At 47.1% G+C, this 60,948-nt stretch overlaps 3 long non-coding RNA genes across 3 annotated transcripts; all 3 read right to left on the reverse strand.

Moving 5' to 3' along the window:
- Positions 1-22,285: 22,285 nt before the first annotated feature.
- LOC122218321 lies at positions 22,286-24,676 on the reverse strand. The gene is made up of 3 exons (XR_006201985.1): positions 24,006-24,676; positions 22,546-22,633; positions 22,286-22,455 (listed from the first exon to the last, which is right to left on the reverse strand). It is a non-coding gene; the product is annotated as an uncharacterized LOC122218321 (long non-coding RNA).
- A 313-nt stretch (positions 24,677-24,989) lies between these two features.
- On the reverse strand, positions 24,990-30,986 carry LOC122218323. The gene is made up of 3 exons (XR_006201987.1): positions 30,921-30,986; positions 26,309-26,380; positions 24,990-25,138 (listed from the first exon to the last, which is right to left on the reverse strand). It is a non-coding gene; the product is annotated as an uncharacterized LOC122218323 (long non-coding RNA).
- An 89-nt stretch (positions 30,987-31,075) lies between these two features.
- Positions 31,076-47,280, reverse strand: LOC122218322. The gene is made up of 4 exons (XR_006201986.1): positions 47,217-47,280; positions 44,286-44,743; positions 35,921-36,031; positions 31,076-31,685 (listed from the first exon to the last, which is right to left on the reverse strand). It is a non-coding gene; the product is annotated as an uncharacterized LOC122218322 (long non-coding RNA).
- Positions 47,281-60,948: the final 13,668 nt, after the last annotated feature.

The raw sequence follows: 60,948 nt of genomic DNA on the forward strand, positions 1-60,948 counted from the left end.
ATGCTGAGTGGCCTTCCCATGGCAGTTGGTACACCAGATCTCTCTCCCAACCTGTGCTTGTATTTTTTTTTAAATGTTGCTATTAATTTTCTCTTGTTTGTTTTGGTCCATTTTAAAGAGTATAGAATTTGAAATCAGAAAAACCAGGATATAAACCTGGGTGCTCTGCAGTATTGTGTTGAATGATCTTGGGGAATTTATGTAAGCCCTGAGCCTCATCTAAAATGAGAATAATTGTAGCCAAATTATGGAAAAAGCCTAAATGTCCATCAACTGACGAATGGATAAAGAAGATGTGGTTGATATATACAACGGAATACTACTTGGCAATGAGAAAGAATGAAACCTGGCCATTCGTAGCAACGTGGATGGAACTGGAGAGTATATATGCTAAGTGAAATAAGTCAGTCAGAGAAAGACAGATACCATATGTTTTCACTCATATGTGGATCCTGAGAAACTTAACAGAAGACCATGGGGAGAGGAAGGGGGGAAAAAAAGTTACAGAAAGGGAGGGAGGGAGGCAAAGCATAAGAGACTCTTAAATACAGAGAACAAACTGAGGGTTGATGGGGGGTGGGAAGGAGGGGAGAGTGGGTGATAGGCATTGAGGAGGGCACCTGTTGGGATGAGCACCGGGTGTTGTATGGAAACCAATCTGACAATATATTTAATACAAAAAATTACTTCAAATTTAAAAATAAATAAGTAAATTAATTAAAAAATGAGAATAATTGGTCATACCTACCACTGAAAGTTGTTTAGAGACTTAAATAAGATCATTCTTTAGAGAAGGGCTTTGTAAGGTGCTGTATATGTACATTATTATTTTTGAAACTTTGACCCTCGCTTTTTTGGGTGTTAGCTACTCCCCCTTTGTTTTTGCCACCCACTAATGTTATAAACCAGCCTCCTGTATCTTCATCTAAGTTGTTCAAAAAGACAGAAAGGAGGGTGGGGAGGGGTGAGGGGAGCGAGGTGGGGGAGGACCCGGACAGGACTGACTGAGGACAGAGTTCTATTGTTCAATGCCAGCAGCCTCCCTCAAGCTGTCACTAATCAGCACATCTGATTAATGACAGCAAAATTTTTTAACCAGCCAAGAACTAAACTATTTGTCCTAAATCAGCCTGTGTTTCCCAATCTTCTCAAAGAGATCATGAAAGGATTTGTCAAACCCCTTAAAATCCAGGACGCTACCCTCATGACCCTCCCTTGATCTGCCTGTCCAGCTTTTTCACAAAGGAAATCAGATTTGCTACACCAGGTTCATCCTTCCTGAGCTCGTGCTACCCCCACGCATCCTGTAGAAATCCCCACAGGCCACTTGTTCTAAATTTGTTCTAGAATGTTCCAGGGAGGTATCTCTCCTTGGGGTGATAGGCCTTGGGAGAATCCTGATGGCATGCCAGGTTAGTAAGGAGAGAAGGGCGTCAGGTGCCAATCTTTGTCTGGGAGCCACACGCAAGGCAGTGCGGGTGAGCAGCAGGAATGTACGTGGGCATTCACACAAGGAGTCTGCAAAGCCACACCTGAAGTGACCGCAATCAAAGGTCTGGGGAATAGGTAAATTGAGAATTAAGGTGGTCAGGCATGACAGAGCGGCACCTGATCGCAAGAGTAGAAAACCAAGACTGGAAGCAGAAGGGATTGACTGAACGTTACCCACCCAAGCTGAGGCATGAGGATGCTCAGATGAATTCACCGAACTCCTACCAGTGCCCGGCCTGAATTATTAGCCCAACCACAGGCTTTCTCCCTAGAGTATTTTATAGGACATCCATCCAGGACACAAACAGAAACTCAAGCTTATATACAGTTTCTCCCACCTCCTGAAAATTCATCCATTGGGGTGTGTCTGTCTTCCGGCCCTTTCTCCATCAGCCGCGGCTTTTGCAACATTCCTAGCAGCTCCTCCTCCGTCACAGCGGCTGGTTGTTTCAACAGAGTTGAGTCAGGGCTAAGAATATGGGCTTCGGTGCCTGATAGACCTGGACGTATGTCCCCACGAGGCCGTTTACTTCATTGAGAACTAACCAACTTGAGCCTAAATTTTCTTGTTGAAAAAATAAGGATAACAGTAATCCCACCAAATGGGGTCTTTGTGAGGCTTCCACAAAATCCCGTATTTAAAGCGCACGGCACGGCCCCCGTATACCATGTAGGCTCCACGCGCGTTCCTATGGCCAACCACACCTTTACTCCCCTTGGTTCACTCCTCTCAGGATCAATACCCTTTGCCATGTGACTCGCAGTTCTCCCCACCAGAGATGGTGTGTATCTTCCGTCTCATTGGCGTTGACCTTGGCTGCCTGTGACTCGCTTTAGCCACTGGAATGTGGGCAGAAGGAACGATATGCCTCTTCTGAGTCCAAGCCTTACACATCGTATCATATAGTTCTCATCCTGTCGTGCTCTGCCATGACCGAGGGAAGGATATGCCCCAGAAGGCCTACTGGTACCTGGGTAATGCAAAACACACAGAGCAAAGTTGAACCCAATGCATAGCTTGAAGCCACGTCTAGCAGAGCTCAGCCTAGATCAGCCAAACCCCAGCCAGCCCACAAGCACACGAACAAGAAATAAGTGCTCATTTTTGTCCACCACAGGGTTTTGAAATGGTTTTTAAAGCAGCATTATTGTGGCAATAATTTATACTTACCTTGTCCAAGGCTTGGCGATTTAAGCGTATTTAAAGCAGTTAAAGGGTTCATCTCTCTTTTACTCCATTTCCTGCCAAGCCTCAATATAATAGAGAATGGGTTCTGGGCCCAGAGAGACTTAATTCCTATCTAGCTTCCTGAGTAACCTAGGACAGGTCATTTAACCTCCCTGGACTTGATTCTTCATCTGTTAAAGGGGAATGAGAATACCAGCCCCTGTTAGTGTGAGGGCTAAATGGCATAATTTATATCACACATGTGGACACGGCAAGGGTTCTCAAGAAAGGTGAGTAACTCTCTTCTTTTCTTTATAAGTTTATTGTGCTTTGGAGAGCCTCATGTCCAGACCTGGACAGAGCAGAAAGAAGTGAATAGAGTTTGGATGCCTCTCCCAGAACACAAGGGTTGAGGCATTTGGCTTTGTCTCAGACTTGGGTTTGTTCATTCACATTTTTGTGGCTCTGTCGTGTGCCAGGCACTGGGAATCTGGTGGCCAATAAGACCAATGAAGGCACTACTCTCATGGAGCTTACATCTTAGAAGAGATCGAAATAGATAACAAGTAAGAAAGCAATAAATAAACTACACAATTCCAAGCAGGAAAAAGTGCCATGAACTAAATACAAAAGAACGATGTGATAGACAGTGACAGAGTCGGGACCAGTGGTCAGGCCGACCTCACTGAGCCAGTGACAGTCTCTGCTTTCCAAATAGCAGAAATAGTCCTTTCTAGCCCTTCTCGCTCCACACTTACTCAGAGAAGCTCTTGTCGTCAACACTTTAACAAGTTACATTTTTTCTTTCCTTAACCACCTGCCACCCTTGGTATAGATCCAAGTTAAGTCTTTCTAAATTCATGCTTGATCGTGTGCTCTTCCTTCCTCCTTCTGTGCATGTCTGGATTCTGTAAGTTACCTTAGGCAGCCACACCCACCTTTTTAGACACCCTCCTTTTCTTCCTCACTGGCACCATTTTTGGTTTCTTACATAGCAGAGGCTCTGTTTGGAAAGGCTCTCACCTTGTCATGCCATCTGCCCTTAAAAAACCTTGCCTGGAGCTTATCTTTGAAAATCTTCTCCTCTGTCGCCAACAATATCTGACCGTCGCCCCAAGTCCCCATCTTGGCTCTCAAGAACTCCAAGTTAAGTGAGAAGATCACCTAAATCATCCCAGCTCACGTCCGCTTCAGCCTTGTTTGCGGCCAGAGGAAGGGCTCACGCAGGCAGTATCCCTCACGCCTGGTGGATGAACTTGTCAGCAACATGTGCCAATAATTTAGTAGATGCTTCTTCTGCCTTTAGCAAACTGAATTTCCAGCTGTTATCTTGAGTAGACTGGTGATTCGGAATCTGTATTGGTCATACGAATGACCCAAGTAGCTTGTCAAAAATACTGATTCTGATCCACTAGGTCCAATGCCAGGCCCAAAACTTCTGCATTTCGAACACACTCCAGGTGCTGCTTGTGCTGCTGATTAGCAGAGCACATTTTGAATATGTAGTTTCAACCCTAAATTATCTCTGCCTCGAGGTACCTCTACCTGGAAAATAGTCTGGGGCACATGCCCAGGGCAGTATTTCTTCTCTTTGATATTCTGCCTTAATTCCAGGGCCTCACTCCCCAATTTCCTCCCTTCTACATAGTGTTCTCTACAATCACGTTGATTTTCCCAGTTTGCTGTCCAGACAAGGGGTACATCTTATTAGGGCGGGGAACAACAGGATAGAAGATCTGTCATCATTGTTCAAAGAACATAAAATGACCCCCTGAAAATTAAAGGAGAAAAATTTACAGATAAAACCCTAAAACCACATTCAAGGGGAAAAGTCATCCATTTATATAACCAGAAGAACAACAGTGAGAAAGTACTCAGTAATTTTTAAGAAAAATTAAAAAAAAAAAATTTTTTTTAATTAAAAAAAAAAGTTTTTTAATTTTAAATTAAAAAAAAAGGAGAAAAAAAGATCATGAAAAATACTCATTCAATTGTTCATTCATTCATTCATTCATCCATTCAATTCACCTAATACTTGAGCAACTATTCTGTGCCAGGCTTTTCCACGTGCTGGGGTATGGCTGTTGAAAATGACAGAATCCTTGGGGCACCTGAGTGGCTCAGTCGGTTAAGCGGCTGACTTCTGCTCAGGGCATGATTTCGCAGTCCGTGAGTTCGAGCCCCGCGTGGGGCTCTGTTCTGACAGCTCAGAGCCTGGAGCCTGTTTCAAATTCTGTGTCTCCCTCTCTCTGACCTTCCCCCGTTCATGCTCTGTCTCTCTCTGTCTCAAAAATAAATAAACGTTAAAAAAAATTAAAAAGAAAAAAAGAAAATGACAGAATCCATCCCTTTCCTGGTGGAGCTGACATCCTGCGAAAAAAGATAGCAAGGCAGCAGACAAATAGACACATAATTACAAATAATGCTTGACTACAAAGGAAATAAGGTGTTAACCCCCTCCCCCCGCACTACTGTGCAGAAAGTGGTGAGGGGCCTCCCTCAGGAAACCATGTTCAAGCTGAGAGTCCAAAGATGAGAAGCAGTGGGACCTGTGAAGAGTCAGATTGGAGGCGGAGGGAAGAAAGATCACTTCAAGGAGAAGGAACAGTATCTGCGACGGCCCTGAGGCGGGAAAGAATCTAGTGGGTCTGAGGAACTGAAATGAGTCTGTCTGGCTGGAGCCTAGCACGGTGGGTGGGGAGAGCGGCAGCAGAGGAAGTTGAAAGGGTGCTTTATAGTCTCGGACATTTACACCCATGGACTAACTGTGGCTGTTAAGCAAAATGAACTTGAAAGCTTAGTACAAGAGAGTAAATCTTTGGTGGGATGGGACTTGTTTACACAAATATTCCCAGAGTGTCTACTTGTTCCAGGATTGGTATATGGAAATAGATGTAGATTAAACAGAAGAAAAGGATCTGATCGAAAGGAATGGGCAAGACCATCGATCACTGTTGAGAAAGCTGTTGATTTACTTGGGTAGATATGAACCCAAGAAGGGAATTTGGTAGAAGAGTGTTGGGTGGGGGGTGGCAGACATCACTGTAACCTTGGATTGGACTGGCCTTGGATCATGGAAGCAAGAAGAGGCTAACCATACTGCACATGCTTGTGTGTATGTGTGTGTGAATGTGTGTGTGTGTGTGTGAGAGAGAGAGAGAGAGAGAGAGAGAGTTTAAAAATATATATCAATGATATTAAAGAAAACCCTCCATAATCTCACCAAGCTCACCTAACCTCTTCCACTTTTGCCACATCTTTCTAGCACTTGTTGGCACACATAAGTGGCCCACTTACTACATCCATCACACGGGTACCATGTTGTCATCCCTAATTGTCACTACAACACATGCTGATATGCAAATGCAGCCCCTCCAATGCTCCGTGTTTCTGTGGTCTCCACAATTATATTTGAAAGGGTACTCCAGATTTTTTTTTAAAGAAAAAACAATTCTCTTCTCCTGTGGTGGTTGTGAGGCCAAGTTTTGGAGTCCGACAGGCCTGGAGTCAAACCCTCGCTTTGACAATTTACTATCTGGGCAACTTTCGTGAAACTGGCCTCTTGAAACAGCAGTCTTGTCACCCATAAAAAGGAACGGTGACCCTTAGCTCCCAGAATTGCTATAAGAATCGCAATATTGGATAGAAATTGAACATGGAGATGGGTCCATGGTGGTAAATGGAAGCTGTTTTATTAATAGCAACATTTTTATTATTCTCTTTGAGAAATTTCAAACAGGATATAGCACAGCACAGAGGAACTCTCAAGAGAGTAAATTTCATCTAAGTTTCACAGCAACAGACAAGACCAGTTGTCCCCTTCGGGGTTTAGGGGAAGGTCTTTTCTCCAGATTAGGTCAGGCATTCACGCCACTCATTTCTGCTGCCCGCCCCATCTCTCTGCACCTGGTTTCCCTCCCAAACAGGGATTTACCTGACCTAATCCCATGGCTTTTCCTCAGGGTCCACATGTCACCATCCTTTGTAAAAACCACATTAATACTTTAGGGACACCAAAGCATTCATCAGTCCCCCGAAGCAAAAACATTTACCAAAGCTTGCCTGGCCAGGCTAAAAGAATTGGTGCAGCTTAGAAAAGCAGATCCTTTATAGACAGAAAGCACTGCCCCACCTGCCTCTGTCCCCCCCCCCCCCCGCCGCCCACCCTGTGCGTGTTCCCTGCTTATTATATTTTCTTCCTAAAGGCCACTGTCCCAGATCAACCCTTAAGCCGAATTTAAGTGTGAGTGCTCTTCACAAAGCACCCAAAGGTATTTGCTACCCCACATAAAGACATCAAGTTCTGTGTGTGTGTGTAAAATAGTCAATATGCCACTTATTACTTCTGTAGGAAGGAAAAAAATGAGTCAGTATAATTCTTTTCAGCAAATCAATTATTAAGCACGCATTCATCTGACCACTTTTTATGGAGCACTTTTATGTGTTAGATGCTGAAAAGGACATAAATACTAATCAGGCATAAAAGCCACTTCTGGACGCTGACAGCTTAGTAAGAGAGCCAACATACGTGTCCAACATGTATGTACAGATGTGTATGTATGTGTAAGTGCATGTATTAATGTGTGTGTATAAATACACATGTACAAAGAATATGCAAAATGCCAGAGGATAGGTTCAGATAAAGTTCTGTGACTGTTCAGGTGGGGACCCATTCATCCCAGCGAGGCCTGCCCTCACCACCCTATTTAATACCACAGTCTGCCCCACCTCACACGCTTCCCGCCTCCCTTCTCCTGCTCTTCCTGCTTTCCCAGGGAACTTATTGCCACATTACTTATGTATTGTTTATTTGTCATCCCCACTAGAATGTAAGGTCTCTCCTTAAGGGGCAGAGATTTTTGCGTTTTGATGTATCCCAAGTGCCTAGAATAGAGCCTGGCACATGATAAGCACTCGATAAATTTCCCTACCTGCAGGGCACGCAGGACAGGTGAGATGAGAAACAACCATCCATCCATCCACCCATTTAATAGGCATCTATCGAGTTTCTTCGCTATGCCAAGCATCATCTTAAGGCGCTGGAGATGTAAAGAAAAAGAACTTTCTGTCCCCTCCAGGGGCTGGCAATCTGGACAGAGGGCAAGGGCTTCCTGCTTAGATAAACAGTGTGAGCAAAGACTCCAGAGGCACAACGGTGGGGGCCGTGTTCAAGAGAAGGTGCAAAATGGGTGTGATGGGGACATCCTAGGAATAAAGCTGAAGAGGGACTGTGGGCACCAAGCCCAGACTGCATAGAACCCCTGGCTGAGCAGTCCATGCTGACAGCTGGACCCTCACAAGGCTCAGAGATTACGCCTCATTGTTAAACAACCCCCTTCGTTACAGACATAAGACTCCATCACAGCCAAATAAATCAGACTTAATCCGAGAGGTGGAAAGTCAAACGGCAGTAATGCGCAGAGCCCTCTTCCTTGCAGCCCATATATTTTCATGCTTCACGCTTTGCCTGTTTCCAAGTCACAGAGGAATGGGGTCACGTAGGCAGGCCCGTGCAGAGCACCCCCAGGCTGTTTCCAACGTTGCACAGAGTATTCCAGCCAGGACAGGGGAAGGCCAGGTGGGGTGAACACACCTGCTTCGCCCTCTGGTTGCCAGGCTACCTTGGAGGAAGAAGGATTCCTTCTTCTAGCAGCATGGCTGACACTCCAAGACACCCGGATGGCTCCCCTAGCTCATGCCTCAGGATCACCAGCAGTCAGGATCAGTCGCGGGACCTTGCTGAGTGCTGAGCTCAGAGCCAGGCACTAGGAAAGGTCATGTACGTGGTAGAAGAGTCGGGAAGAGCTCATGTGTGACCCCAAGGAGGGAGAGAGGAGATACTATAAAAATAAATGCTTAGAGGCATCATTAGATTGGATGGCTGTTCTGAGCTCTGGAAAAAAAGAGCATATAAAAATAATTCTGTTATAAACTGACTCTTTCCTATATATAGCAAATACAAATAATCATCCATTTCCCCAGTTCATCTGTTTTGTGAGTTCCTGTTTTTAAATGGTGGTTAAAAACTCAGCCACAAGCAGAAGTTCTAGTGACAGCCACAGAGGAATGTCCAGCCATCAAGGTGACCCGGAGGTCCCTGCAGGGGAGGTCGGCTGTGGGGGGGGGGGGGGGGGTTTGTTGCAGGAACCGGATGATTCATCCCCAGGGAAAATCAGGCCACTTGGGCAAAACCGAAAGCATGCATTCCAGGTCACTGCTGCTGGGTTTTCGGTCCTGTTCCCCGGCAGACTGGAGGATGCTGCAGGGAGTGGATCCCAAGTTACTCTGCAGACGTTCCTACCCCTTACCCTTTGCCCCTGCCCTGGCATCTCTTAACAGCCTCACCAAAAATGCCCGCCATCAACAGTACGGAGAAACCACCTACGTTATGTGAATATAAAAGCATATGAAGAATACAGATCTCCAGGTGATTACATGGTCCCGGGTCGGACGTGTTGCTGCCCAGGGTGCCTTTGCCCACGAGTACAAGTGTGAGTGAGAAAAGCCAGTTTCTCTCCCCGTAAGCAGCTCAGCCAAGGAAGGGAGCCTCTATCAGACATCAACACTGATAAAGTTCTGGCTGCTAGGAATGCATGGAGGGAGGGGTCAGGCAGATGTGAGGACTCACTCTTCCAAGTTGCTAAGAGATTCCAAGCTGAGTCTTGTCAGGAAATGCTACCTGGTGTTAAGCCTTGTAACTCTACCCGAGGAGCCTCTTTTCCCATTTCTTTTTGTTTCCTGCCTCCGTCCAGGGGAGCGATTTAAGTCACTCTGATTCCCCACTAACAGCCTACTGGATGACAACAGACCAGAAAAGAGAAGACATTCCAGAAATAGAAAACCACTGTGAAAAATAACTGCCCAGAGCTTCATTAAGCCTTAAGAAATAGGACCACTCCCCGGTAATCTCATTGTTCAGAACATAAGGGAATCCACGGTAGCAGTGGAATATATTTTCGGTGGTGTTCCGGCTGTCATTCTTCCAGCAGGCATGCACCGAATGGCACTGACAATAGCTAATAGGTGATACTTAATACCTGCTTACAGACCAGGTACTGAGTACTGACTTAGTACTGACTTAGGATGTATTGTCTAATTTAATCCTCCCATTCATCTATGAGTGTCTTGCTGTTATGACTCCCAATTTATGACCAAGAATAATGAAGGTGCTGAGAGGCTAAGTAATTTCCCCAAGATCGCAGAGCTAAATCACAGAAAGCCAGGACTGGACCTAGTTTAGGTCCCAGCTTTAGGTACTATATTTCTCGGCCCCTATGAGAGATGTCCAAAAAAGATTGTGCAACCTGCCCAGAAAATCCGTTCCAGGCTTGCCCTCAGAAAGTCCCTTCCAGGGAATTTGAATTTCTCTTCTTCTGTTACAGTCCATTTCCTCTTGCTCAGCTCCAAGGGGAGCTGCAGAATTAGGCATGGCAGCTTCTGAGAAGTGGAAGGGGAAGGGGCAGTTCTGGTCCTAGAGCAGGCACTGAAGGGAGAGATGTGTTCCTCATGCCCAGGACTGGAACTCCTGCGGTGGGGGCCCCTGCAGTGGGGGCCCCCGCCTGCGATGGGGAGGGGGGTCGCCTGTGGTGGGGGGTCGCCTGCGGGGGGGGGGGGGGGGGAGGGTCACCTGCGGTGGGGGGTCGCCTGCGTCTGGGGCCCCTGTGGTGGGGGGGGGTCGCCTGCGGTGGGAGCCCCTGCAGTGGGGGCCGCCTGCGGTGGGGGGTCGCCTGCGTCCGGGGCCCCTGTGGTGGGGGGGGGGGGGGTTGCCTGCGGTGCGAGCCCCTGCAGTGGGGGCCCGCCTGCGGTGGGGGGGATCGCCTGCGGTGGGGGGTCGCCTGCGGCGGGGGGGAGGGGGGGAGGGTCACCTGCGGTGGGGGGTCGCCTGCGTCCGGGGCCCCTGTGGTGGGGGGGGTCGCCTGCGGTGGGGGCCCCTGCAGTGGGGGCCGCCTGCGGTGGGGGGTAGCCTGCGTAGGGGGCCCCTGTGGTGGGGGGGGATGGTGGGGGGGGAGGTCGCCTGCGGTGCGGGCCCCTGCGTTGGGGGTCGCCTGCAGCCCTCGGGAGCCCTGGTTACATCCTGGTGGAAGCCTGCGCTCCTCCCACTGTTGAAGAGCAAAGGTTCATTTGCCTGCCGAGAAGTCAGAATTTGGCCTCTGATGCAACATGTCTGGCATTTTGTCAAGCGCTCAGTGCTCATGGAGAAGGGCAGAGAGTGCTTTTGTATGCATTCTTAGAAGAGGCCCTTAGGAAAACTGCGTTTTCTGGGGCCTCAGAAGCCCTACAAACCTGGGGACTCAGAAGCCCTACAAACCTGGGGACTCAGTCCTAGTCATCGCCAGTTAACACCAGGACACTAAACAACCCTCGAGCAAAAACCCTCCCCCGCAAAACTAGAGCAGGCCCACAGGGCTTGTTCAAACACCCCCGCTTGTGTTCTCCAGCACCATCCCGCTGGTGCCGTAGGTCTGGGAGGGAGCCCCAGCGGCTTCACTTCTAGCAAGTTCCCAGGTGACGCTCTTGGTCTGGGGGCCCTACTTTGTGTCTCCAGAGATTACGCTGTAGAGTTCTGGGTGCCAGGTTAGTACCAGCAAACGCATTCCTATGACTCACAGCTGAAAACACAATTCCAGCACGACGTGGTCTTTCAAATCCCAGAAGCACAAACGTGCGAGAAGTGAGAGGTAGAGGGGGTGAACAGGTTCCCCGAGCTGAATGACACTTCAGAATACACGTCTCAGGGACAGGGGACTGAGGGAAGCTGAAAGGACTTGCAGAGAAAGGCTTGTTGGTAGTCTTTCCACTTCATTCCTAACTGTCCCAAAGTTGGTCTGGGCAAAGTCGGCCCTGCCCTGTGCAGCCCAGACCTGCCCGAGGTGTTCTCTTCTGCCTCAGGAGAGTAAATTTACCTCCCAACCACAAATGGCTGCATTTGCGTTCTCTTGCCTTGGGAAAGACAGGGACATGTGCCCGCCTTGCCCTACCAGTTCATTAACATACCCTTCATCAGGTCCCTGTTGGGGATCTGAGATTTCAGTATAAATACCCAAAAGGAAGGGACCCTGCCCATCATTACACTTCTAGAAAGCCTGAGGTCAAGACCTAGAAAATAGAGTGGGGGCCTAACACAGTCTACTGAGGGAGTCAACCTTCTGGTTTTGGGGTTTGTTTTTTTTTTAGTGTTTATTTATTTTTCGGAGAGAGAGAGAGAGACCCAGCATGAGTAGGGGAGGGGCATAGAAGAGGGAGACCCAGAATGTGAAGCAGGCTCCAGGCTCTGAGCTGTCAGCCCAGAGTCCCACACGGGGCTCAAACCTACGAACTCAAGATCATGACCTGAGCCGAAGTGTGAGGCTTAACGGACTGAGCCACACAGGCTCCCCCAACCTTCTCTTGATGTATCCAAAGTGGCTTCATCCCTATTATTCCTCTGAATGGGAATCCCTTCCTCCTTGACCTCATGGTGAGCTCCTGGTCTGCCTTCAACACTCATCTCAGGGCTGCTTTGGGAGGCGATCCCTCAGCACCCCGGGGAGAGCTGTCATTACTTTCTCTATGCTCGCCACACTGCATGCACACTTCCATATTGTTTATGCACCTGAGTGGCAGCAGAGAGATGATCAACCTCTAGATATTCCCAGCCTGTGCTCTCCTTCCTTAGTGGCTAAAAAGACCCTTCCCGCTTGGTTGCTACTGTTCTGTCACTCTCCAGGGATAGAGGTCTCCCTTGCCAGAATCTTTCTTTTCCGTGGTACAGACCCAAAGGCTCAGACAGAAAAATGAAGAGACAGAAGGAAAGAAGAAGGTTTCGAAGAGATGAGAGGCATGTGGACTAGGGACAGAAAGATGTTTTCTCAAAGGTAGGAAAGGAAACTGGCATGGATCAGGGCACTTTTCTGGTGGGGTGGGGGTGGGGTTGAAGAAAGAGTGCCCCGGGGAGGCTCAGGCTGCGAGCAGGTGGACAGAGAAGGGAAGAGGTTGTATCAGGGTAGCTCGGGAATCCATATGGATTCCATTTACAGAACTTGAAAATACAAGTAAAGGACTTACGTTATTCTGAAATACCTCTTGGTCACTGGGACCCTCTTTCTCTGACACGGGGGCCGGACCGCATGGATTACGCTTTTATCCGGTTCCACCCTCGTGCTTCTCGGGTCTTCCTCTTTACTGTTCCCAGCATGTGGCCCAGAGCCCGGTGCACTCGAGATGCTCAGAAAAAGTTAGGTTTTTTCCTCCTTTCTTCCCTTCTGTCAACCTTGAGCAGCCCATCAGGCTGAAATGATGGCAGAATGGAGGATGGGCTGACCGGACGAGTCGGGGGAGAGAGGCAAATCAAACATGGCGCTAAGTCTGCCTGGACTGAGTACCAGCAGCACAATGCTGATCTTGGCTGGGGGCCCACCACTTACCAGCCCCCTCCTGGCCTCTGGGGTATGGCTAATTAAAGACATGATTACTCATTTCATTCCCAAGTCGCTATTTAAGGAAGTAGAATCATGCCATTCCTATAAGGCCTCTGACCCTAACTAGAGGCAAAGAGTGCCAGGGCTTGTGCAAGTGGCTGGAAGTACAGAGCTGTTCAAAGAGCCTGGGAGGAGGGAGGAGGGAGCAGGCCCTACAGCTGGGCCAGCTGCTGGATTGCCCCCCCCCCCCATGTCCTCCTCTCTCCCTCCCGCCAAGGGGTCAGGATCTAGTGACAATCCCTCCCCGAGCCCCCTGCCAGGGCAACTCCTATGTTTTCTGAACACAGTCAGAGTCACACAGCTGACTCAGAAAAAAAAAAAAAAAAAAAAAACCCAAAACACTAACAATCTCCTTTTGTATTTTAAGTAGCAGCAACTTGGAGCATTTGAGATTCTTCAGTTGTTTTTTAAGAAATCAAAAAAAAAAAAAAAAAAACAAAAACATTGCTTTTAATCAACAAACTCTTTAATCAACAAACTCTCACTGCTCTCTGTCAGGCCCAGTGCAAAGCACTGGGAAAAGAAGTGAATCAAAATCATTCCTGCCCTCAAAGGGTATCCAGTCTTAAAGATGAAATACATACATGAACAAGGAGGTTACACTAACATGGAATAAGTACAAAGGTAGAGATATAGACTGCACGATACAGAGAAAGTGGTGCTGACGGGCAGGGAAAAAAGGTGTGCCAGAGGATGGGAGACCTGATGGGGTTTTGAGGCAAAAATAGGAGTTCATCTTACCAACTTACCAGCCTAGTAAGGGAAGAGCAACCCCGGCAGGGGAAAGCATATTAAAAGTGATTGAAATCATAGAAAAACAGGTTGAACTCCCTTGTTTCAATGGGTTTCAAACTTGTCTAACAAATAATTAATTCATAACTGCAGACTGACATAACTGCGGGGTATTCCGAAGCATCTAGTACAAACATAAAATCTCTTTTTTTATGATTTTTTAAAATTTTACTTATTTTTGAGAGACAGAGACAGACCAAGAATCCCAAGCAGGCTTCGCACTGTCAGCACAGAGCCCGACTCGGGGCTTGAACTCACGAACCGTGAAATCATGACCTGAGCCAAAATCAAGAGTTGGACGCTTAACTGACTAAGCCACCTAGGCATCCCTGAATTTTTTTTTTTATCAAAATATAATTGACTTATAACATTAGATTAGTTTCAGGTAGCATGAAATTTCTTAGATATTTATTTTCATTTTTGAAAACTGTATACTTTGTGTAGTATGGTTTGTAACAGTCTCACATGTTTTGATATTAAAATAATGTTTTCAACTTTCAGTCAGTAAGATTGACTTTCCAAACATACACTGTCAAATAAAATTTATCCTCCATGGAAAAAGAAGCTTCCTGTTGACCTTTTGGGTTGAGAGAAAGGCAGTCTTTATCCAGCCTAACAACTACAAAGACTAAAAGATGATCAGAGGGGCGCCTGGGTGGCTCAGTTGGTTAAGTGTCCCACTTCGGCTCAGGTCATGATCTCATGGTCCATGAGTTCAAGCCCCACGTGAGGCTCTGTGCTGACAGCTTAGAGCCTGGAGCCTGCTTCAGATTCTGTGTCTCCCTCTCCCTCTCGCTCTCTCTGCCCCTCCCCCACGCACACTCTGTCTCTCTCTTCCTCAAAAAAATAAGTAAGCATTAAAAAAATATTTTTTAAAGATGGTTGGAGACTAGAGCTTTGAATACACACGTGATTTTTCATACTCATATTTACGCCTGTTGACTGAGTTTGACCAGTTACAGTGTCTTCCAAAAATTCTTCTTCAAGTAAGTTTGTCCTACTTCCCCTTCTGTCTGCCATGGTTGTCTGCCATGTTGATTGACTTGAGGAAAATACCAGAGGAGGAAAAGCCACTGGGAACCAGTCAGCAATGACAGAGCAGACAAAGTGGATTCTCTCCAAAAAAAATCAGGATTTAGAGCAATCCCAGGCTGAATTTGCATTGATCGCCAATTAGATGCAGGCCACCATTTGAGGTTTAAAATTTTTTTTAAATGTTGTTTATTTATTTTTGAAACAGAGGCAGAGTGCGAGCAGGGGAGGGGCAGAGAGACAGGGAGACACAGAATCCGAAGCAGGCTCCAGGCTCTGAGCTGTCAGCACAGAGCCCAACTTGGGGCTTAAACCCAAGATGAGATCATGACCTGAGCCGAAGTCCACGCTTAACCGACCTAGCCACCCAGGCGCCCCTGCCATTGGAGGTTTTAAAATGCCACCTCAGGTGAAAGGTAATGATTCCCTAATCCCCATGCCAGGTTAACACTCCAGACCAATTAAGCCAGAGTGGCATCCAGGCGTTAGAATTTATTAAACCTCTAGGGTGATTCCAATGTGCCACCAGTTTGCGAATCAGTGGGCCGGATCCTGATGGTTCTCAACCTTGGCCACACATTACAATCACCTGAGGGGGTTTTTATACATATGGTGGAGGAGCCCCGTCTCCAGCCCAGTAGATCAGAATCTCTGCAGCTTGGGTGTGGGTATCCACGTGGCCCTTCAACCTGGGGAGGAAGTCAGCACCCCCTAGCTCTGCATTCTGGGGCAACTTCCTTGCAATCTCCTAAGTCCTATGTGGATGCCTGGACCCACAGGGGCTGTCAGGGCTGTCCCCTGGGTGCCCCGAGCAGGGACCAGGAGACAGATGCTCTCAGAGCTCAATGTCTCATGATTTTGTCATTGTCAGGACGCCTGTGGCCTGAGTGGTTCCAGGAGGGAAGCCTGGGTCACTCCTGCCTGATGCACTGGCTGCCAGTGGTGCTAACACCTGATGGGGGGGGACAACTCCCATCAAACATGCAGCATGGTTGGGGCTCTGGTTTACCCGCCATCCACCCTTATCGAGTTGCACGTGTGGGCCCCACATGCGTGGTTCTTGCCCCTCCCCGTTCAGACCGTTGGGTCCACAGCACAGAGAGGTATGGGGAGCAAGCCTGGCCCTGTGAGCCCCACCCCCCCCCCCCGCCGCCCCCCGGCTGACACATAGGACGAACAACCACCCCAGGGCAGGGTCCGCAGGTGGCTTTCCAGGCTGTTCCTCCTAGATACCAAAGGAGGGTGCTGGTCAGATTCCTCTCTTTGTCTCCTGCTGGTAGTGACCTCGTGCTGTCCCTGTCTTCAGCCACGCCTGATGACGGTGGATGTTTTTTTGCGGGAATGGGACAGTTCTGCTCACTCTTGCCGTAGGCCATTACCTTCTGGGCTGGTGGCCCTGTGCAGCCAGGCTGTGGTCCCCACTGAAAGAGATCACATTCTAGGAAGGTGATGATTACCACCCAAAGGGTTCAGAACACCGTGGAAGATAATTTAACATTTGTGCTGGAAAATCGCAAATGACAAACTTAACGTCACCAAAGAGAAATGTTAGCCTTCACACTTTCTTGCGTATGGGGGAACACCTGTGTTTCGTGCTTATCATCAAGAGGGAAGCAAGGTTCCAGCCTTCGAGAGGGTCAAGGGGGGGGCGGAATCTTCACCCGGAATGCTATGACGCGACAGCTTGCCAGTAAGAAAGGCGCAACCTTAAATGGTGTTAAGGATCTATTCCATTTCAATACAGATTGGCTTCGAGGAGCCCCAGCATTGGGATGACAGTGCTGTTCTCTTCCAATGCTGGGAGGCGTGCAGTTACCCAGGAATGCGGTGTTAGACAACGTAAAGAACGAGAAAAAAAGTGTGTCTGGACCCTACAAAGAATCTTCGAGTGCAATGACTGGACACTGATAATTAATACCTAAAGTAGTTCTTCAACCCATAATTCTCATTTTTCTTCAGTAAATCACTATACCTCACGTGGGCCTACGAATTTTATAATACATTTGTAATCGACTTGTTTTATACCCGACAATAAACATATAAACAGCTTTTCTGTACCTATTATTCTAATATTTTTTAATAAATCACTCACGTGGGCCCATGAGTTTTGCAATATTTTTTAAAGTTTATTTATTTTGAGAGAGAGACAGTGCGAGTCAGGGAGGGGCAGAGAGAGAGAGGGAGAGAGAGAAAATCCCAAGCAGGCTCCGTGCTGCCAGCACAGAGCCCAACGCGGAGCTTGAACTCACAAAACCATGAGACCGTGACTTGAGCCCAAACCAAGAATCGGGCGCTTAACCGACTGAGCCATCCAAGCGCTCCTGCAATATGTTTTATAATCAACTTGTTTCATAGACAGGAGCCCCACCAAACAGTATTTTCCCAGGCTTTTCATGTGTTATGGGAGATCCTGTTGGGTATCTGGTTTTGCTGGTTTTTTTTTTTAATTTTTTTTAACGTTTATTTATTATTGAGAAACAGAGAGACACAGAGTGTGAGCAGGGGAGGGGTAGAGAGAGGGGGAGACACAGAATCCGAAGCAGGCTCCAGGCTCTGAGCTGTGAGCACAGAGCCTGACGCGGGGCTCAAACTCACAAAATGCGGGATCGTGACCTGAGCCGAAGTCAGTTGCCTCACCAACTGAGCCACCCAGGCACCCCTCATTTTGCTGGTTTTTTTTTTTCAAAAGCTTCCCGGGTGATTCCAAGTTTGCACCCAGGGCTGAGAGTTCCTGCACTGGAAGCAAGTGGGTGTATGCATGCCCACACCTCTGATTCCAGCCAGCAGTGGGGAGGTGCCTCAGGTGGATTAGAGGTTGAACTATGCCCCCCACCTCCCTCCCCGACCAGAATTCATTTGCTGAAGTCCTAACCCCTTGCACTTCAAAATGTGGCCTCAATTGGAAATACGGTCACTGCAGATATAATTAGTTAAGATGAGGTCATACCAGAGTAGGGTTGGCCCCTAAAGCGGTATGACTGGTGCCCTTATAAAAAGGGGAAAATTGGACACAGTCCCACACACAGGGAGAGCATCATGTGAACATGGAGGCAGAGATCGGGGTGATGCATCTATAATGCAGGGAACACCAAGGATTCCCAACACACCGCCAGAAGTCAGGAGAGAGGCCAGGATGAGATCCTTCCCTCAGCACCCACAGCAGGACCCAAGTCCGCTGACGCCTTGATCTCGGACCTCCAGCCCGCAGTTTGTGGGACTTTGTTCCAGTAGCCCTAGCAAGCCCACACGGGGAGTTTCCTCCAAAACAGCAAACAGAAGTTCCATACACAAATGTTCCAAGTGGACTTTAAAACAAACAAAAAACCGGAATCTCTCTAGGTAGCGAAATTGCTGGAAAGCTTTGGAAACTATTTGGAAACTCAAAGAAATCATTTTGTTTTGTTTAACGCGGTTCACACTGCCGCAGGAAGCATCGTAAATCTCAGTGACCATCCTGACCAGCTGATAGCTACTGAGAAAGTAACTGGTTTGTGTCCATTCCTGCACTCCATTCTCTCCCTTGCTCATTTCAGCCTGTCAGCAGCAGGACAGGTAATTGAATTAAATCACCTAGCAACTGCGATGCTCTCCTTTTTCGTATCAAAGGAGCCTTTCTCTTTAATCGATTAAAAATCTGAGGTCTCCCTGGCAAGGAAAAAATTCTTAGAATTAGAAGTTGGCCAGGAGCTGGATTTGTAGGGACAGTTTCCAGATACAAAAGGAAGCTTCAGGGGGGCCTTAATCAGCCCCCCCCCAGAGGAACCCACGGGGTGGCCCAGGGGTTCCTGGACAACAGTGGCTTGCACACCTCCCACCAGCTGCTGAGTCCCTCAAGGGAGAGGACTCTGTCCCTCACATCTCATCCCAAACCCAATCTTCGTGGCTGTTCTACTGAATTCTCCTGCCTAGCCCTTTCCTGGGCACAGAGACTGATCTTCTTTGCCCAATTCCTATGCAGGGACCAGGATAAACAGAGCTCACAGATTGCAGGGATGCAGTGAGAGGGCAGGAAATGAGCATCTCAGCTCGGCCACTCACAGTAGTTTTCAGGGTCACGCATGCCAGACAAAAAGACAAATGGAAATTTAATTAGGGTCAGTGAAAGGAGAATGGGTATTGAACTTAGCCATGAATTTTTCTTTTCGAAGATGTAAATAGAACCTCAGAGTGGAGTCCTTTGGCTCTTTTGAGTTATGGAGATGGTTCTCTAATTGAAGAGTTGGGACACACTCATCTTCCTATGTAAGACATAAGCAGATGTAAGGAGCTTTAGATAAGGTTCTTTCAAAAAAAATAAATAAATGCAAAAGAGAGACATCACTAGCTTTCATCTTGACCTTTTCTTAGGTCCCCTCCTGCCCTAGGATTTTTCAGTGGGTAGATGCAGAGGAAAAAAAAAAATTCAAACATGAAATTGCTCAGTTTCAAGTCGGCTCATTTCCTGGCTCTCTGGTGAGTTGCCTGCCAAGTCAACTACTTGTCCTCTAGTGCCTTAGAAATGCCCTCGTTCAAATTTGTTCAAAGAGTTCGAACACCTAGTACGATCCAGGTGGAGCCCTTGTTCCCGCATGGACCCCGACTGCAGAGAGGAAGCTCGGCCTCCTAGAAAGAGCTTCCATTCCAAAGTCCCAGATGTGAACCCCAGGTCCTTCCCTTGCGCAGGTGATGAAGGATGGGAGTGTCTTCACAACCTCCCTGTGGGCATTCAGCGGAAGAAGAATAAATAAAGCACCGAACAGAGCTCTGATGCGCTCTCATGGGTGCTCAATAGAAGGGCCTCCACTCCACTCTGCCCTGCAGCTCAGCGGATTCTTACCCTCCTCTCCCGTCCACATGGATACGGAGGGGGGGATGGGGCCAGTGTTCTCTACTCCCCCTACCCGGAAGCCAGGCTCCTGTGCCGTACCTTCTAAAGAGGGAGCCAGGGCTGATACAAGACTGGCCCTCTCCATCTCAGGGAGTCCGCGTGCTGGACCTCATTTCCACTCAGTAAACAAGTGCTGAGCACAGACCGCCTGTTGACCCAATGCTAGGGTCTGAGGATGAAGCAGTGAAAAATAGTGGGCCCTTTCCTCCAGCCTCGACACGTCAAAACGTCTCTCAACACATCTACTTCCCTAAGAGATTGTGGTCATTTCATATTTTATTATACTACTTTAGCTTATTTTTATTTTAATAAAAAAAGATTTATGTGCAAAAGAAAAACATTATTGGGGCGCCTGGGTGGCTTAGTCAGTTAAGTGTCCAACGTCAGCTCAGGTCATGATCTCACCGTTCATGAGTTCGAGCCCCACATCAAGCTCTGTACTGACAGAGCAGAGCCTGCTTGGATCCTCTCTCTCCCTCTCTGTCTGCCCCTCCCCCACTCTCTCTCTCTTTCTCAAAAATAAATAAACATTAAAGAATGTTTTAAGTAATAAATAATGTATACCTGTTTTAAAAAATGGAAAACATTATTTTTTCCTCTCTTTTAATCCATAAACCTCAATGACATTTAAGACTGAATTAATTTCTTTTTTTTTTTTTGGAATATTTTTTAAGTTTTTATGCATTTATTTTGAGAGAGACGGGGGGGGGGGGGGTGGGGGGGTGGGGGGGAGGGGGCGGGGAGGGGCAGAGAAAGAGGGAGAGAGACAATCCCAAGCAGGCTCCCAGCTGCCAGCACAGAGTCCGATGCGGCGCTTGAACTCATGAATGGGGAGATCACAACCTGAGCCGAAACCAAGAGTTGGACACTCAACCAACTGAGCCACCCAGGTACCCCAAGACTGAATTAATTTCTGATACTATAAACAGGAAGTGACTGTCTTTTCAAAGTTACTAAATAAATAAAGCCAACCATATTTCCACTGGAATATTTGACAACACATTTTTTTAAGTCTGAGAGAGGAACTCATTCTCTGACTAATTAAAACCCATTTAATGTAATAAAGTAGACTCTCTGAGGACCTCCTTTAATAGAGAAAACTTTATTAATCTGAGATGAGCTACAATATGAATTTAGAGGAAATAAAGTACATTTCTGGAGAGAAAACCAAACATGGCTAAGTGGGAACATAGCCACACTGGCTCCCCAGTCGACTCCACGCCATTTGACAGGTAGCTGTCTTCTCCAGTTAGGAACCAAAAGCCGAATTCCCTCCACTGATGGCTGGTGATGTTTTTCCTTCGGGAAGGCAGATTTGCTCCTCGGCCGTCTCTCGCAACCAAGTCAGGCTGATCTTGATGTTCTGACACTTCCTCTCTCACCCAACAGTTTCCCATTGAAAAGTGAGACCGCGCTGGTCAACTAGGTTTGTTGGTGGCTGCAGAGGGAGCTCGACGCAGAACGGAGAGTGGCATTGTCTGTCCTCCCAAGGGAGAGGACACAGCACACCATTCTCTCTCCTAGAACCCCCGGAAGTGTGGCCAACACAAGAGTGGCTCCTAACCTAGGTTACGGGGCCTCTGAGTAACAACATGCTTCTCAGAAGATCACGTGTATGTGTTATGGATGATGTAGCTGCACAACTCCAGCCGTGAATACATCTCTATATTTTCAAAAGAGAAGCTTGAACTGAGGTCAAAAAAGACTTCCCTAGAGTCTAGAGGTTTCGAAGGAACTTGTCTTAATTAGTAGATCAAAGTGGTTTGTATTTAACACATCAAATAGACAGATGAGAGGCCATTAGACAGATGGTAGATAGGTAGCCAGACAGAGGATAGATTGATTGATTTAGAAGCCAGATAGACCTAAGTTTAAACCGATTACTGTCAGAAGGAGCCTTGATAAGGTACTAAGTCTCGCTAAACCTACATTTCCTTGTCTGTAAAATGGACTCAGTTACTTCTCCAGGTGGTATTAAGGAATAAATGAAACAGTGGGTGCAACGTGCTTAGTGAAGTGACTGACACAAAGTAAGCCTCGATAAACAGGAACCATTCTGCAACAATGCACAGCTTAAGCGGGGCCAGTCACCCGGTGGTCAGACGTTTCCCCGGTCGCCAAGGGTGAGACAGTTTTGCCAGGGAACCCAGCTTGATTTCCTGGTTCAAAAATCACACCTGTGAAACTCAATCCAGGTGGGAAATTCTTCTGGTTGACTCTGCTAAAGCCATGGTTCATTATCAAGTTATTTCTCCGGGTCACTCTGAGGTCATCTCTTAATCAATAACAGCCAGCAGGAGGGGGGGCCGGGGCAGGGAGGGGGGCACAAAATCTAGCCGTTCAGGCTTTGCCTAAAAGTCCATCATAGCACCTCTCTTTTGTTGAACATTTTCTGGGTACCAGGCACCATGTCCAAGGCCTCCTGCACATCAGTTTATTTGATCTTCTAATGATCCCCCGGGGGGGGGGGGGGCAGCTACAGTGATCCCCATTTAAAGATGAAGAATTTCAGGCTTGCAAAGTCCAGTTATCTGTCCAAGATCACAGCTAGCCGGTGGTGGAGCCAGCATCAGAGCTCTTCCCACCAGGCTTTGCTTCACAGAAAACCATTAATCCCCCTTTTCTCTCCCATGTCACGTGTGTTTATACTGCACAGGAGAACAAAAGATGGTTTAAAATTCTCGTTTTTCTCACCTGCTGAAAAGCAGTCCGGCCTATTGTTACTAATCAGGCTGTACCTGGCTCCTGGCTCTCCAGGCGATCCCTCCAATCCTCTTCATATGGCCTCTGCGCTTACCCTCATTCCTGCTCCGGATTCTTTCTGGCCTTTCAGAAAACAACTGGCAACAGTTTAGCAACTAGTTTAAATCTCTTTAGCTTGGCTAAGAATCCCCATTGCAGGGGCACCTGGATGGAGCAAAGCAAGAGTGCCACCTGGTGGCATATTTGGGTCACTGCCAACAATATTCCTTGGGCAAAGGTGGGCTCCCTGTCGGGCTGCAGGTACAAGGGGAAGGACCAGCGTTCATGCTGTCTGGGAACCACTCCTAGACAACTACAAGAAACAACTCACCACTGTCTAGGCACTAACTTCATGAAACTCAAAGTCTTACTCAAATGCAAGTTTGGGACTTTAAAGGCATGCATTTCTTGGTTCCAGAGCCTAGGGCTGGGATTAAGGTGAGGTAGGAGGCATCCCATCCATGCAAGGGTTGCATCTCATCTGCATTTAAAATTTTGAAATCCTTGGGACGCCTGGGTGGCTCAGTTGGTTGTGTCTGACTTCAGCTCAGGTCATGATCTCACAGTCTGTGAGTTCAAGCTCCAAGTCTGGCTCTGTGCTGACAGCTCAGAGCCTGGAGCCTGCTTCGGATTCTGTGTATGTCTCTCTCTCTCTCTCTCTCTGCCCCACCTGCACTCATGCTCTGTCTCTCTCTCTCTCTCTCTCAAAACTAAATAAGCATTAAAAAATTTAAAAAAAAATTTTTTTGAAATTCTTTTCATCGTGGATGTTTGCGTTAATTTTGACCTTTTAAAAGTGCATTAAAATATCAGTTATCTTAATTACTGAGTTTTGGGCACTCCCCCCTGACATCGTGCACCCATGGAAAACTCCTCTTGCTTCACCCGAGTATGGGGCTGCTGAGGTCCTCTGACAAAGGATTCTGTTTCCTTTCAAAGCTCTGTGGGTACCTGAGCTACAACAGCTCCTGTGGTCTCCTTGCTCATCTGCCTTTGCTCTATCCCGTCTGAGAATGGCCTTGGCATCACCACCATCCCTCCTACCCAATTCGCCAACTCAAGTCAAAAGAAAGTACCCAGACGGGGACACACTTCAGTGTAATTGCTGGGGAGCCTGACAAAACACATTTGCTGTTCACTGACCTCCGCCCATCACCGACCTCTGCCTGTCACCGACCTCAGTCCATCTCTGACCTCTGCAGATCACTGCTCGTGAGTGGGCAGCTAACTTGCCTCCCTGCTTTTGCCAGGTCCCAGACCACTGGGCTGCAAGTCTGAGCAAAGTGCACTTGTCTACACTGCATGCCAGCCCAGGGTCTGCCTTGGGGTGTTGCTTTCTCAAGAATGTCCAAGCTGGATGCCCACATCAGGTCAGATAGCCACAAAACTCAGCGTCTGCACTGGGTCACGCCAGTCCCCTGATCCATGGCTCAAGGCTAGGAGGGAAGTTCTTTACCTGGAACATATGAGTGGGTTGGGAGGGGGGGGGATGATTCTGGAAACGCCTGAAAATTTACGGAAATGATGTGTATTTTCTGGGGAGATGATTTATCACTTTCTTCCCATTCTCCGAGGAGCCCTTGACCCCACAGAACGTAAGAATCACAGCCGTCTCCATAAAGTCTTCAGGCTCCATCAAGGGTCTGTGTGAAAAATACAACAAGAGATCTCTCCATGCCTGACCTGGTAACAAGCGTCAGCGGCCCCATCTGTGGTATTTAAACAGTTGGGAGAGTCTGAGAAGGGCCGGAATGGTTTTCAAAAATTCAGAGGAAGGAAAAATTCCTTTTACTCGATAAACTGGAATCTCAGGTGGATACTGAGAACTGGAGAGTCGCCACTGCCTTCTCTGCCTTTCCCTCCCTGAAAGATCTTTCGGCCTTGCTATCGTTCTCCGGCAAAGTTCTTTTGCAAGATCTAGGCTTCCCTCTGGAATACTCTTCCATGCTTTTGGCATCCTTCACTCATCCTTTCCGTTGAGCTATCTCGACATTTCTAAACAGGGCTGGGCACCTTACACTCCTGTTATCACACAGATGACTTTTCTGGGTTTATTTGCATATTTACCTATCCTGCCCATAAGACTGTGATCCCAGGAGGGCAGGAGCCCAATCTTACTCATTTCTGCATCCCCAGCACCTAGCACAGAATCAATGTGTGGGGGAAAAAAAAAAAAGTTACGTGGATGAATAAACAAACAGATCCATGAATGAATGAATGAATGAATGAATGCACAGCTCCCCACCCTCCCCACCCCCGCACATACACACCCCTGTGCCTTCATTTCCCAGATGAGGCATGTGAGGCAGGGAGGGACATTAGCATGCCAGTGAGACCGAGCCCCCAGGGCCTCCCCACGGGAGCCGCACCCACGCCAGCTGCAGCTGCGCGCTGAGATCATGCAGAACCCCGAGCCACTCGGCGGCCACCTTGCCTTGTCTTTCCTTCTTGTTGCTGCTCCTTGGCTCAGCGCACACAGTAGGGAGATGCTGGCCCAGGGAAATCAGAGGCAAGCAGGCGGTTGCCGGCAGGTGCCAGCTGCTCCCCCCTCGGCAGGGTCTGGGAAACCGGAATCTTCTCTGTGACTCTCTGTCATTACCACAGTGAGGACCACAGTGAGAAACGAGTTGACTCTCTCAAACTTACTTCAACAGCAGGATACAGAGAGCTGAACCTCATGCCCAGAAATGCATCGTCCATGAACCTACAACAGCCAGTTTTACTTCGCTTCCTCCCCCACGGAATTAGATTCAGGAGAAGTCGGATAAAATCTCCGGGCGGGCGGCCCCAAGCGCTGCTTGTCCCAAACACATTGCAGAGACTGGGAAGAGAGCTGGAGGAGGGTGGCCTACCCAGCTGGCCTTGTTCCTGCTCTCAAGTGGGGGTGGGGGTGGGGGGAAGCCTCTGAGGAAATTCGTGGGCCCCAACACAGCTGTGGTCGTTACTGAATCATTAGATTTGCCACAAACAAGATAAAAATTTCAAACAACAAAGAGGACTTTTCCGTGGTCGGCTGAACGGGGTTTCTCATTGTGTTTTGGTTCCTTCTGGTTTCCTCACACCCTGACTGCCTTTGCCAGAAAGCCACAGGAGCCCCTGTTCCTCCAGCAGTCCTGAGGGGGGCAAAGGATTTTTTGTTTTTAAATGTAGGTAAATCCGGAAAAGACTCAGGGTTTTGAGTCATTGTTTTGTGAGCAGTAGTTTGACCTTCTCTTGCCCACTTCTCAGAATCAGAGGTCTCCTCTCTGAGGAACACAAAAGCCCAAACAGGAAAAGAGAAGAATATCCCAAATTCATAGCTAGGAAAAGGGAAGTCACTTCGCTGTTTGTCCTCAAATGTACACCCTATTCAAATTCTCTACCTCTTCCAGATGTCGGGTAGAAATAAGCCACTTGTCCCTGATCCCACAGTTTTCTATTCTGTGTGTGTCTTACCTGCCACCCTAGACTTCAGACCTCTTTCTGTTCCCTTTCATACCTACTAAGTGTATAATAAATATTATTGTCTGATCAAAAGCCTGAAGCCAAATTAAAGCCGAGAGCATTTTTATAAAATACTAATTATTTAGAAAGTGTTACTAGAGGCCAAGCCCTTTATATCATATTTTAATCCTCACTGAAGTCCTGTAGGGGTGGGCGTTTTTTTGTTTTACAGATGAGAAAACTGAGCCTGGGAAGGCTTCTGGGAGTGCAAGGTGCTTCTCAGTGGTGGGGGGTTGAACTCCGGGACAGTCTCACTGGCAAAGCTATGCTCCTCACCTCTTTGGACTTCCCAGCATTTCAGCGGATGACCCAGGAAAGCTTTCACTTATTGGGCACAGTAACCAGGACCTAAGGGATCAGGACACTGTGTAAAACACGGCAGGACTCAGAGCAGAAAAAGGTTCACTAGCATCCAAGTCATTAATGCTTTTCCAGGCAGAGTGACAGGGACTGCCCAGGCCAAGCCCTCATCTCCCAAATCCCACCCTTGCCCCCTAACCATGCAGCTCTTCTCTCCCAACCACCCTCGGTGAGTATCAGGAGAAATGTCCTTTGTCTCCTCCCCTAACTAGCCCTGAGCTGGAGTGTGGCACAGTATGGTGGTTCTGAGTATGTGTGTAACTGTGGACCTTTGCCCCAGTCATGCTCATAGCCAATATCCCTGAATTGATCCCAATACTCCTTGCTACAGAAGACAGATCAGAACTCAGAATCATTCTCAATACAGCATTCCAGGCAAACACTACCAATCCATCAGCCTTGTTCTGAGATTAAGCCTGTTTGTCATTATTGGCATAGCAAGTGATCAGTGGAATTTAATTTCCACTCCCTTCTACCCTTCCTGCCTTCCTTCCTCAGTGTTTCTGGGATGGGTAGAGGGATGGATGGATGGATGGTTGGGGAAATGAATGGATGGATGGATGGATGGATGGATGGAAGGACAGAGGAAGAGAGGGAGGGAAATAGGGAGGAATGGATGGATGGATGGATAGAAGAAGGGATGGATGGATGAAGGGATGGATGGATGGAGAAATGGAGGGAGGGAAGGAAGAAAGGAGGGAAGGATAGAGGAAGGGAGGGAGGGCAATAGGGAGGGAGGGAGGGATGGATGGTTGGGGAAATGGATGGATGGATGGATGGATGGATGGATGGAAGGAGGGAGGGAAGGATAGAGGAAGAGAGGGAGGGAAATAGGGAGGAATGGATGGATGGATGGATGGATGGATGGATAGAAGAAGGGATGGATGGATGAAGGGATGGATGGATGAAGGGATGGATGGATGGAGAAATGGAGAGAGGGAAGGAAAAAAGGAGGGAAGGATAGAGGAAGGGAGGGAGGGAAATAGGGAGGGAGGGAGGGATGGATGGATGGATGGTTGGGGAAATTGGTGGATGGATGGATGGATGGATGGAAGGAAGGAGGGAGGGAAGGATAGAGGAAGAGAGGGAGGGAAATAGGGAGGAATGGATGGATGGATGGATGGAAGAAGGGATGGATGGATGAAGGGATGGATGGATGGAGAAATGGAGAGAGGGAAGGAAGAAAGGAGGGAAGGATAGAGGAAGGGAGGGAGGGAAATAGAGAGGGAGGGAGGGAGGGAGGGAGGGAGGGATGGATGGTTGGATGGCTGGATGGAAATTAAGTTCTCCCCTTACACAGGAGCCCTGGTTGGCACCACTCCTAATTCTGCTGACTCCACTCAGTGCCAGTGCTTCCTTGACAAAACTTGCTCTTAGCATGTGGCATTTGTTATAGGAACTGGTGAGATTCCTGGGTCATTCTGAGGCCATGGAGGATCTTCAGCGTCAGCACTTTGTTTCTCACTCAGTCTCATTTCCTCCCCCTCTAACATATGCCTGAGCTTAAAAACATCCACTCACCCCATACTTCCTTCTTCTTTTTAAAGCTCAAGCTGACAAGAGAAATTTCTTCTCCCACTCACCACTTTTTTTTTGTATACAGAGAAGAAAAAATACAATTCCACTGTGGGGTGCATAGGAATTGCCAATGATTAAAAACTTTTCTGTCTCTTTGGAACCATCATCACCCTTAACCTATACCATTAGTTGCCTAGAGGTTCTGAATCATCCCATGATTTAGTTATGCATGGGGAAGCATGTTTTTCCAGGGCCTTTTAAGAAGCTTTGGCTTTTGGTTTTGAACCAATCAAGTTATGGTGATAACAGAATATTCTTTCCCTAGCAAAATACCACGTAGTGTTCAAGAGGAAGAACATGTTAAGAAACTTTTATTCAAGTCACTTTGAAGAGGAATAAAATAGCTCTTATAAAGCAACATTTTTGAGATTTGAGTACAAGTAAATCAGAAGCATATGGATTGTGTGCTGTGAAAACATACTTTTGTTTCCCTGGGAAGGAAAAAAAATACTTGGGAAAAATATATTTTATAAAATGGCATATATTAGAAAATAGCTGGAGATTTTTAAGAAAACCAAAATGTAGCAGGAATGGTCCAGCTCTAGTTATTAATATCCTGGAACCAGCTGGGGAGTAAAATTAGGTGGTGAAATTATTGTACCATTCTTATTCCGAGATGGAAAGGACACATTTCTCATATCTTTCTCACAAAAGAAAAATGATATACTGAGACCTAGGAGATGAGGCTTTGTGTTTTTTTGTTTTGATGTCAGTTCTGATAATAATTCTTATCACTGGACTCATAGACTAGGTAAGGTAAGAGTGTGTAGGTAGTGGGGCGCCTGGGTGGCTCAATTGGTTAAGCATCCGACTCTCAGTTTCGGCTCAGGTCATGATCTCATGGTTTCATGGGTTCGAGCCCTGCCTTTGGCTGTGCACTGACAGTGTGGAGCCTGCTTGAGAGTCTCCCTCTCTCTCCCTCTCTCTCTGGCCCTCCCCTACTCATTCCATCTCTGTCTCTTTCAAAATAAACTTAAAAAAAAAACAGTGTGGAGGTAGATATGGGGTCTCAGAGTCAGACTGCTGCCACAAATCATGGCTCTACCCCGTTAGACATGGGATCTCCACAATCCATTCACCTCTTTCTATGCCCTTGTTTTGTCATCTGGAAAGTGAGACGAAGACAATGACGATGATGACAATGAATTACTACACTTACTATCTGGGAAAGCACTTGGAATAAATGTCTGATGCACAGAAAAGTTCTCAGTAAATGTTGGCTCATATTATTTGTCTTCTTGCCTAGAATGCTCTGCCACTAGATAACTCTATGGTTCAGTCATGCACTTCCAAACCTGACAAACCTTTAGGTAGACTGAGGGAAAAAAAAAGAAATAAAATGAAATGCAAGTGGAGACATTACAATCAACTTGAAAGAAATAACAATTATGAGGAGAGAATACAGTGAACAACTGTACCCCCAGCAAATCAGATAATCTACATGAAATAGCAAATTCTTAGAAACACACCAATTACCTAAATTGACTCAAGAAGAAATAGAAACCACAACAGACCTATTACAAGTAAAGAGAGTGAATCAATAATCAAAACCTCCCATTGGAAGAAAGTTCAGGACCAGATGTCTTCACAGGTGAATTCTACTAAATATTTAAAGAAAATTTAATACCAATCCTTCTCAATCTCCTCCAAAATATGGTAGAGGGGAACACTTCCTAACCCCTTGCATGACGACAGTGTTCTTCTGATACCAAAATTAGTCCCGCAGTTCTTTCAGGACTCTGCCCTCCCCTTCCATATAACTATAGTTTCACCTCCTCCCACACACATATGCATTCCCTCGCCTCAACTTATTTTTCATCATAGCTCTTATCACTACCTGAAATATACTTATTTGCCTATTGATTGATTGATTCTCTTCTCTCACTAGAATGTGGGAGCTCCATCAGAGCATGGAATATTTTTTTCCACGGAATAACTTCTTAGGCATGAATTTTCCACGCCTAAGATAGTGCCTACCACATAATAAGGGCCTATAAAAATGTGTTGGGTAAATATATTGTCTAACCATTCTTTTACTGAAAGAAAATAAAGAGAAATCTAGAGAAGGACCTGGGTATTGCAGAACTCCAAGATCTAGCTGACTAGAAGAAAATTCGCCTTCAGAAGCAGATAACCAAGAAAGTGTTATGTCAGGAAAACAAAGGGAAATGAGATTTCTGAAAAGCAGGGACCAGTCAGCAGTGTCAATAATGCTGAGAAATCAAGTACAATAAGAACCAAAATGTCCACTGGATTGAGCTGCAGATTATTGGCCACCTTCGTGAGAATCATTTGGGAGGTATCATAAGGCTAGAAGACAGAAGCCAGGTAACTTTGAGCAGTAGATGAAGGAGGCAGCCCATTCTGATAACATTTTAAAGAAGTTTTTCTATTAAAAAAAGAAGACACAGAGATAAGGAAGCTTCTAGAAAGGGCAGGTGTCAAGTGAGGATATTGTCTTTAAGTGGGAAAGATCTGTAAATGTCTAAAAGCACATGGAAGGAACCCAGTTGAGGAGAAAAGAAGTTGAAAATACAAGAGAAGGCAAGGTTCCCGGAAGGAAAGGTATGGGAGGCAGACCATAGGACTGGCTTTAGCAAGGACCAACCTCTCCTACACTCTCAGACTGCAGGAAGGCAAGACCCGGAGAGCCCCTTTGACTTACCCACCAGCCCAACCAGGACCCAGGTCTCCAGTGTTCTTTTTACTATGCAGTTTTTTCTCTTGCTCAAATTAGAATGTTCAACGAGATGTGAGGAGGAGAGGGGGTTAGAAATCAAAACTGGTAAATAAAAAATGCCTACTACAATAGATTTTGTCATTGAAGACTTTCTTAGGGAGGGTGCTTCTTCCCACTCAGGAGCTCTTTCCCCAGCAGCATGAACCCCATTAGCAGAGTATCTCCTTGGAGCCCTTCTTCACCCCTCCCCTGGACAGCAGAGGGACTTACCTAATTGAGGAATCTGTGAGAAGAAACCAAGCATGCACAGCCCAGCCCCTTCCTGTCTCTTCTTCCTTTTAGGAAATAGCAGAGAAAACATGCTCTAGATGGCTGTCAAACCCATGGCAAGCACAGCAGTAAATCTCTCCACGCTTACTGTGTGTGGAGGCCAGCAGTGGTCTGCTTCTGCCTCTGACCAGATCGGCTGGTGCAGCCAGCACGTGGACTCAGGATTAGGAAGTCCATTTGGCCACAGATATATTCCACTTTCTCCAATGTCAGCTTTATCAATAGGAAAGATGTTATTTTGGTGTCTCTCTGCCTCTCTCCTTTGTCTTTTTTTTTTTCCAGTGGGTTCAGAAAAAGATGAGAAGGAAGGGAACTAATTATTCCAACAAAAATTAAACTATTCAAATCGGCATGTGAAACTTCATTCTTGAAATCATTCTTTTTAAGACAGAAGGACCAAAAAACCATAAGACACAATATGACTATTTACTGATATGATTTAAATAGTGAAAGTGCATTCTTTTCAAGGAAGAACACCCCAAAAGGAGAACACGAGGGCCTGATATTTCATAGATGTGTAAAACCCAAAGGATCTGCTTGCTTAAGTCATCTGGATCGAAGTACAAAATCACAGTTGATTGTTTGACTCTTTCCAGGATTCCACTGTTTTCTGTCTGGAAACAGCCACGGCCACATCCACAATTCCAAACTTGAGAAAATGACCCAGAATTCTCACAACATGTGAAGAGCACAGCGATGACCATCCTGTGAGGGTGGGAGAGAAACGTGCCAAAGTACATTCTTTGTTGATGAGAAAAAATTCACCGACAATTGTAAAATTAGGTGTTTGGCACCATATTTAGCCATGGAGCCAGTTTTCAACTCACTTCTCTCCAACTTTTTCAGTGCCAAAGAGTTGCTCCTAATAATCATCTCAAAAATAGTCACTGTCACCTTCTCCAATTACTTCAGTCTCCATATTTCAAACTGAAAAATATTGGCCTTGACTGCACAACTTCTCCCAAGTTGCTATTTGGAAATTTACCAGATAAGCTTTAGGTCTATCAGTGAAGACCAAGATTAGCAGCAAAATCTCTCTTGCAATTTTGCTTGAAAGCTATTTTAAGAAACAAAGGGGCTGGGGATTATTCAATGACTTTAAGGCACATCAGAATCTGTGGGAGGTTTGAAGTTGAGGGTGGGAATGTGGGCAGGACTAAGGGAGCTGGTAAAGGGAAGGTTGAAGGAGACACAGCAAAACTCAGAGCAGAAGCATATGGTCTACACTCCATCCAGGTCCTGCAGTGAACAGCCTCCAATCATCTTACATCCTTGCAACAGTTGTTTGAATTCAAAGCTCCCAGAGAGAGGATCTGACCACTTTGATTTATAAGAGCAGGCACTTTCCTCCACCATCTGCCCTCCCCAAAACAGCCCATGGTGGGAAGCTCTCTAAAAGATAGAAGGAGTACAATTGGAATGGTAGGATTGGGTGCTGGACAAGTGACCCCCATACTTGGGCCCCATGGGGAAGTCCAGTGAGCATCAGTTCGGTGGTTTGATTCAGCCATGATGGTTTATTGCATGGTGATCCTGAGAGCCCTCATTCATCCAAACACGATTCAGTACATAGTGATTAAGTCCTTCTGAGTAGAGATACATCAGTGAACAAAACAGACACAGTCCCTGCCTTGATAGAGTTCACAGCCTTCTCAAATCATCCACTTTGACTTATAGGCCACTGAGCCACCCTCATTGTTAGAAGCTCACAGTTGCTATAAAACAATCCCATCCAAACCTTAGCCCTGGTCTGACAGAAAGTCTGGGTCGGAAGGACACCACTGCACAGGCTTGACATACTAAGGACTGATATTCTGAGCTCAACTCATCTGCAAATTGAAAAATGAGCTTGAGCTCGGTGTGGACACAAGGAAATGCAGAATGTGACCATGTCACAGGGGACTGATCACCAGCAGGTGACCCTGAGGGGTCAGCAGACAGTAGCACAGCTTGCTGGAAACTTTGTACCTAGTGATATTAGTACATGTTAGTTCAAACAAACATTTCCATTTTGGTAGATTCTTTTGTAAAACTGCTAATTTTACATTCGAAGAATGCACTGAACTACCTAAAGTGTGTAGTGTGTGTGTGTGTGTGTGTGTGTGTGTGTGCACGTACATGTGTTCACTAGAAAGTATAAAAAAGAGTTCAAATTTTTTCCCTTGTTTTTCATGGTGACATCTGGGCATCCATGGTGGTCAATGTCATGGAAAACTCGGGAGCTTCCGGATCTAATACTCTCGGTTATTTATCTGTGTTCATGGCCTTGGAGAAGTTTCCTAACTGCTGAAGTTTGTTTCCTCATCTATAATATTAGAATCATAATATCTATCCTCTGTCATGCACTGACCATGTGCCAGGCACTATGCTGAAAAATTTTAAAGATTTTTCCCCAAATCCCTTTTGCTTACTCTTTACTTATACTGATTTTGCAAATGAAGAATCAGACATAGAACAGTTAAGTAATTTGCCTAAGATCATGGAGCTGATAAGTGTAGGAGAGGTAAGTTTTTAATCCGGGTGTGTCTGACCCCAGAGCCCATATTCCCCAACACCTCATTCTACTACTTTCTTACTGGGTGCTTTTGGTAGGACAGGATCAGATCAGGTGACCAAAACCCTCAAAATTCTCCTCTACAATCATCAGCGACTCGAGCTCCTTCTCGTTGCTTTACCATGCTCAACAAGTGGTTTCCACCTCATGGTCTAAGAAGGCTGTTCACACCCAGCCATCACATCCACGTTCCAACTGGCATAGAAAAGAAGAGACAAAAAGGGGCATGTTTCTTCCTGTTTAGGACACTTCCTCAGAACCGCACAGAACACTTCTGCTTCCAACACAATGACCTCATGGGCACACGTAGCCACAGGGGAGGCTGGGCTATGTGGTCTTCTTGTAGGAATTCATGTGCCTCATTTAAAGAAAAAAAATGTATAATTATATTATTAAGGAAGAAAGGAAAGGAGAGCACTGGAGGACAATCTTTGGTGCACAGGATAATGGAAATGATGAGGGAGAACGTAAGAGATGCACCAGTTCACTGCCTGGCACGTAGCAGATGACGTAATGCCATCACTTATTACGGTTGGCCTCCATCTGGCATCCTGCAGGACCCCAGCAGAAAATCAGATTCGAACCGTGAAGGAAAGGTCACAGGAAAAGGGTAGGAGAAGGAGCTACTGTTTTAAATCACCATCATATTCTGGATCGGGCCTCGTTTCCCACACGGAAGCGCCGCCTCCGCCCATCTGCGGCACCCTGAGGACCGCGCGGAAGGTGATCACGAGAAGGCGCTTCAGCAACCGTCCCTGGCGGCATCCGTGCCCACCACGTGAGCCGCGGGGTGATGCTATCACAGGTGACCGCCGGTAAGTAATTTCTACCGCAACGGTTCATGGAAATGCAGTTTTCATTACAGTAAGAAAATTGAAATCTCAGCCAGCCTCTGTGGGTTGCATCTGGCCCATTCCTCATTTCTCCTAAGATTGCGTGTTGTTTTCATTCCCCTCCTGATTAGCCTTTATCATGAAGGGTAGAGGGGGAGCAAGGTGATTGAAATCCCCAGGAAATCTCCACCTCACACTGCCATTCGGCAATCTTCCTCAACCATCCAGATACCAGGGCTCTGATCAAGTAGGAAAGGGCCATTTTTTAAATTTGAGGTGGAGATATTATCTAGTAGGGAAGGTTCCAGATGGCTGGACTGAATTGAAGTGACAGACAGGCAACCAGTATGGAAGGGGGAAGAGGAAAGGGAGAGAGGGAGAAAGAGGGAAAATGGCGGCACTGAGGGCCCCAAGTCAGCGAAAAGCTCTCAAATGTACCGGACGACTTCCCTTGGGTGGGAGGTATTTGGGGCATGGATACTATGAATGCCTTTCCACACAAAGTATGTTCTCAACTCGGTTTGCCTCTCGCTCTTTGAATTGCAAATGATCTGTGGCTGCACAAAATTTCTCCTTTGTTGGAAAGACGTTAACTAAACATGCTGCAGCCTTGCTCCTTCAGAAGCCCCTTTCGTCTCAATTCAGGGTCGCTGTCCCTCAGCTCCTAATCTCTCACGCCCCGTGTCCTTTCCTGCCACTGCCGGCTCCTTCTCTGCAGCTCATCTTTTCTTGCGCCACCCACTCGGCAGAGTAAGCAAGGAGCTAATAGATTTGCAGCAAAGAGAACATCTGCTTAGCCACGCGAGTCAAAGCGCATAATTTTGTAATTTTGTTGAGAAAGCAGAAGAGCTCTAGACATCCTCCCCTTGGCAGAGGCCCACCCAGTTTTAGGTTTTATCTCTTCCCTGTTTTTTCCTGTTACTGCTCATCATATGACCAAATGGGTCCTGGCTGCCATTTTCTTAGCCCCAGACTGATACTCTATCAACCACGTGCAAGTAATTTCCAGAAGAGTGACTATGGTGAAAATCAGGGAGGAGGAAAAGTTTGATTTCAGCAGAGAGCCAGACTCCAAGTTTTCCCATAACCTACCCATGTTCAAGCCATGGCCAATTCAGCATGGAGTAGTGACGGGGAGATTCATCTACGCCATCTCGGAGAGCTGTCTGACTGCTCAAGATGGTCACAGGAGGGAAACTGCCTTGCCCCTTATTTCGTTTACTCATTCACGCATCTTCAGATTCTTCTTTCCCAGACTCTTTTAGCAGATCCGTGTTTTGCCATGACTGACAGAAGTTCATAGGCACTGGAGCTACATTTATCTGTTAGTCTCTTGGAGGGCATGCTGTCCCCGCTTGCAGGCAAACTGGGATTCTGGAATGATCTGGGGATCATTTCACTGGTCAGTGGGTTCATGTTCCCTCTCCAAGCCTGGAAGCTTGCTTGTCCCCATTCTTACGCTCGAATATCATTTCATTTGCACCTGTGTACGTGGGAGACCTTTGAGCCTGGAGATGGCTGGACTGCCAGGAAACTGACAGAGTCTGACTTACCTTCATCTTTTTCTTTTGCATCTCCGACTCCAGTGGCACCACGAGGTGTCCTTCAAGATCTCAAATACAGCGCTGCTCCCTGCTCCCTGGTCTTCTGCAAATGGGCCGGCACTGCCAGAGGACAGACGGTGGACCAAGGAAGGAAAGACTCACAGGTTATGGATTTCAGAGCAATGAGGAACCTTAGAGACCGTCCATGCCTGTCACTTTACAGAGAGGAGTGCCACGGTCAAGCCTGCGCACAAAGCCACGGCAGAGCCAGGCCAAGAGATGGAAACTCCAGCTTCTGATTCGGGGCTCTCTTCGCTGTGCCTGGTGTGCCTGTGTAATGCTGGCTGATGGCACTCCCCAGACCCAAGAGTTCCCAACACTGTATGAAGACACCAAAGAGATGTAAAAAGTGGAACCGTTGACAGAGAGAAAGAGGCAGAAACTTCTTTTTATTTATGGCCAGCTGGTGTTTCTGTTGGCCTATTCACGATGGGAGAATTGAATGGATCTGAAGGACGGGAGGACAGCAAAAGAAATGAAGCAAGGGGGTCAGAAGAACATGCCAAGGCGACTGGCCGCGTAAGCAGTGGAAGTGACCCGCACGGGTCCAAATCCCAGCTCTCTCCCTAGCTGTGTTGCTTAACCTTTCTGCACCTCAGTTTCCTCAGCTGTAAAATGGACATCATAGTACTGTCTGCATTGTAAGTCTTTTCGTGGAAGGTACTCAGGACAGTACCGGACACATAGCTGGCCACGGTTATATTCCCAGGGAAGGAAGCGTGAGGGACAGCCACGAGAAAAACACAAGGCGCCTGTCAGGCAGACTGCAAATGAACCCCTCTCCCCGTTTCTGGCAGTGTTGCTCGGAGAAAGTACAGTGTGATGCCAAGGGCCTGCGTTTGAAAAATGGTACGAGTGTGACACTAAAACGGAGAGGTCTCAAAACACCATGGCTTACAGAACAAAGAGGGTTATTTGTCCGTCAAGGCACAATCCTGATGTGAACTGTGCAGGTCAGCGGAGGAGCTCTGTTTCTTTGTGATCATTTGGGAACCATGGTTTTTTCCAAGTGGTGACTCTGCCAACCCCTCCGTGTTCTTGTCAAACCGAATCAGCCCCATATCCAGATTTTAGCCGGCAGGTAGAAAGGGGGTGTGGGGAGGAGGCGTACCCATCATCTTAAGGCTCAAGCCACAACGTAGCACCTTGATGTCTGCTCACCTTTAACTTGCAAGAATTTTGTCATATGGTCACATCACCCCGACTGCAAGGGAGGCTGGGGACAGAGTCTAGCTGTGCAGTCACCAACCCAGAGAGGAGGGGAGAGACACCCACGTTCAAATCCAGTTCTCGTGATTACTGATTGCGTTTAGGGGCAAGTTACGGAAACGCTTCCTACCTCTTCTTGCTCTCTCCTTTAACCAGTTCTCTAGTGTCAATCACCCTTCGATTCTACAAGTATTTCTTGAGCACCTACTATGTGCCGGACACTGTTCTAAGTCCAGAGGACACAGCTCTGAACAAGACAGACCAAGCCGCCTTCGCTTTGAAGCAGATTCACTATAAAGCTAATGAGGAGCCTTCCGGGCACTTTTTCTTGTCATTCCAAATCAGTATTCATTTTCATGCTGAATTTTATAGTCTTTTCTTAAAATTGTTTTTCTCTAAGTTTATTTATTTATTTGAGAGAGAGAAAGGGAGCACAAGGGGAGGAAGGCAGAGAGGGAGGGAGACAGAATCCCAGGCAGGCTCCTCACTGTCCGTGCACAGAGCCCGACGCGGGGCTCGATCTCACAAACCATGAGATCAGGACCTGAGCCGAAACCAAGAGTGAAAACCTCTCTTTTTACTGAGATCTCTCGTTAGGATTGTAAAAGAAACGATAGACACCTAGGTCTTGAGACATTTTAATCATTTTGTCAGAACTTAAATACGCTCGAGACTTTTCAGGGCTACTTGTATCCATACTGTCCAGGCTTCTCCATGGCCTAGGTCCCAACTAGCCTTTTCTTACCTCCTACCCTGAACACCTACATGCAATTCCTTATCCTAGAATGAGTTCTTAAGTCACAGAATTTTAGGGTGAGAAGGAACCTTGGTGTTGATGAGTCCATTCCAGAGATATTACCGATCGGCCCTGAGACTCACAGTGAGTTTACGGTCAAGCTAAGGGAAAGCCTCAATCTCTGCATTCCTAGGTCTGTAATCAAAATCAGTGACAGATGAAAGGTGCCTGCAGTGTTTTGTGACAGCAGAACTTAAGGCAGAAGTTGTTAAATAAACACTCACGGACGTGGCCTGCCAGATCTACCCACGTCGTAGGTGGTTATGAGCGTTCACTGAGATAACACATGTTAAAGCACACGGAACGGCGTGAGAGACATTTAAACGTCAGTGGCGGATACTACTTTGGTGGCAGAGCAAGGGGAGTGTCCCAAGACCAGATGTGGTCCCCGTGGGAAAGGGCGCAGGTGTGGGGCACTGTGGGGTGGTCTTGGGGCCTGTAGGCATGAACAGAAGACCTCAGCAGAAAGGGGCTGGCCGTTATACCTCCGGAATCCCAGGAGCTGGGGAAGGAGTCATATGAGACCACCCAGAGGGATAGAGACCTTCAGCCTGGGTCAAGGGAACCACAGGAGACGGGGGGCCCAGCTGGAGGCCTCTGCAGAGCCCGTGACAGGGCCAGCTTTAATCATCTGCCAGGCCACCCCATGGAGGCCAGCTGCCGGCCCAAAGGGCTTAGGCCACCCAGCCACGTGAGAACGATCTTATTCCCTTACCTCTCCCCTTTCTGGGCTTCATTCCAAGCACGGAGGGAAGCAGCAGCTAGCAAGGGGGAGGAGGTGAGCAGAGGGGGAGGCGAGGAGAAGGGCCATGCCCCCTTTCCCAGGGCAGGCTTCCAGGATGAGGCGGGTCTGAGCCAAGGGAGAAGAAAAGATTTCAGGCTAAATCAGTTTCAGAGTTTTAACTATTACCTGGGACTTAGAATGTTAAGGTCCGAAGGCAGGCTACTTCTTTGCAACTCAAAGGAGTATTGTATTATCTGAGCACGACAGCAAGTTCACTGGCCCAAGTCATCGTTGGAGGGAGAGGGCTGCTGCCGCCATCGAATAAAATTGAAGGAGACAATGGGGGCCCCCACAAAACTTGGATCTGCCCCTACTGCTCCCAGGGGCGAGAGATGACAGACAGATGGAGAGAGAGAGAAAGAGGGGAAGAGTTCCATTTGGTTCACAATCCCTGTTTCATGCTCTTCCAGTGAGCCAGTTATACACGATTTTAATTTGACAGTCATTCTGGCTGTGTCAAAAACATGCAATGCTATTTCCTAAATCGTCACTTTCTTTTTAAAAAAAAATGTTTACTTATTTTTGAGAGAGAGAGGGAGACAGAGGCTCTGAAGCGGGCTCTGCACCAACAGCCGCGATCCTCCCCACGCAGGGCTCGAACTCACAAACTGCGAGATCATGACCTGAGCCGAAGTCGACTGCTCAACCAACTGAGCCACCTGGGGCACCCCCTAAATCATCACTTTCTGCCAATAAGAAAGCGCATTTTTATTCCACTCTAGTGTACTCGCTCATGAGTTAAAAGTACTTTTTGGACTCCCTTTTTAACTTCCTGATTGCACACGATAGTTTTATCGTCTATAATCCTTTCACTCACTGAAGCCTCAGGGATATATATCATAGAGGCCATGTTGCTCTGAACATGGCATGAGCTCAAAATTGCAGTCACTGACTCCTCGTGTCTCCAGGCCACGGAGTCCCACACGGTGTTTTCATGTTCCTCGAGGCCTTCCCCATCACTCTCTACTGACAGATTACATGCAGTCAGGTCATTCATTCATTCATTCATTCATTATTTATTGGATTGGGTACCCCCTTTATGCCCAACACCCTGTGGGGTGCTGGAGATAAAAACCTGACAGCTGACCAGCACACAGACCCTGCCCTCGAGGCACACACCATCTACTATTTCATGATTCACTGGGTATTGAATGATTGTGATAACAGGTGATAAGGACCACGTTGGCATTATAGACAAGGTGCAGTGGCAATGGGTCAGATCAGTTTCACAAAGGAGAACAGCATCGGGCTAGAAGGATCAGTAAGACTTTTCCAGGCGGAGGGAACCCCTTGCATGAGTCAGGATGGCCTAAGTTATGCCATGGTAACAAAATGACCCTGAAGCCTTGGTAGCTAAATATAACTAAGATTTATTTTTCACTCGAGTCACGTCCAAGGCCGGTCAGCTGGTTCGGGGCTGGGTAGGAGGAGTAATAGGCAAGGCTCTGCTCTACACAGTCCTCTGAGGCCCGAAACGAGCAGAGTCCACACGCTCTAATAGCCCTACCATCCAGAACATGTGGCTTCCAAGCTGGCACTGCAGGGAACAGAAAGCTGGAAGCTAACACACTGAAGGTGAATTCCTCAGCACAGAGGTGATAGAGATAATTTCCATTCCCACTCATTGGCCAGAACTAATCACCTGTTTCATCAGGTTGTGAACTGTACAGGGACACGTGGCTGTTCTGTGAGTGTGGCAAACGTCTCTGCCACGAGCTCAAAGACAGGAAACCATTTCCTACGTTTAGGAAACCGAATAGTTCAAAATGATTAGAGAAGAGAGTGCAGACAGGCAGTAGCAAAAGTTGAGTTAAGAAAGGTAGGGGGAAGGGGCACCCGGGTGGCTCATTCGGTTAAGCGACAGACTCTTGACTGTGGCTCGGGTCATGATCTCACGGTTTGTGAGTCCGAGCCCTGCATCAGGCTCAGCACTGACAATGCAGAGCCTGCTTGGGATTCTCTCTCTGCCTCTCTCTGCCCCTCCCCCACTCGTGCTTTCTCTCTCCCTCCCTCTCTCTCTCTTTCTCTCAAAATAAATATATAAACTCTAAAAAAAAAAAAGAAAGAAAGGTAGGGGTAAGATGATGGAATCTTGTGTGCCTTGCGTGGGAGTTTGGACCACCGTATGTGCGAAGCAAAGCTTTTGAAGAGTTTTAAACATAGTATCACAGTCATTTTGCATTTTAAGTGCATCCCTCATGAAGCAGCATGCAGGATGAATTAGAAAAGGATTGAGACAGGAGATGGAAAGACCAGTTTGATTCCCACAATTGTCCGGGTTAAAGATGATGGAGGAACTAAAATAGAGTCACTGGGGATGAATATGAAAAAGGTTAAAGAGACAGTCAGTAGAACTTCATGACTGATTCAATGTGGAAGAAGGAGAAAAATAAGATGACTGTCAGTTCTGCTCTAGATGAATCTCGGTGCCACCCGTTAAGATAAGGAATATAGGAGGATGAATGGGCTTGGGGGGGAAGACACTGAGGGCAATTTGGGACCTGAATTTGAGTTACATAATGTGTTTGTTATGAGCTGAATTATGTCTCTCAAAAATATACGCTTGGGGCGCCTGGGTGGCTCAGTAGGCTAAGTGTTTGATTGTCGATTTCAGCTCAGGTCATGATCTCACGGTTCATGACACTGAGCCCTAAGTCGAGCTCCATGCCATCAGCGTGGGCCTGCTTGGGATTCTCTCCTTCTTTCTCTGCCCCCCACCCCCACCGCTCTCTCTCTCAAAATAAATAAATAAATAAACTTCAAAATAATCAAATAAAAACTTTAAAAAAAGATACGTTCAGTGGGGCACCTGGGTGGCTCAGTCAGTTAAGCGTCCAACTCTTGATTTCGGCTCAGGTCGTGATCTCAAAGTTCATGAGTTTGAGTCCTGCGTTGGGCTCTCTGCTGACAGTATGGAGCCTACTTGGGATTCTTTCTCTCTCTCTCTCTGCCTCTCCCTCTCTCTCTCTGCCTCTCCCTCTCTCTCCAAATCAATAAACTTAAAAAATATTTTTTTAAATATGTTCGGGTCAACCCCCCCCCCCAAGAGCTCAAAATGTGATCTTATTTAGAAATAGGGTAGGTATAGATCTAATTGGTTACTATTAGGATGAGGTCATCTGGAGGAGAGTAGACCCTTCATCTAATGTGACTGGTGTCCTTATAAGAAGACAGCTAGGTGACCACGGAGGTAGAGATTGGTGTGATGTACCTACAAGCCAAGAAACACCAAGGATTGCCAGAAAACATCAAAATCTACAAGAGGCAAGGAAAGACTCTCCTCTGTGTTTCAGAGAGAGCGTGGCCCTGGCAACACCTTGGTTTTTGACTTCTAGCTTCCAGAACTGTGAGAAAATAAACTTCTGTTGCTTTAAGCAGTTTGTGGTACTTTGTTACAGCATCCCGAAGAAAGGGATACAGGCATCCAGGGGGAGCTGTCCAGTTGACAGTATGGATGAGGGCAGACCCGTCTTCTGAAAGCCCAAGGTGGGGTTACTAAGCAACACGGAGTAGGCTGGGGCACATGCTGGAGGGGCTTTCTCTTGCCCAGGGAGGCGAGGAAAGGGAAATGGGCAGGGAAGCATCACAATGAAGATGACGTTAGAAGAGGGCTTTGGAGGAGAAGTTGGGATGTTTCTCTCCTAGCTGATGACAAACTCCTGGGAGCCAAGTGTACGTATCTGACAAGTATCTGACAAACATTTATTGAACACTCTTGCGACGGGCTCTGTGCTAGGCTCTGAGAGTATAATGAAGAGGGAACAGGCACAGACCCAATTTTCATGCAATTATAATTTACTGGGGGAGACAGACTAACACCCGTCAGTATCAAATAACCACCCAGAAAAACATACAGGCACCCACTCTGGTTAAGTGATATGAAACACATCACCAAGTGTTAAGAGAACGTATTTCAAGGAAGTTGTTTAAGCCTGGAGGCTGTGAAAGGCTTTCTGAGGAAGCGAGGTTTGAACTGAGATTTGAAGTAAAGGAGTTAATTTTACATGAAGAGGGAAAGGGAGGGGTGAGTCCAGGCAAAGGTTCTGGAGCCAGAGGGGAGGCTCGTGCAGATTTGAGGATCTGAAAGAGAGGTAAGGTCACTGCAGCACAGAAAGGAGGGGGAGCTGACCCTGAGAGGAGGCAGTAGCCTGGAGAATGGAGGGAAGTGAAAAAGCCAGTCAGTGACTTTCAGCAGGGATCCAGAGAGACAAGATGAAATTTGTTTTTGTTTTTGTTTTAATTTTAAAGATCACCTTGATGAGAATAGTTGGAGAAAGTCAATAATGGAGGTAAACAGGGGCACCTGGCTGGCTCAGTCAGAGGAGCATGTGACCCTTGATCTTGGGATCATGAGTTCAAGACCCACACTGGGTATAGGGGTAACTTAGAAATAAATAAATGGGGCACCTGGATGGCTCAGTCGGTTAAGCGTCCGACTTCGGCTCACGTCATGATCTCATGCCTTGTGAGTTCGAGCCCCGCGTCAGGCTCTGTGCTGACAGCTCAGAGCCTGGAGCCTGCTTTGGATTCTGTGTCTCCCTCTCTCTCTGCCCACCTTTGCTTGTGCTCTGTCACTCTCTAAAAAAAAATAAAAGAAAGAAAGAAAGAAAGAAAGAAAGAAAGAAAGAAAGAAAGAAAGAAAGAAAGAAAGAAAGAAAAACTTTAGGGGCAACTGGGTGGCTCAGTTGGTTAAGCATCCAACTTCGGCTCAGGTCGTATCTCCCAGTTCGTGGGTTCAAGCCCTGAGTTGGGCTCTGTACTGACAGCTCAGACCTGGAGGCTGCTTTGGATTCTGTCTCCTTTTCTCTGCCCCTCGCTTGCTCGTTCTCGGTCTCTTTCTTAAAAATAAATTGAAAAAAAACATTTTGAAAAAAGAAATAAATGGACTTTTAAAAATATTTTTTAAAAAAAGAATGGGAGCAAATAGAACTATTCAGAAAGTACTGCACCGGTCCAGCTCAGAGAGCACGTTGGCTTGAGCAACGCAGCAGCAGAGGAGACAGAGGATTTAAGTGTTTCTCTAAGCACTCAAGGGAAAAATGAATGAATGAATGAAATCAACTGTCTGTATCTGCAGCTATTCCACACTCTTCTCTGTCTTCAGGTTTCAAAATACTGTCTCTCTGAACAGTGACATTGATGCCTCGGTGCAAAACATCGTGACATCTGATAAAGGCTTAGTCTATGAAGAGGAAATTAAATGGTGCTCTGAGGAGACGGTGATACTCTTTCCAGTTGGGAAGAGGGGGCCCAGAGAAGAGAGAATAAGAGGTTTGACCCCTGAAGATCTTCACAGGTCACAGGGGCCCTGAGACAAGGACCTATCTGAAGGACCTAAGGCACCTGCCAGCCACTAGGCTTTCTCTCCTCTGATCTTCCCTAAGGAGCATGACTCACAGGCCCTGTGTACAGAAGGGACGTACCGTACAATCGAGCTCTCCCAAGGCACCCTGCTAGGCAGCATTATCACTCGGAAAGAGGGCTCGCGCTTCTGTAGTTAGATTTTCCTCCACTGTTGCACTTACCCTGAGACCCGGGGAGAATGAAGTCTGGGCCGTGGCCTTCGCATTACACAGGAGGGTGTGCTTCTTCCCGGGGCCTGGCGCATACCTGCAGTTCTCCTGAGCATCAGCTCTCTAGCTCCTGAAGGAGGCAAAGCTGTAGTCCTAGGAGCCAAGAGACTTGGCCCACTTTTGCAACTTGGGATGCGTTGAGTTCAAATAATTCGCTTGTTTGGGTACCTAATTAGATTTAAGATGCTGTACTAGGTGGGTCTTGAGTTCATTTTCCTTCTCCATCATGCCAAGGAAGGGCGGAGTTCAGAGGCATGAAAGGCAGTCAGCCGTCTTTCAAAATCCATAGTGTCTCACAGTTGATAGAATCTAAAGAGTATTGGGATATTGCTTCGAATCTTTCCTTCTTATTCTTGTTCCAGATGCTGGAATGGACTCTCCGGAAACAAAGAAAAACCAGACTCTGAAATCTAAAGAACAAACTGATGGTTACCATAAAGGGGAGGTGGGTGGGGGCGACGGGTGAAATAGATGAAGGGGATTAAGAAAACATTCATCATGATGAGCACTGAGAAATGTAGAGAACTGTTGAATCACTATATCGTACACCTGAAACTAATATAACGCTGTATGTTTGGGGCGCCTGGGTGGCTCAGTTGGTTAAGCGTCCAGCTTCGGCTCAGGTCATGATCTCACGGTCCGTGAGTTTGAGCCCCGCGTCGAGCTCTGTGCTGACAGCTCAGAACCTGGAGCCTGTTTCAGATTCTGTGTCTCCCTCTCTCCCTGACCCTCCCCTGTTCATGCTCTGTCTCTCTCTGTCTCAAAAATAAATAAATGTTAAAAAAAAAAAAAGTAAAAAAAAAAATAACACTGTATGTTAATTATACTCGAATAAAAAAATAATCAAATCAAGGCAATGTTTTCATCCTAATTTAACCATGCGGGAGCTACTTATGAAATGATACAAATGACTGAATATTATCTAATAATGACATCATATCCACATTTACACCCAAATTCCAATGATTCCAAGCTCCCCTTGCCAAACAGAAGGACCTGAGCCCCTCTTTGAACCCTCCCCGTTATTTCCAGGCGATTCTGAAGGGGCCTCAGTGTCTTGGCCACAGGAGCCACACAGAGCTCTCCATCGGGTTTGTCTTCAGTGAGTCACCATCGTTGGGGTCCACCAAACAGAGCCGTAAAGAGACCGCCCATTGCTGGCAGTGCTGAGACCGCCTCCCCAGCTCTGTTGGACAGCTTGTCATTTGGGTGCTGAGGCCTAAGCCCAGAGTCTCCCAGTCTTTCGTGAGGGCAGTCCCGTTAGACGATGGCTCCTACCCATCTCCTTGGAGAACGCTCAAGCCTGATTCCAAGGAGGGTTGAGGACAAAGGCCATGACATCCCTCTCTCGCCATCCCTGTTCTCTCTGTGGGGCTCCCTGCACACCCCAGGCCTGTGTCTCCCCCATTCAGTCACACAAGCCCCAGGCACATCCACAGAAATCCAAAGAACTCCTTCCGCTGACTGCATCAGAACCTCCTCTCCTGCCTGGCCGGACACACACACACACACACACACACACACACACACACACACACGCAAATTAATATATGTATAGAAAAGGAGCCAAAAGGTCACACATCAAGGAGTTTTCACAATAGCAATGATCCCTGGAGGGTGAGTGTTGTTTGGGTGTTTCTCATTTTTTGTCTGCTGACATACCCCCTTGCTCTGCTTCTGTCATTATTTTACCTTGTGATGCTTTCATTATGTATTGATATGCAGTCCACATTTTATTATCTAATACTTTCATTTTTAAAAATCACTTAAGATATTAACATTTGGCTGATACCTGGAAACCCTCCAGTTTATTTTTGGTCTTCCTATAAGTTGCTTGCAAGCCTTCAGGAACTGTTCTTTGAGCGTTTGTCTGGCTCTGTGTCTCAACCTAATACGGAAGCTGGCGAGAGCTGGCATCTGTGCGCCCTCACTGTGTGCCAGGCTCCGTGCCAAATGCTTTCCGTGCATTGAACCAAGCCACCCGCCCGAGAACTCTGGGCGGGCACTGTAACCCCCACTAACACTGATGAGGACACGGCTCTTGAGAGCCAACATAAACCACAAGGCAGCACAGGATGGATGCCAGATGCGTGGTGCAGAGCCCCAAATCCTACAGGAGACAAGAGGCCCAGAGCCCTTCGGCGGGGAATCCGGTTAGGGCGCTAGTCCGGGGGGCTTCCCGAGGCATTGGCCAGCCGGATCTCCCCCTCCCAGGGAAGTCTTCTCCTTACCCCAAACCCCAGCGTCCTGGAAGAAACAGACGAGGGCTGGGTCCTCTGTGGAACCTCACCCGCTCCCACCCACAGGCTCTCGCGGAAAGTCAGCAAAACTCGGCCAGCCCACTTCAGAGCGGCCGCGGTCCTACCACGCCCGCCCCACCCAGCCTCCTGTAAGAGCTTAAGTCAACAGGCGCAGAAAATCAGACGGCCATCTTGGGATAAGGAGAGGAAAAAAGTCCCCAGCAGCTGCCGCCTAATTGGCGTTCGAAAAGGGAGAGGCTTCCAAGTGCAGAAATGAATTAAATGAGCTTTTTTCCCCTTCAGGGTGGAGTACCAGCTCCACGTCTCCACCCGAGTCACACCCTAGCTGCGGCTATTTATAAGATCTAAGCGCCAGATGGAACCTGCCAGGGCGAAACAGAAAACAGAGGGCCGGACGAAAGGCAGAGGCCCCGCGAGCCCCGAGGGGAGCAAAGCCTGAGTGAGCGGCGGGGGGACCGCAGGGCGAGGGTGCGGAGGCAGCCGGTGCCTCCGCCGCCCCTCTCACCCAAGCGGCACTGCCCCAGCCGGCAGGAAATTGGGAGTGCGGGCTGTTGGATGCTTCTCCTACATTCCACAGCCTGGGGCCCAGGGCCCGGTGCTGGGCAGGGACTCCGGGCTGTACCTGTTGGATCAGGAGCAGACAGCAGAGTCCAGGAAAGCCCGCCGGGCCAGCAGCCAGCTGCGGGGCGGGGCGGGGCGAGGCGGGGCGGGCCGCTGGGGTGGGGCCCAGGTCCCAGCAGAGGCTGGAACACGGTGGAGCTTGGTGCTCAGAGTGCAGAGGCAGGGGCAGGGGGCAAGTCCTGGCTTCCCCTCTTACCTGGCATGACCTCATGCCTGTTAGGAACCCCTGGACGACTCTTATTTGGGAAACACTGGCAGTAATTAAACCAACTGGGTAGGATTGTTGAGAAAACCGAACAGTCAGGACTGAGGAAAGTGCCGCAGCACTGAAACAGCCGCTGTCACTCTTGGACTTTTCGCCCAGATGCAAAAATGCTTCCGTGTTAGCCACTGTCTGGACCAGTGACTTGCAGGGCAAACTCAGGGCCCTCTCCTCCCGGAGGGCTGAAGGGCTTGGAGACAGATCACATCCCAGCTTCCCAGCTCCATGTGCTGTGGAGGGTTCCATGTGCTGTGGGTGACCGAAGGCTGGCCTGAGCACACAAGTCACCTGAAACAGGCACCTGATGAGATCCAGGTGGCTTCCTCCTGCCCCTGCCCACTGGTCTGCTAGGGAGTTAGAATAGTTCCCCCCCGCCCCCAAACATAAAGCTCTTAACTCCTTCTCTGGTGAAATCCTCTCCTCCGCTCCCCCATTCAGGAACTTTCCTGACCCTCAGACCACCCTGGAGTTCCTTCCAGCATTTCTAGTGTGGTGTCATCCTGTGGGAATGGAATGCAGACCATGCCGGTCATTTTAAGTTTTCTAGTAGCCATGTGAATAAAAGTAAAAGAAACAGGGGGCCCCTGGGTGGCTCAGTTGGTTGAGTGTTCAACTCTTGATCTCAGCTCAGGTCTTGATCCAAGGGTTCAAGCCCCACATTGGGCTCTGCACTGGACACGAAGCCTACTGAAAGAAAAGAAAAGAAAAGAAAAAAGAAAAGAAAAGAGGAAAGGAAAAGAAAAGAGAAAGGAAAAGAAAAAAGAAAAGAGGGAAAGAAAGATGAGAGAAAGAGAAAGAAAGGTGATAGGAAGGAAGGAAGGAAGGAAGGAAGGAAGGAAGAAAAAAGAAAGAAAAAGAGAGAAAGACAATAGAGAGAAAGATGATAGAAAGAGAGAAAGAAAGAAAGAAGAGAGAAAAAAGATGATAGAAAGAAAGAGAAAGGAAAGAAAGAAAGAAGAAAAGGAAAGAAAGAAAGAAAGAAAGAAAGAAAGAAAGAAAGAAAGAAAAGAAAGAAAGAAAAAGAAAGAAAGAAGAGAAAGAAAAAGAAAGAAGAGAGGCGCCTGGGTGGGTCAGTCGGTTAAGCATCTGACTCTTCATTTTGGCTCAGGTCATGATCTCACGGTTCGTGAGATCAAACCCCAAATCAGGCTCTGTAGTGACGGCATGGAGCCTGCTTGGGATTCTCTCTCTCCCTCTCTGTCCCTCCCCTACTTGAGCATGCTCTTTCTCTCCCTCTCTCTAAATAAACATTTTTTTTTAAAAAAGGCTTTAAGGGCGCCTGGGTGGCGCAGTCAGTTAAGCGTCCGACTTCAGCCAGGTCACGATCTCACGGTCCGTGAGTTCGAGCCCCGCGTCGGGCTCTGGGCTGATGGCTCGGAGCCTGGAGCCTGTTTCCGATTCTGTGTCTCCCTCTCTCTCTGTCCCTCCCCCGTTCATGCTCTGTCTCTCTCTGTCCCAAAAATAAAATAAACGTTGAAAAAAAAAATTAAAAAAAAAAAAAAGGCTTTAAAAAAAAGTAAAAAGCAACAAATGATGAAGTTCATTTTAATATATTTTATTTAACCCAGTATATAAAAAATAGCATCATTTCAAAATGTGATCAATATAAACATTATGAGACATTTTACATTCTCTTTTTATGCTGAGCGTCCGAAATCTGCTGTGTATTTTATACTTACCTCCATGCACAGTAGCTACGTTTCAAGTGCTCAGTCTGCACACGTGGCCAGTGGAGCCTGGATCGCACTCACAGTCCCAGAGCGCCGGCTGGATTTGCCGTGGAATTGTTTGGCGTGGTCTCCAGCTCAGGTCTTCGATGGCGTCTGGAGAAGAGCAGGGTGCTAATGCCAGTGTGGGGAGGCTGGCAAGAGAGCCGGCAGTCAGAGATGGCGTCAGAGACAGGATGTCCAGGCTCCAAGCGTCATGCTTCTCTTCTGTCTTCTCCTGGAGCCCCTGACAGTGTGGGTATTAGTGTCAGGGTGGGGATGGGTCATGGACACTGTGAACAAAACATAAAAGCCACTGGCCTCCCAGAGATCTGGAGGGCAATGCGACCCTGGGACTTCTGCTTTCAGAGGACATGGTTTCTGCACCTCCCTCCAAGTTCACAGCTGGAGTGAGGCTTTCGGCTGAGACCAGGCTGTCACAGTTGGGGAATAAAGGGATCTGATGAGGGAAGAAGCCGAAAGAGAAAAGAATGAAAGGGGAGAATCTTTGAACCACCAGCTGTAGGAAGAGCGACAGCCTTTACACACAGCCTCAAAATCTGGAAAAGCTTCTTTGGCTTCCAAAGTGTCCGAAACAGTGTTAGGTCTGTGGCCTTTGAAGGCTCTGTGTGCCTCTGTACGAGGAATAGTTTCCAAACATGTTAGATGAAAAATAATTTCTTTTTGTGCTCTAAGGACCTGAGCTCACTGAGGTCTGATCCTACCAGTGAATATGCAGGAAGGCCCTCCCTGAGGGGGAAGCTGCCCCAGCATCAGCTGTGCTCACCCCATTAAACCACAGGATTATGGTGCTTGTGCTTGCCTTGTGCAGAAAATGCTAGAACCTTCTAGAAGACTCTGAATGGGACCAAGATGGGACCTTGTGGCTGGTGCCTGCTAGTCCTGAAGCCACAGAGGTGACCACGCATGGGTTTGCACAGGTCCCCACCCACCTAGGGCCTTCCCAAGCCTCGGGTTGGCCTCACTTTCTGACGCATTCACTCCTCTCTGTCACTGCCCATCATGTAGACTGCCAAGCTAGTTACTGAGAGGATCTGGAATCTGGGGAGTAAGAAAAATCACCATCTATGCTGCAGGGAAGATTATGGGGACAGTCTGAACCAAATGATCTCTTCTGGCCAACCTGGCCTCAGTGCAGCCCAGCCCTTACAGAGGCACCAGTTGTCCCAGAATCGAGCCAGTGGGCAAAGGTGGCGGGGGGGCGGGGAGGTGTCCCCGATTTTGTCTGGGATACTTCTATGTCCATCCAAAGATGACCACATGGACACCTTGTCCCAGAAAATGTAATTTCCCAGAGAAATCGCCACAGCACACACCCTTGAAAATTAATTTGCTTTCTTCTTATCACCGTAAAATCTCAAAAATTAAAATGTTCAGGAAATGAGATTCTTCCAATAACTGGCCTCTTCTGATCAACAGGAAGCTGTTTTTATTTTAACCAGCGATGCTGAAAATCTCTGTCTCGTGGACCAGGGCCTGGCCTGCTTGTAATCACACAGGACCCTGCTGGGCTGCGGGGCACGGTGAATCCAGACGCATGGGCTGTCGGCCTACAACACATAAGCCACCGCGTCGAAGCTGGTTCCAGGCCTGCGGCTGGCGTCTTGTTTCTGTCTGGTTTTAACCAGACCCCTTAGATGAACTCGTTTTCTTGTAGTACATCCCCTTTCCCTAAACTCAAAGCATAAAAATTCTATTTTGAGGGCTCAAGTTAACCAGCTTCCACTTGAGAAATGGCTCTCGTTGGAGCAAAATGTCTGGCTCCCATCTAGGGCCTGACCATATTTTGACTATGAGATGACTTTAGCATTCACTTGGCAAGGGCATTTCCATTTGGCTCCCCATGAAGTCACAGAAATTCTGGTTATTTCTGTAGTGTGCTATTGCCTGGTTTATTTATAAGAACCATCCATTGGGGCTGAGCTGTTCTGTGTCTGGAGGCATTTATATTATCACAGTTATGAAATGTTTATTTTCTTAGATCAGCTTAAGCTGATACAGCACTTTTGGGCCATTAAGAATCTTGTAAATCAAGATAGTTTAGATAGGGGACGATTTTTCTGATGGGGGCTAAATCAGCTGAATCAATGCCTCTCCCTTGATTGGACTCTTACATTAAATGGGTGTGACTATCACATGTTCCTTTGAGAAATAGTGTTGCCTAGTTAGGAAGATTTACTGCCAGCCCACTTTGTTTCTTCTGGCTCACACCCCAGCTGGGAAATGTAGCTTCCAGGACCTGGGTTGATGAGGCCGCCCCAGTGAGGCAGAGGAACCAGTGATGAATATTTCAGGGCCATGATTTGCAAAAACATTGGACACAAGAAGCCCAAAGAAAATATTCCACATTAATGAGGGTTGAACCGACTCGCGAATTTAGAACTTAAACCCAAAAATCTATTTGAGGAGCCATCTGGCAGTGCCTATCAAAAGCGGAAGATTTCACTTGTTCAGCAAAGATTTAAGCGCCTCTTCTGTGCCAGGAGCTGTTCCAGGACATAAAAGTGAAGAAGACAGGCCTTGCCCTCATAAACCTTGCTTTCCTGTGACAGGGGCAAAGAGAGAAGCAAATAAATATGCAACATGCTGCTGACAGCACCGACATGGACAGGGGAAAGTGGGGTAAGGGGAGAAAGACCAGAGGGGCAAGTGGGGCAGAGGAGGGGGGTTACCCGTTGGGGTGGCCGGGGCCAGCCACTCTGAGGAGGCACATTTGAGCTGGGACCAGAACCAAGTGAGAGAACAAGCCAAGTGACTGGGAGAGGAGCTTCCGAGGCAGAGGGAACAGGGAACACAAATGCCACGCAGGGAGCGTGCTGGCCGCAGAGCAGAGAGCTGGGTGTGTCTAGGGAAGAGCAAGTGAGGGGACAGGAGGGAAGGGAGATGACAGAGAGCTGGGGTGGGGTGCAGATCGCGTCGTGCCTTCCAGCAGACTGTCCTCAACATCCATCCTCTCACCCTCCTTTTAGCCCCCCACCCCCGCTGTCTTCTCGGGGCTCATGAATGGTGTGCTAGAACTCACATCTTCCAGTCTCTCATGCAACTGGGTGTGGCTTCTCTGTGGGGTTCTCGCCAACGGGCTGTGAGTGGAAATGATTTCTGCGACTTCTGCTACTTCTTGGTTGGGCAGCCACAGAGTGGGCTTTTATCCCTTCCTTCTGGCGGCACCGAGGGCAGGTGCTGGTGAGCCCACCTTGTCCATGAGGACAAGGGGAAGGCCCCACACGGAAGGTCCCCGGGGCAAGGTTCATCAAGTGTGGTCCTAGACCTGCCACATCAGCATCCCCTGGAAACTTATAGAAATGCAAATTGTGGGGCCCCGCTCCAGACCTACTGAATTAGAAACTTTGGGGGTGGGGCCCGGCAATCTGTGTTCTAACAAACCTCCAGGGGATTCTAAAGCAGTCAGGTTTCAAAACCACTCTACCCTGGAGCAGAGTTTCTCAACATCAGCAGCGTTGACCCTGGGTCGATAATTCTTTGTCGTGAGGGCTGTTTTTCATACTGTAGGACATTTAGTAGCGTCTCTGTCCTCTACCCACTAGAAGACAGAGGCACATGCCCCCCTCTCCCTCAGGTTTTTACAACCGAAGATGCTTCCACAAACACTCACATACACGTTTCCTGTGACACACATATTAATTTTTGGAAGAACAAATGATAAAATAGTAAGAGTGACTACCCTTAGGTTGTAGCACGTGCGTAGAGGGGACTTTGGAGGACTTTGCTTTTATTTTGTATGTTTCTGTTGTGTGCTTTTACCACAGCGACGACGTGGGGAAATGTTTTGGAAGGACCACGTATTAGAAAAATGGACACAGGGTTTCAATTCTTAGACGCCAGCTGGGTGTCCTAAAATTCACTTGATTTAGAACTGTCAACCTGGAAATAGTATCAGATCCCACAGATTAAGGGCTCGATCCCACAAGACCATCCCCCCCCTCCTCCATCCATCCTCCTTCAGATGCCCATCACACATTCAGGTTGTCACAGTGCTTCTGACCTGTTGGCTGTAGATCAAAGTTCTCATGACCCCCTCCTTGGTGTCAGTTAATTTGCCAGAGCCACTCACAGAACTTAGGAAACCAGTTTTGGTTTGCTTATTACTGGTTTATTACAAAAGGCTATATATAAATCAGGATCAGCCAGGTGGGAGAGATGGGAAAGGTGTAGGGAGGGGGCGTGGAGCTCCCATGATCTTCTCTGGGCATGCCACTCTTCCAGAATCTCCGTGTGTCCACCAACCCAGAAACTCTCTGAACCCTGTCCTTCAGGGTTTTTATAGAGGCTTCTTTTCATAGGTATGACTGATGAAATCATTGGCCATTGGTGACTGATCCAACCTGAGGAGGAGGCCTCTTCCCTCCCAAGAGGTCAGGGGGTGGGACCTAAAGTTCCAATTCTCTAATCACATGATTGGCTCCAGTGGCAACAGCCAGTCTCAGGTGCTTTCCAAAAGTCACCTCATTAACATAACACATGACACCTTTATTGCTCCCAACACAGGAAGTTCCAATGGTCTGAGGAGTTCTGTGCCAGGAACCTGGATGAAGGAAAAAATCTATGTATTTCTTATTATTAATCACAATATCATGTCTTCTATAAGACTTAGCATCCTTAACACATGCTAACCGAGTTTTAATCTCCCAGAGGAGCAAAATCCAAAATGGTGTGTGCCCCAGAGCACTTTGGGACGCTGCTTCCTGGAGCCCTCCAAATCTAGGAAACAGTTAAAAGTCTGGCCACAGCCACAGAAAAATTTATTCCAGGCATCTTGCTGGAATGGGCTTACTCCTTCTACGTTAAGTTAAGAAATGTGCCTTGAGATATGACAGTTCTTTGAGGCAACTCTTGGCTGGCTCTAAGCAATTCTCTCTCAAGAAAAAGCCTCACAGGTAGTCTGGGCGTCTGTGGTCTGTACCACCCCTTGTGGCTGAACAACCTGCAAGTCCTCCAGGAGCTGGAGGAGGGGGGACGTGTTTGGGTTCCACTGCTGGAAACATGTTTTCACCCTCTCCACCCCATTCCCACGTGGCCTTGGACAGGTGCATGTCTGTCCATGTTCCCTGGAACAGGGCCAATTGTCTGCCTTGCAGGGTCCCACCCCCTACTTTTTTGCCTTCTTCTATTCCCTCAAATGTGTTGAGACAGATTTTTCTTCTCCCCCTCACCTGCCCTTTTTCAGAGAATGGGGAAGGAATGAGGGAGAGGGGTTTAAATTTTAAATCCTGGTGATCCGTTCATTCTTAATCTTCTTTACTATTTACCCAAAACCTCCTCAGGCACATAGCACAGAGAAGAAACACTGGAAGTTAACTGAGCCCGCCCTTCCACTCTAACCCACCAAAAATGGCCATCATTCTACGGTTGCAATAGATCAAATCCTAACGGTGCCTTTCCTCATTAAAGGAATTAATATTCACCTAAAGGGCTCCTAATAGTGCCCAGCAATATGGTGACTGCTCTCTTTTAGCTATTATATCGTCATATTCTACATTCATATATCATCATATTCTACATTTCTATTTGTCCCTAGAATTATTTAGATTGTCAACGAACAGTTTATATCATGAATGAGGTACAAAGAGATAAGCAAGTGGCATGAGCCACAAAGTATGGGAGGTCTTCATGGCAACTGGCAAGTGAGAATAAAAGGTCACGAAGAAAGAGATAATAGATCACTAAGAAAAAAAGAGACTCTCTTCGCAGCGTTGTTTCAATCCCAGGTGTCTCCCACTTGGTCCATTGAGATTTTCTCCCCCAACACAAGTGGTTCTCAAGCTTTAGCAGGCATCAGAATTCCCCAGAAAGATTTCCAAAAAGACTGCCAGCTCCACCCTCTACAGTTTCTAAATTAGTAGATTGGGGTAGAGCCTGAGAATTTACATTTTTAACAAGTTGTCGGATGACACCGATGCTATTGGTCTGGGGATTACGCTCTGGGACCCACGGCCCTGCGCATGAACTTAGAACCTGACGTTTAAAAGTGCATTTTGCTCAAATCAGGTCATGGGTCCAGCTTGTCAACATCAATCAGAGTCTGTCATGTCATTCACTGCATTTGCTTTGTGGCATCCATGCATCTGACAGGTTATGCCCCCTTGGTCCTTCTGTAGGTCACTGAGACAAATGTGGACCGGGCAGGCTAAGGACAAAATCCAGATAGGGTGATTAAACCCTTGGCTTTTAGTCTCCCTTCAAGCCATATAATCATAGCAGTAGTTCTCAATTTTTGTTAAACTTTAAAATCAGAGGGGAGCTTAAAAAGGAAAAACAAAACAAAACACAAGGCCCATGCCCCACCTCAGAGAGGCTGAGTTTGTCAACCTGGAGTACCCACAGGCATCGGTACTTGAAAAAGAAAAAAAAAAAATCTCCAAAGTGTAACCAGGGCTGAGAATGACCATCTAGAGGTCTTACTGGTTTAATGTGTTGAATCAACCTAACTGAACTGTCCTCTGTCCATGTAACTTTAAGTTATTTAAGCTTTAATAAGTTAAATAAGCTTTAACTTATTTAAGCTATTGTGAGATGCTAAAAGCTTTGCTGATATCAAGGTATGTTTTCCTACAGCTTTCCCTCTTACAGTCAGTCATTACAATTAAAAAAATATATATAAGATTATATTGGCCTAGTATGACATGGTCTTAGGGAATCATACTAATTTTAAAGATCATCTTTTAAATATGTTTACAATCTGATGAGGAATTTTGGCTGGGGTCAATTTCAAGCTCGCAGGATTGGATCCATTTAGTTATATAATCGTAACGGAATGATAGCTACTACATATGTATTGCTTAACTTTGTCTCAGTGACAGTGCTCAGTATTCTTCATAAATATTCAAATAATCCTACAAAATAGCTATTATTGTTTCTAGTAGATACGGAAGGGGGGTTGGATTCCAGCTGACTCTAGGGCCTGTACTTTTAACCGCTACATGTTGTTTCTATTTATATTTTCCAGGCTCCATCTTGTTCCTCAAACGCTTTACAATGACTTACAAAGATATTAGCAATATGAGAAAGCATGAAATAACTGGAGTAAAGTAAGACTGGAGTAAAGGGTCAAAATGAGTCATGGGTCAGAACAAAATGCTTGCACATTTGCTAACAGAAGGGTCACGGATTTGGCTTTGAGTGTGCTGGAAATGTCAATGCGATGCTCAGTCGCCCAGCTGACAATGGATTACACACAAACAGTGCTCAGGGGACGAACCTGAGAAGCCCTGGGGCTCTTTAAAGAAGACACTGAGGATTAAAGGAAGGTCTGCAAGAATAATCTCATGATTCAGGCAGACAAGAGCTTCACAGGTCTCAACAAACCATAATTTACACCATCCGCTTCCTCCCTTCTTAAAAAAAAAGGGGGGGGTATTATAGCTACTTTTAGAATTCTACAAAGATTTCTGCATTCCTGTTTCCAGCACTTCATCCACTATCCTCCACTCGTTCCAAGAGAATATTGCGATAGAGCAATTCTTTGCTCACATTTTCTCAGTACCCCGGAATGTGATGTGGGCAGTCAGGATTTACCTTTGGAGAGTTTCCACAGTCTCTTGATTCACCTTCCCTTTGGGGCTTTCATGCCATGAAATCACACCTAACTCTAAGGAGTGTCTTCTCCTTGCCAGTTTCCCCTTGCTGATCATCCCGGCATGAAGCCGATATGGCCGTGTCCACAGGCTGTGAGATCTGCAATGAGATGAGCACGAACTGAAATAAAGAGGTCACTCTGTCAGGTAGGTGTCCATCGCGATGCCATTTCACCAATTCATTCCTCCTTGTAGCTCGATGCAAAGTCAAGAATAGCAGATCCCCCTGGGGCACTTGAAACAGCCAGTGGATGGGACCAATATTTTATCATTTATCTTTATGGGACTACAGAGAAATGGGATTTTTATCTTGAAAAATATTGGTATTTCCTTGCCATCTGAAAAAGAGGTGGTATTCAAAGGGTGTTGGGGGGCACCTGGGTGGCTCAGTCGGTTAAGCGTCCAACTTGGTTTCTGCTCAGGTCATGACCTCATGGTCTGTGGGTTCAGTCAAACCCTGCATGAGGCTCTGCACTGACTGCGTGAAGCCTGCTTGGGATTCTCTCTCTCTCTTCCTCCCTCTCTCTTTGCCCTTCCCCCATGCATGTGGGTGCAACCATACACATTTGTACTCTCTCTCAAAATAAATAAACTTAAAAAAAAAAAAGTGTGTTGGAACTTTAAGAAAGAGATCTCTTGGTACAAGATGCAAGGCTAGGAGAGAATTCTGTATCGTTTGGAAAGTACTCTTCCATCTTCTAACATCAAGCTGCCCAGAACACTCTCACCCACCTGCTCCTCAGCTCCGTCCTCTTCAGACCCTTCAGATCTCACCTTGAATACCAGCTCCTCAGCGGAGCCTACTCTGACCACTCTATGCGGGCAGCTGCCACCCCGTAATCGATTTTTGTTTATTTTAATTACCTATCTCCCCAGCTAAACAAAAGCTCAGTGATGGTAGACACTTCCCTTGTAGTCCCAGGACCTTAATCAGAGTGACCATAGGAGGGGAAACCACAACCATTTGCTGGGAAGAGTGAAGGTAGGCAAGCAAGGGAGGTATCAGAGTTGCAGAGGTGGGGCCTGAGAGGCAGGCCGGTCCAATTCTCTTCACTGTGGGAAGGCAGCAGATGAAAGTGATCCTAGGAATGATCATAGAAGCATATGGGGGAAAAGAGAAGGATCCCGAGTGAAAAAGTTCATTTTGTCCTTTCTAATAACCAAGCCATTTAGATGATTGGAGCATATGAAACTTAGCAATAAAGTTGACTGCCATGTACCTCAAAGGAAGGAAAATGGATCATGTCATATCCTTGGTAGCAAATACAGGAAGACCTAAGGTGGGCAGACATTTGATGACATGAAACAGACCCCCCCCCCCCCCCACCTGAAGCAAGCTTGCCTCTACTTCCCTAATATGCTACGTCATCTGCAGATTCCTCAAGATGGCGCCTCAGGATGTCATCCTGGAGGGTGCTGAGAGCCAAAGCCAGAGTTGAACAGTAATCAGAGTCAGCTTCTCCAACAGTTGGAAGAAATAAGAAACACAAGGTTTTAGGAATAAGAGATGTCTACGGGAGCGGGAAGAAGACACCCAAAGTTGGTCAACACAGAAATTGGTCAACATAGATCTAAATATGGAATAAGACAAAGACAGTGGCAGAAGGAAATAGCCAGAAGGGTGAGGAAAAGCAGAGGAATCCGACTGGGCGAAAGATTGTGAGAAAGTTGTTTCCCCTCACCCTGTCAGATTGTCCAGGCTATCTTGGTGGTTCTGAGGAAAGGGCACTGCAGCAATAAAGTGCAGTGAGTCACTGGCGCTATTTTTAATGCTCGCCATTCAGCTCCTCTCTGCTCTCCTCCAGAACCTCTGGGATCCCGAGGGGCTGCGGGAAAGGGGCGGGCAGTGAGACCATGTGTCTACAGCAGGCAGCAGGCAGGAGAGCAGGCAGCTAGCTACAGAGTTGCACACCAGAACCTACTCCACCCTTGCACCATTACTGAGGGCAGAGGGCTCCAAGTGGGGGAACCAAGGCAAGACTACAGACAAGTCCCGTGGAAAGGGCCTTTCAGAAAAGGATGTTTGGAAGTGTTGCTGGGCTTAGGTCAGCTCTTGGCCAAGAACCATGTAAACGTTGCTCAAACAGTCTTGGAGATGCTTTTATAACTTGCTCAAAACTTTCCAAGTGAAGAGTTTGAGTGCTTTAAAGTCCTTGGTTAGAAAACATAAACTTTGTAACATGTTTCAATTAGTTTGCATTAGTCTGCCATGAGAGAAGATGGAATGGAAATTTACTAGCCGGATTTCAACAAACACCTTTGCATAATCGGTGAATAAAAGTGAATTAACGTGACCAGCAGTGCCCTTCCTCCATTTAGAATTTGGAAGCCATCTTTTTTCCACCCTCGACACTGCATTAAAACCAACAATCAGGGGCGTCTGGGTGGCTCAGTCAGTTAAGTGTCCAATTTAGGCTCAGGTCATGATCTCACGGTTCGTGAGTTTGAGCCTCGTGTTGGGCTCTCTGCTTCAGTGCAGAGCCCGCTTCAGATCTTCTCTCCCCCTCTCTCTGCCCTTCCCCTGCTTGTGTGTGCTGTCTCTCAAAAATAAACATTAAAAAAAATAATAAAACCAACAAAGTGGGCTGAACTTAGAAGCTAACATTACTGCATTACTGAATCACAATCTTAAAGCCATATTTGAAATGACCAGGTATTCATTGCTTTCCTTAGAAACACTGGATATCAACATCTTAATCATTAATATTTTTAAACTAGTTTGTTTCACCTCATTTAAAATTTCTATTTTATGATAAAACTTACTCACATACAAAATGTTTTAATATGCATACAGCAGTGTAAATTCAAACTTTCCCAGTAAGGGTTTACAACCAACATAGTTGGTTACTCAGTTTAGAGATATAAAGGCAGATAGTATGCAGTCTGGAGACCAAGGATATTCTTTTTCATCTTTTGTTATCAGTTTCAAATTGTCCAAAGAACAGACCCTTGTGGCTGTTCCACAGCTCTTCCATTTCCCTAATTGTTCTAATCCTTTCCAAAGATGGCAGCGAAACCCTTTACATAACTGGTAAGTTTCACTTCTATAAAACCAAAGGCAATTCTCTGTCGTTTTAAAAACGTTACAATGCAAGGGTTTTCAAAAGTCTGAAGATAAAAAAGAAATGACTATTGGGAGCAAATACTGTACCTAATTTAGATGCTGGTGAAGGAGGATTCCTCAGCCTACAAGCCCACAGACAGGAGTGAGCTGGAGAACTCCCCCCACCCAACCCCCTTGGTTTTAACTCATGAAAAATCAAGGCCCCCTGAAGACCCTGCATCTTAGGAGAGAACCTGATTTGGGCTCCTAACTAATACAGATCATCCTTGTGAAAATGAAGCAGAACTGGGGCGCCTGGGTAGCTCAGTAGGTTAAGCATCCGACTTTGGCTCAGGTCACGATCTCACAGTTCGTGAGTTCGAGCCCCGCGTCAGGCTCTGTGCTGACAGCTCAGAGCCTGGAGCCTGCTTCACATTCTGTCTCCCTCTCTCTCTGCCCCTTCCCTACTCATGCTGTGTCTCTGTCTCAAAAATAAATAAACATTAAAAAAAAAAAAATGAAGAAGATCTTTGTGGCTCCGGATCTTGCTTGATGTCACCAGAAACGATTCCCAGAAACCACTGGAATTAAAGGTGTTGACTATTAAGCAGTCAGGAGACTGGGGATCCATTCTGATCCTGCAGCTGACAATGAGGTGATTTTGAAAACCTCTCTTCACCTTACGTAGTTTTTTCCTCTATGAGGTGAAAAGTGGTTTTCTAGTATGAAGTAGAAGCTTCCCTCTGGCTTTCTCAGGCCAAGATTATTTTGAGCTATTCCAAACCCTTACAGCAGTGTCAGGGGCAGACAATGTGGCCTGTAAATTATTTTATACCACATAGACTTTCTGGATCTTAATCCGTAGGACCATTTGGTAACACTTGACAGAGGCCAGCAGATGAAGGGGGTGGCTGTCCCCGATGCCAGCAGTGATCTGCTGTACTTTTTAGTCTCCCAAGATGACACCACCAGTGACTTCCACAGTCACAATCAACCTATGAATCTGAACTCTATGGATCACTAATCATAGATACTTGGATGGAGGGCCTTTGTGAAATGCCCACACATACATGCTATCTTTCGAATCAGGTGGATTCCACAATTAACTG

The sequence above is a fragment of the Panthera leo genome, chromosome B1 (genome assembly GCF_018350215.1).
Source record: "Panthera leo isolate Ple1 chromosome B1, P.leo_Ple1_pat1.1, whole genome shotgun sequence".
NCBI classification, from domain to species: domain Eukaryota; kingdom Metazoa; phylum Chordata; class Mammalia; order Carnivora; family Felidae; genus Panthera; species Panthera leo.